Below are 67,394 nucleotides of genomic sequence, written 5' to 3'. Positions count from 1 at the left end.
TGCAGTGACACTGAAAGGCAAACTGTCCATTTGAAGTTAGAGCAAACACTACAGTGCTTAGGGTTACCATGGTCTGGGAAAAGCAGTTTTGAAGAGAAGCAAAAAATATGGCATTCCCCATTGGGTCAAATTTAAAGCTGAATCCACACTGAGTAGCAAGGCCAGGCGTCAGGTTTATGATTTGTGTGTCATCTGGAAGGGATGGAGATGGTGTGAACACAACAGTTGACAAACAATATCAATCCATGAATTATGAAAAGGAGAGAAAGAGAATCATACGAGACAAACTCACTGAAGACAGCGTCGACCTCTTCAAAAAGAGGAGCTACACTCAGACGAATAACGTTACCAAGGCATTCAGCATTGAGGTCATCTGGAATGGGAAAGCTTAGTTAAAAATCTAAAAGATATTGTCAAACGCTTAGTGCTTGAATTTGCAGGGTGCAAAATGCATACTTATAGAAGGCGTCTGTTGTGCTTGTATGCCCACAGCTGCCATCAATAGGCAAAACAACCTGTAAGGCATTTGACAAATTATTATGATTGATTGATTAAAAAAGGAGGAAGAAGACAACTCAAATGTTTGCGTCGCATAAGACTCTTCTAGGCCTGCTACTACTTACCCTGAGCCAAGGAAATTAACCATTGTAGAACAGAACTGTTTTGATGAAATACACAGCTACAGAATCTAATATTTGACCCAAGGTGTGCAGCCTACAGCCCAGGGGTATTCTACTTTTACCCTATGACAAAGGCTTCCCACACTCAGTCACCTGAACCCCAAAGGGCTGCACATTTTCTTTTTATTCCCCTAGCCCTACAAAGCTGATTCAAATAATCAACTAATCATCAAGCTTTGTTAATCTGAATCAGCTGTGTAGTGTTAGGACAAAAACCTAAATGCACACCAAGTTTGGGAAACGCTGCCCTACGAGCCTGCTGGTTTTCTGTTCTAACTGATAATTGAGGAAAATAAGAACAATCCGAAATTTCTTTTTGATACTGTCGCAAAGCTAACTAAAAAGCAGCATTCCCCTAGAGAGGATGGCTTTCACTTCAGCGGTAATAAATTCATGAACTTCTTTGAGGAAAAGATCATGATCATTAGAAAGCAAATTACGCACTCCTCTTTAAATCTGCGTATTCCTCCCAAAGCTCCGTTGTCCTGAGTCTGCACAACTCTGCCAGGACCTAGGATCAAGGGAGACACTAAAGTGTTTTAGTACTATATCTCTTGACACAATGATGAAAATAATCATGGCCTCTAAACCTTCAAGCTGCATACTGGACCCTATTCCAACTAAACTACTGAAAGAGCTGCTTCCTGTGCTTGGCCCTCCTATGTTGAACATAATAAACGGCTCTCTAACCACCGGATGTGTACCAAACTCACTAAAAGTGGCAGTAATAAAGCCTCTCTTGAAAAAGCCAAATCTTGACCCAGAAAATATAAAAAACGAATCGGCCTATATCGAATCTTCCATTCCTCTCAGAAAAAGCTGTTGCGCAGCAACTCACTGCCTTCCTAAAGACAAACAACGTATACGAAACGCTTCAGTCTGGTTTTGGACCCCATCATAGCACTGAGACTGCACTTGTGAAGGTGGTAAATGACGTTTTAATGGCATCAGACCGAGGCTCTGCATCTGTCCTCGTGCTCCTAGATCTTAGTGCTGCTTTTGATACCATCGATCACCACATTCTTTTGGAGCGATTGGAAACCCAAATTGCTCTACACGGACAAGTTCTGGCCTGGTTTAGATCTCATCTGTCGGAAAGATAGCAGTTTGCCTCTGAATGGTTTGTCCTCTGACAAATCAACTGTACATTTCGGTGTTCCTCAAGGTTCCGTTTTAGGACCACTATTGTTTTCACTATATATTTTACCTCTTGGGGATGTCATTCGAAAACATAATGTTAAATTTCACTGCTATGCGGATGACACACAGCTGTACATTTCAAAGAAACATGGTGAAGCCCCAAAATTGCCCTCGCTAGAAGCCTGTGTTTCAGACAGAAGGAAGTGGATGGCTGCAAACTTTCTACTTTTAAACTCGGACAAAACAGAGATGCTTGTTCTAGGTCCCAAGAAACAAAGAGATCTTCTGTTGAATCTGACAATTAATCTTGATGGTTGTACAGTCGTCTCAAATAAAACTGTGAAGGACCTCGGCGTTACTCTGGACCCTGATCTCTCTTTTGAAGAACATATCAAGACTGTTTCAAGGACAGCTTTTTTCCCATCTACGTAACATTGCAAAAATCTGAAACTTTCTGTCCAGAAATGATGCAGAAAAATGTATCCATGCTTTTGTTACTTCTAGGTTGGACTACTGCAATGCTCTACTTTCCGGCTACCCGGATAAAGCACTAAATAAACTTCAGTTAGTGCTAAATACGGCTGCTAGAATCCTGACTAGAACCAAAACATTTGATCATATTACTCCAGTGCTAGCCTCCCTACACTGGCTTCCTGTTAAGGCAAGGGCTGATTTCAAGGTTTTTCTGCTAACCTACAAAGCATTACATGGGCTTGCTCCTACCTATCTTTCCGATTTGGTCCTGCCGTACATACCTACACGTACGCTACGGTCACAAGACGCAGGCCTCCTAATTGTCCCTAGAATTTCTAAGCAAACAGCTGGAGGCAGGGCTTTCTTCTATAGAGCTCCATTTTTATGGAATGGTCTGCCTACCCATGTGAGAGACGCAGACTCGGTCTCAACCTTTAAGTCTTTACTGAAGACTCATCTCTTCAGGGGGTCCTATGATTGAGTGTAGTCTGGCCCAGGAGTGTGAAGGTGAACGGAAAGGCTCTGGAGCAACGAACCGCCCTTGCTGTCTCTGCCTGGCCGGTTCCCCTCTCTCCACTGGGATTCTCTGCCTCTAACCCTATTACAGGGGCTGAGTCACTGGCTTACTGGTGTTCTTCCATGCCGTCCCCTAGGAGGGGTGCGTCACTTGAGTGGGTTGAGTCACTGACGTGGTCTTCCTGTCTGGGTTGGCGCCCCCCCCTTGGGTTGTGCCGTGGCGGAGATCTTCGTGGGCTATACTCGCCCTTGTCTCAGGATGGTAAGTTGGTGGTTGAAGATATCCCTCTAGTGGTGTGGGGGCTGTGCTTTGACAAAGTGGGTGGGGTTATATCCTGCCTATTTGGCCCTGTCCGGGGTATCATCGGATGGGGCCACAGTGTCTCCTGACCCCTCCTGTCTCAGCCTCCAGTATTTATGCTGCAGTAGTTTATGTGTCGGGGGCTAGGGTCAGTCTGTTATATCTGGAGTATTTCTCCTGTCTTATCCGGTGTCCTGTGTGAATTTAACTATGCTCTCTCTAATTCTTTCTTTCTTTCTCTCTCTCTCTCGGAGGACCTGAGCCCTAGGACCATGCCTCAGGACTACCTGGCATGATGACTCCTTGCTGTCCCAGACCTGCTGTTTTCAACTCTCTAGAGACAGCAGGAGCGGAAGAGATACTCTCAATAATCGGCTATGAAAAGCCAACTGACATTTACTCTTGAGGTGCTAACTTGTTGCACCCTCGACAACTACTGTGATTATTATTATTTGACCATGCTGGTCATTTATGAACATTTGAACATCTTGGCCATGTCCTGTTATAATCTCCACCCCGCACAGCCAGAAGAGGACTGGCCACCCCTCATAGCCTGGTTCCTCTCTAGGTTTCTTCCTAGGTTTTGGTCTTTCTAGGGAGTTTTTCCTAGCCACCGTGCTTCTACACCTGCATTACTTGCTGTTTGGGGTTTTAGGCTGGGTTTCTGTACAGCACTTTGAGATATCAGTTGATGTAAGAAGGGCTATATAAAGAAATTTGATTTGATAATGAATTACACCCACCTGGTGTCCCAGGTCTAGATCAGTGCCTGATTAGAGGAGAACAATGAAGAAATGCAGTGGATCTGGCTTTGAGGCCCAGAGGTGAGTTTGAGGGTTATAGCTGTTCCTGCTCCTCACACTTCACCGTTTGAGTAATTGAATGAGGGGTTGTGTGTGTAGTTGGGTTTAGCTCGGCTATTAGACTACTCTTTAGTAAAGGTCGAATAGTCTATTGTTCAGCTATTAGCCCAACTATTAGCACAACCGAATGGCTCGCTTGTGGGCGTGCTGGCAGGATAGGGCAGCGTCTTCAGTTGCGCGTCAAGAATTCTGCATACAGTAGCACGTTTGTATGAAGGTGTGGTTAATCACAGGCAAATTGTTATATGCTATGGAGGTACATTTGTGTCGAGAGCAAAACCTTTATTTTCAAATAATTCTTCTGAAAGCACATTCCCGCCCCGACACAAAAGGATGTCAAAGCGGACACCTACGAAGATGGCATCTCAGGTAAGCGGCACTGGGCTGTATTGACGCATCCTAAAAAATGACATGTGCTGCTTTAGATTGAACGGTCATATCTCAGTTATTGTTTTCTTTACTTTCAGAGAGCGAGCTGACCTGAGGACCAGGCAGTGGAAGCTTTATTGCTGGCATAAAAAGTGTCCATAACCAGAGGTAATTAAACTGTTCTGTTTTTTTTCTCCATGTCTGCCTGTCTTGTTGTACATGGAACCTGTCTCACATGCATGAATTACAAAACCCTTAAGATGTCAGCTGCTAATTTACTCCACATAAACACAGCCATTTTCACTGGACTATCTGTTGCTGCCAAGTCATGATTTCCCTGGGGGTTAGCCTCACAATAACCAAGTGGTGAGAAACACAGCCCTCTATATTTAAATATTTCAGGTACACTCTGAAAGAAGATACTGTGTGACGCAGACACCTGTTGGCATTATCCTCGTGGGTCTGTTTTTCAGCTTAAAGTACTCTGTAGCCACTAAATCCTCTAGGTTATATCAGCTGTTTTGGTGAACCCCTCCCGCATCTGAACTGGCTGACAGAGGGCACAGAATGATCATAGGTGAGATGTCACTTGATTGAGTCAACACAAAGTATTATTAAAGACATGCTTTACATTGAAATCCCAGAGTTAATGATCCAAGGTCAGTTTTGCATTTCACCTCCTGATTTAAGATGACTGACCATGTTAATCATGCTCTCTCGTCTGCAGGTATGTTTTGATGTGAGAGGAAGCCAGTCCCGTCACTGGCCCCCCCAAGGTTAGGAGACAGGTCATCACAATTGCGCTGAGAGAATATTAGGGTAGCACTGTCATCCATGAATCATATGCCGTCTGCCGCTGTTCTTACCTCGTCTTCTAATGCACACCATACGTGCATTGAAGTACAGATTTGCCTACCTTTATTTAACTAGGCAAGTCAGTTAATGACGGCCTTGTTCAGGGGCAGATTTTTACCTTGTCGGCTCGGGGATTCGATCTTGCAACCTTCCGGTTACTAGTCCAACGCTCTGGCCGCCCAAGATTGAACTTGCATTTTAATTGTATTATTATAAATACACTTCAATAAAGCATTTCATATTCTCCACTGGTTGAAATACTAGCCGGTGTCCTCAGATATGCATAGGGTTTTTTTCCCCCCTTTATATGAATTACAAATCAATCATGTTTAGTCTATTGCATAGTTACACAATGTGTAATCATTGATATCCCAGGAGCAGTAAACAGTTGAAGTGTAATACATGCATGCAGACACCGCATCATTTAAACAATGGCGTTTGATATGACTGAAAAAGAATCTGTCATACCTGAACCGCACATGATCAGTGAATATAGTCAATGTACAGGCTACAATATGGGGACTTGCATCCTTGGCACAATATATTCTACTCTAGGCTTCATAGATTGGTATGAACTTTACGTTTTAGGGTCCATACCCAGATCGGCTACATAGTCATTTTTAATCCGACACAATAAGCAAGTAAATAGTTAGCCAGCTAGATTCTTTACATCCACTGTTTCACAAGACAACAGCCTGGTTTGCTGGTTCTCAGGAGTCCCTAAAAAGACAAATTCATTCTCCTAACACTAGCTAATTTACCTTTGACAAAATATAGACGCACATTAACATATTCCTCTCAAATTGTACATTTGCTTGACTCGTTAAGACACCTTCCATCTGTTTTGTCAGCCAGCTTCGTTGAACGCCACAAGGCAAGGGTGGCTCGCGTCAAAATTCGTCTTTGGAACGATTGGTCATAACAAAACCTTGGGACCCAAATGCATAATGAGTGCGCCAACTCCCCCTTGTGGTGGTCTGGAGCAATGAAGCTGGGTACCTCTAAGTCCCGCAACTTTTAAAGGAGGAACCACTGTCTCTTCACAGTCCCCGCTGTTCCGTAAGGTGTTTCTTTGAATCTGATCCTGAGATTGTGAAGAGACCTGTGGTGGCATATGCATGGGTAGTTTTAAAAAACAGACAGCTCGGTACATTCAGCTTGTCAACACTTCTTACAAAAACAAGTAGTGATGAAGTCAAGCTCTTCCCATTTGAGATTGACATGCATATCATTAATAAAGAAATGTCCATATTTGGATGGAAACCAAGCTAGTGAGAGGTATCAAGGAAAGTTGTAATTTCAGTTGAAAATTAACACCGCTGCGCTCCCTGGGGCCTGCATCCAACCACAGCCCTGCTGGCAAACCACCATCTGCTATAACATTGAGTCAGTTCTTCCTACTGGACATTGGAAAGCTTTTGTTTTCACACCTATTGTTTGTCCTAGACGGGAAATTAGTGTGCAACACTTATCTCCGGTGGATGGTTCAGAGTTCCATGCTTACAAAAGGGTTGATTGATACACGTCAGATGACAAGCCTACTACGTCCACTAAAGTACATGCGCCGTGGTGTTAAATGCAAATCAGATACAATTAAGGTAGCTCCAACGGTTAGGATTGTTGCCGCGCAAGTAAAGCAAACTTAATTGTTATATAGAACACTTTATTTGACATGTTAGAACAAGACATTACACCCAAAGAATGTATCCAGAAGAAACATATAAATGATGTTCCTCAAAGAGGTCTTTGACATGTCGTTGACCTGTTGAGAGAGAGAGAGAGAACCCATTAGTTCAGTTATGGTCTGACAGGGTCTGAAAAGCATAAAACAAGACCGACCTCTTTTCGGGTTGTCCTGATTCACACATTGTCCACTACAGGGGCCACCAGTGGGACTACTGGCATCACAGATGACCACGTCACAATGGACAAAGACCTAGGAATCAAAGATTTTAAAAAAGGGATGATTGCCAGTCAAACAAAATTAACCAATAAAGATTGGGTGAACTTTGTTACCTGGCCCCTCGGCTCAACCGCATCCTCAGCGAAGGAAAACATATGGACCTCAAAGCGTTTGACGTGAGGGGGGAAGTGGACCCTGGCATCAGCTACCACCGGGTGGAAGACCACACGGTATGGATCCTCCGGGTTCTCACAGCTGCCAGTGTAGAGAGAGGGACTAAGTTAGGCACAAGAAAACGCTGTAAACCCCAACCGCCTTGTGTACGAAGTCTTATGGTGGTGTCACGACTGTCCTGTGAGGATCAGATCAATTTACAGGAGAAGTGGGTTCTTTCTCCCCCTCCAGTATGAACTAAAGGAATGTCTTTGTTAACAGGCTTTTCCCTTTGTCTTGAAAAAAGACAATTCTACATCCAACATGTATATTCAATTACATTGACATGAATGCATTCTCATGTGGTGAGATCTAAATGATCCAGAATGGTCAGACTACCTGAATATTGATCGTGGTTTAACCAAAAGTTGCCGAATATACAGTCGGTATCATCAACAACGCAATCATTTGAATTAAGAATTTCATGCAATTCTTCCGCTGTCGGAAAAATTGGTCACACAAAATAAATTCTACACCCACGGCATCGGATTCACACGTGGAGGACTTCTGTGAAGGGAGCAGCTCTACTATACAAAGTAACCGACGCATTGACAGTTTAGGCACACTTTTTAATTTGCATCTTTGGGAGGTTTCTTGTTTAACTGCCAGATATTAGCAAAAAGGGATTTGTGAAGAGAGACAAACGCCCACACCAGTACAAATCCACTTGATCTGACAGACGATGGCCAGAGCTTTCTCAGGATTTTGCACAACGATTTAAGCCAAGTATGATATAGTTGCACTTGAAGTGACAAATCTGAACTGCCCATTTCATGCACATGTGGTGTCTTTTCCTATGATATACAAAACATTTTCACACTGCTACCATTTAGTAAACAGCTGCAAAGTTACTCCCGTGACAGATGAGCCTTGTGTCCACATGGCCGCCGGAGCAAATTAAAATAGGGGTGCCAAATTTAAGTTTTTGCGACCATTTCCTAAAAACGGCAAAATTGCATGATTTGATAGCGTTTTGCAAACCCGATCCCCCAAAATGAATGGTTTTGACCAATAAAGTTGCTTCACTACACTGCATCCAGTTACTGAAAAGGCACCCGCAAAATAAAGTGTCATTTGCCCATCTACCAAAGGTTGCAGTGTCCATTAAAATGTAGAAAAGTCATCTTTCAATATAGTTACCCAATTTCAATTCTTGAGATAAGATGGCAAAGTTAAAAATAGGCCAGCGGTTTCCATCTGTGGCGAAGTGCTCACCCAAATCAATGCTTATGACAAACCCAGCCAGCTACTCTTTTGAGTACTGTGCTGTAACATTTTTTTAGCTAGCAAGATGCTGCCACACTTGACCGTGGTATTTGTTCATGTTTAGCAACTCCCAATTAGCTCATTCCCCAGGTACAGGGAATTACATTGAAAGTGGCATCAACTTCTGGGGATCCTTTCAACTGATCCTATTCAGTTTCAAACATTAACTTCCATGCTGCACAGGCGTGTGAACCATCCTTTATGTTTAGTGCAATAACTGTTTTAAACGCAAGAGGTCACAATTCAACCCAAAACCAATCGGAAAGGCAAGCTAAGCTTGCCAGCCGCTCTTGATTTCCATTCGACTGACCATCAGTTCGGCACAACACTGAACTGTAGCAAACCAAAAGGATAACATTGAGTAAAAAGGTGTAGGTACAGGTAACGCCAACATAGTGTCTTAACCTTTTCACACGCGAGTTCCAAATATCTTCAACAGTCGCCCCAGTGGGAGTTTAGTTTATGCACGTGATGTCAGAATGCACTCACTGTTCCAAAATGTGGACAGATGACCTCAAACCAAGGCACACTACCTGGCAATTTTCTATAGGCCCTTTCAACGTCTAACTTTGCCTCATTAATTCACAAAAGTAGCCCATTTCACGAGCCGGCCAAACTTTCCTTCAAGAGAAAGCCCAAGCATACAGACATTTGCACATCTAGTCAGAACAGGCCTGGCACATTTATTGCATTCCTATCAAAGTGCCTTATTTTCTGTGTAACGCATTGTCCTTTCTACTGTAGCATACCGTAAGTATAATGTACTTAACGTTTTATTCAGACAATGCGGTTTAGAGTCGTTTGTTGCATCATACGTTCTGTTCCAATGGTACGCTGCAGGGACCCCTCAGTGATAACAAACATGTGATCGTACGCGTAAAAAAATGGTTAATAGGGCCACCACGAACCACAATAGCTTCAATGCACCTTGGCATAGATTCTACAAGTGTCTTGAACGCAACACCATTCTTCCACGAGAAATTCCATCTTTTGTTGATGGTGATGTGAAACGCCGTCTCAGGCCCCACGCCAGAATCTCCCATACGTGTTAATTAAATTGGGTGGAGATCTGGTGACAGACCGCATACATTGTTTTAATGCTCAAACCATTGTGACCACTCATGACCTACGGATGGGGGCATAGCCACGGTAGCCAAAGTAAATGGCCTGCCAAGCATGATCGGTTGCTAATTACTCAGGAACCACACCTGTGGAATAACACTTGTTTAGGCCCAAAAAACAACAAGTTACCCATTAATGATGAGATTCCACCGGGGTCGGGAGTCGCGGTCCTCGTTGAGGGTGGCCCAGCAGTGGTCAAGCATCAGCGCAACCTTGGGGTCAGAGGACCTGGTCAGCTCCACCTCAAAGTGCAGAGGCTGTTTCAGGTATTTCACCACTGGATAGTCCTCCTCCTGGTAGAACGTGTTATACGAGGCGTCTGGAACACAGGACGAGACAACCGGGGTCGTGTTCAGTGGGCACAAAACAGCGAGGTACCATCTGAACTTGTCCATTGAGAAAGGCTCGTTTATCATATCCTGTTGTGCCGCGATGAACACTAATCACTTATAGCAAACGCTACTAGTAATATATCATATTTGTGCACGCTTACCCTGAGCGAGTCTCATTCTGACCATTAGTCGACCCGTCCCAGTCTCGGCAAAAGGCTCGTTGTCACGCGGCCTGGTGAGGAAGGCCAATGTGCGAGTGATGTTGACCACATAGTAGCAGGAAACCTTTAACCTAAAAAGAGGGATGTAGGCAACTTCAAGCAGTGGAGTGGACACACTGGTAGTAGAGGCACAAGTATTGAGCAATTGGTGAAGGAAGAAAAAACAACTATAAAAATCTAATAGCTACAATTGTGATGCGTAATGCACTCACTGATATTCGTCCTCTGAAGACGTCGTGGCATTCAGCTTCACCTCAAGTTCATCTGGCAAGGAGATTTCGTTCTCATACAGCATCACATTGTTGATAAACTATGTAGTAGAGGGGAATTGACTTATTACAGCCTGCAGAAGCAAACAGTCCGTAAATACACAGTACCCATCACCTCAGGGTAATAGTCATTTTACCTTCCTGGTGGTGCCACAGGAGTTGACAGTGAAGTGGAAGTAGGCGAAGCGATCGTCGCTGTAGGTGGGACCACAGGCGGGGTCGCTCAGGGTCAGTTGACCGGGGTTCAGATTGGGAGCAGACTCCACCTTCACCGCCAGCGCAGTCATCGTCCCATTAGAGAAACACTCTTGGAGGGGGGGGCAAAAGACATGTAGCTATCAGACCTGGATTCTGTGTTAATTGAGCTTGCCAAGCACAGTAGAACCAATGGAATAGCACCAAAAGTGCAAACCATGCCCATCTGGCACTACTATTAGACTCAGTATTTCCAAGGAACCCAGGTTTGGTAACCATGTCATACGACTATTTATCGGAAGTAATTGTTTGAGAACCAACCAGTCAGCGTTTTGAGGAAGCTGCAAGCCAGGGAAAAGTATTTGATGGTCATGTTGTTGTAAGGATTCAACAGAGCCACATCCAGTCTGCTCCTGACAGAGGACGAGTGAACCGACTGGGAACCAGTGGGAGAGTTCATTAGTCCAATATTGTATACAGGGTAAGGAAAGCGAGGCTAGCTGCAGCAATTTAGGTTAACATGTTTTGGGAGAGCATCGTACCTCAAACACTGCGTCCGGCGAAGAGAAGGGCAACGTGATGGTGAAGTCTGCGTCGCCCTCTGTTAAATACTGTTGAGCAAGCTCATGGTTAAGCAGCCGCTTGCCAACCAAGACCACGAAAAAGGGCTCTTGGTTGCTGTAGTCCACAGTGATGTGGAAGTTCTCCTGATCACAGTTGCCAGTGACTGAGGGTGGCACTACAAGGACAAACAGGGTTGTGTTCATTAAGCACAAAAAACAGGACTTGAACTTGTCCAAGAAGAAACCCTTGTTTTCGGTTGCAAAATCTTTTGCTACGGTGGGACTGAATAAACACGATCCTGGAAAATCAGGAACAGGACACTGGGTCCAAATACTCTAAAGCTTAACATTTTCTTTGTAGAGAGACCGCGTAGGAAAAGCCTACAGTATGGCTAGTTGGGCTCTCAAGTCCACCATGTGGCTTTCACTGCCAATTTCCTTTCAGGGCAATCATTAACGAGAGGAAACCATTCAACAGTAGTTTGGCGTAGTCCAGTTACATACCAATGTCCAGCAGTACAGCGTCCACAACGGCAGAGTGAGAGAAAGGAGCGTACTCTGGAAAGACGACCAGGCCGTAGATCAGCTGAAGAGTGAAGGTTGTGACACCTTGTTCCACCCTTTTCTGTAGTGAAGTTAAAAGCATCATTGTTGTAACAGAACTCTAGTCAACATCAAGTGACAACCAAGCACATATGGGGACTATTAAAACAATGTTGCCCTCATTCCTCTAAATCAAGCACTATTGGCAAGTGAATGCATACAACTGCCAAAATAATGGAAACACTTGAGTAAATGAGGGATACAAAGTACATTTGCACCATCATTTCTATTTTGTTGGTGGCCCACTTATTAGGGCATGTAGCGTGTGGCTTTGCATTTAACAGAAACACACCTCCTTAAAGACCACCGGGTCTGAGAAGGGCACCTCCATCCTGAAGGTCTTCAAGGTGTTGTCCAGGGATCTCTGCTCCTGAACATTGAAGCCTCTGGCGTTGCACTCTGCAACAGTTAGCACCATGGTGGGAAAGGTGATGTTCAGCAGCTCCACATCAAGGTTGAAGGTCCCCAACTCAAGCACAAACACTGCCTGCTCAGGAACCGTGTCTAAGGGCGTGTCTGTTCATTGGCAAACATTTTGAAATGCGGTACAATGGAAGTCGAAAATGGACATTTGTTATTGGAGAAGTCCGGGTATTGCCTCCCCGTTTCAGTCTTGTGCCTAATGAACAACCCAGGCATCCCAAATTACCATAGGCACCATTTAACTAAACCAGACTCACAGTTGCGAACTTGTGGAGGCCTGGCCATCGGAGGTGTTGTGATAGGGAAGAGGACTTTGTATCTGGTGTCCTCGTGTGCGACCTCCTCGATCCACAGCAACTCAAGCATGGGCTCAATGGTGTAAGTGACAAAGTACTTGTCATCCTGAATATGGCTCTGTAAGGGAGACGAGTGATGCATTCAGGCTGTAATACACAATTGGAGTGCCAAAACAGGTTTTTAAAAAAAGCCTACCGGTTATCTGTGTGGTTTGTCCTCCAGCCGCTCGTAATTTAAAGACAAAATATCCAAAGGAAAGTATTGTTTACCAGACTTTAGAGAGCTGGTAGGTATATGGTTGTCAACTTGCATTTTCAAAGCAACCGACACGCAAATGTAAACAGTAGCCGAGTGTAACCGAGCGTTGCTTGCATTCAGTTGCCAGTGGCAAAGCTACCGGCTCCCTAAAAAGCCTGGTAAACAATACTTTAGTGTGGATATTGGTCTCAAATTTCAAGCGGTAGAGTATGTTTAAATGTAATTTTATGCAACATTCACACGATTTTGCAATCCAATGTGTCAGGCTGTATACACACCCACCGATCCATTGTATATTAGCCTGATTAAGCAGACAATTGCTCAATAAGAAACATTTTACACAAGACAACGTTTCTAGGAGTTTACCCATGAGAGATGGCAAAGGGTTACTGCAAAGCACTGACAACTGCTGCTGTAAAAAGGGCTCTACAAATAGATTTGACTTAGAAATTAAACAGGAACATTTTAGTCATCCAACACTGACCTTGAAATAGCCGCCAACCGCCCCCACCGGAATTTCAACAATAATATGAGCCTCTGTGACTAAAACCGAGTAGTTTCTGGCAGCCATTTCCTCAGTGTCCAGCCTCTTAGCGTCAATTCCCATGTACACCTCCAACATGGTGAAGGCATCAGAGGAGAAAAGTGGGTCGATGTGCTTGGGCATGTACCAGGTGATCACTTCTGGAGTAAAGGCCACTGCCCCTGCAGTGAAACAAGAAGCCAAGTGCACATCATAACAGAACATTTTGCAACTGAAAACAAATGTGCCATTATTGAAAAAAAGTTCATCCCATTCAAAGACATTGTCCCAACTGAACACTACATAACACAAACGAAAGTCTTGTCTGGAGCCAATTAAGAAATGGGTTTATAGGTTCTTAAATTTGCCAAGTTAGTCCATTATTTCACACTCAACCTGGTGTTGGACAAACAGCCGTGGCATCTACGCGAGTCACCAGCCACTTCTGCTCAAAGAAGGTTGAGGTTGAGAGCACCCGCATCGGAACCCCAGCTACCTGTTCAGGGGGCAACCACACCAGGGCCGTGTTCAGTAGGGCACACCGTATTAACAATATGTTGCAGAGTTCAGGTAGGGCCACCGTTTGCTCTACTGAACATGACCCAGTTCATGGAGGAAGTGAGCTTACATTCTGGAGGTATGTCTCCTCTGCATTATGAGGGCTTCTTAACACCAGCCGTGTGGGAGTGTTGGCTATTGCATAGCCCTTTCTTTGGACCTCATCCACATTCATGACCTTCTTGCTAGGACTAAAAACGACTGCTGTCATTTTGTATCCTGAAGCAACAGCCTGTCTCAGGAAATGGAAACGTGAATTAAACAAACGCACATTTTGTTTAGCGCCATCCTGTCATTTTGTAGTGAAATTACAGAAACATGGCTACCTCAGCTCCTCTCCTTGCTTTCGGGCCTCCAGTGGGCTGTTCAGGGACGGTTTGGATGTCTGGAAGAGTCCTTCTGACAGACACCTAGAGAAGAAAGGCCATTATTCCCTATGCATTTTCTCCCTCCCATACAATAGGAACGCAATCTGTCCACTCGCCTCCTTAAATGCACTGAGAATAGGCCAAGATTCCTCGCCGCTAAAGTTGTCCTATGTGCATTTTGAAGAGGCGAGAGGAATTGAGAGACGGTCAAGACACAGAAGAAATGAAACACTGGACAATTGTAGCTCTAGACAGATCATTTAAGCTCCACTGTAAACATCTCCGTTGGGGCATGCTCTGCTCACTTGCCTCCATGTAGTTGCGGTCGCACAGAATCTCTCGGGAGGTCCAGGGGTGTAGCTACAGGTTTTGCCCACTCTATACACAGGGTCTTCAGTCATGTGGTTTCCTGGCAGCCTGAACTGCATGACCAAGCTGAACATCTTATCATCCTAAAATTAAGGGGGGAAAAAAAAAAGCCTCATTATATAGCAGAAAACAAATAATTCAGTTGACATTCATGCAAGTTAGAGACTGTGGCTATATGAATGCAGCTGCCACTGTATTGAAGCCACACTACAGGAGAAGAGCTCAGTAGTACACATCACTGCAGTCTGTATCAGAAAGTTGGCTGGCCCTCCATAAACTTCTGCTGTACCTTACTTCATCGTTAACTTAGAAGTAAGAGATACCAGACCCAGTCTCAGGGGTGGCTAACTATGGAGATCCACAGAGTTAAGTAAAACTGCTTAAATGTTTCTGGCACCGTACTTCTAATAACCTCCATGCTCTACGGCAACTCAGGCTGATTGAGGACCTTTTACTGAAGAAAGTGTTTGTTTTCAATTATTTCATCTAGTGATGCAAATATTGACTTGTATCTTTGTGTATACAGGGCTCATCTGTAAAAGAGCCTGGCCTCAGCATGACTCCGTGTCAAAGGTTAAATAAAATGACGTTGTTACATTACGGGGTTGCAATTGCAGTGACACTGAAAGGCAAACTGTCCATTTGAAGTTAGAGCAAACACTACAGTGCTTAGGGTTACCATGGTCTGGGAAAAGCAGTTTTGAAGAGAAGCAAAAAATATGGCATTCCCCATTGGGTCAAATTTAAAGCTGAATCCACACTGAGTAGCAAGGCCAGGCGTCAGGTTTATGATTTGTGTGTCATCTGGAAGGGATGGAGATGGTGTGAACACAACAGTTGACAAACAATATCAATCCATGAATTATGAAAAGGAGAGAAAGAGAATCATACGAGACAAACTCACTGAAGACAGCGTCGACCTCTTCAAAAAGAGGAGCTACACTCAGACGAATAACGTTACCAAGGCATTCAGCATTGAGGTCATCTGGAATGGGAAAGCTTAGTTAAAAATCTAAAAGATATTGTCAAACGCTTAGTGCTTGAATTTGCAGGGTGCAAAATGCATACTTATAGAAGGCGTCTGTTGTGCTTGTATGCCCACAGCTGCCATCAATAGGCAAAACAACCTGTAAGGCATTTGACAAATTATTATGATTGATTGATTAAAAAAGGAGGAAGAAGACAACTCAAATGTTTGCGTCGCATAAGACTCTTCTAGGCCTGCTACTACTTACCCTGAGCCAAGGAAATTAACCATTGTAGAACAGAACTGTTTTGATGAAATACACAGCTACAGAATCTAATATTTGACCCAAGGTGTGCAGCCTACAGCCCAGGGGTATTCTACTTTTACCCTATGACAAAGGCTTCCCACACTCAGTCACCTGAACCCCAAAGGGCTGCACATTTTCTTTTTATTCCCCTAGCCCTACAAAGCTGATTCAAATAATCAACTAATCATCAAGCTTTGTTAATCTGAATCAGCTGTGTAGTGTTAGGACAAAAACCTAAATGCACACCAAGTTTGGGAAACGCTGCCCTACGAGCCTGCTGGTTTTCTGTTCTAACTGATAATTGAGGAAAATAAGAACAATCCGAAATTTCTTTTTGATACTGTCGCAAAGCTAACTAAAAAGCAGCATTCCCCTAGAGAGGATGGCTTTCACTTCAGCGGTAATAAATTCATGAACTTCTTTGAGGAAAAGATCATGATCATTAGAAAGCAAATTACGCACTCCTCTTTAAATCTGCGTATTCCTCCCAAAGCTCCGTTGTCCTGAGTCTGCACAACTCTGCCAGGACCTAGGATCAAGGGAGACACTAAAGTGTTTTAGTACTATATCTCTTGACACAATGATGAAAATAATCATGGCCTCTAAACCTTCAAGCTGCATACTGGACCCTATTCCAACTAAACTACTGAAAGAGCTGCTTCCTGTGCTTGGCCCTCCTATGTTGAACATAATAAACGGCTCTCTAACCACCGGATGTGTACCAAACTCACTAAAAGTGGCAGTAATAAAGCCTCTCTTGAAAAAGCCAAATCTTGACCCAGAAAATATAAAAAACGAATCGGCCTATATCGAATCTTCCATTCCTCTCAGAAAAAGCTGTTGCGCAGCAACTCACTGCCTTCCTAAAGACAAACAACGTATACGAAACGCTTCAGTCTGGTTTTGGACCCCATCATAGCACTGAGACTGCACTTGTGAAGGTGGTAAATGACGTTTTAATGGCATCAGACCGAGGCTCTGCATCTGTCCTCGTGCTCCTAGATCTTAGTGCTGCTTTTGATACCATCGATCACCACATTCTTTTGGAGCGATTGGAAACCCAAATTGCTCTACACGGACAAGTTCTGGCCTGGTTTAGATCTCATCTGTCGGAAAGATAGCAGTTTGCCTCTGAATGGTTTGTCCTCTGACAAATCAACTGTACATTTCGGTGTTCCTCAAGGTTCCGTTTTAGGACCACTATTGTTTTCACTATATATTTTACCTCTTGGGGATGTCATTCGAAAACATAATGTTAAATTTCACTGCTATGCGGATGACACACAGCTGTACATTTCAAAGAAACATGGTGAAGCCCCAAAATTGCCCTCGCTAGAAGCCTGTGTTTCAGACAGAAGGAAGTGGATGGCTGCAAACTTTCTACTTTTAAACTCGGACAAAACAGAGATGCTTGTTCTAGGTCCCAAGAAACAAAGAGATCTTCTGTTGAATCTGACAATTAATCTTGATGGTTGTACAGTCGTCTCAAATAAAACTGTGAAGGACCTCGGCGTTACTCTGGACCCTGATCTCTCTTTTGAAGAACATATCAAGACTGTTTCAAGGACAGCTTTTTTCCCATCTACGTAACATTGCAAAAATCTGAAACTTTCTGTCCAGAAATGATGCAGAAAAATGTATCCATGCTTTTGTTACTTCTAGGTTGGACTACTGCAATGCTCTACTTTCCGGCTACCCGGATAAAGCACTAAATAAACTTCAGTTAGTGCTAAATACGGCTGCTAGAATCCTGACTAGAACCAAAACATTTGATCATATTACTCCAGTGCTAGCCTCCCTACACTGGCTTCCTGTTAAGGCAAGGGCTGATTTCAAGGTTTTTCTGCTAACCTACAAAGCATTACATGGGCTTGCTCCTACCTATCTTTCCGATTTGGTCCTGCCGTACATACCTACACGTACGCTACGGTCACAAGACGCAGGCCTCCTAATTGTCCCTAGAATTTCTAAGCAAACAGCTGGAGGCAGGGCTTTCTTCTATAGAGCTCCATTTTTATGGAATGGTCTGCCTACCCATGTGAGAGACGCAGACTCGGTCTCAACCTTTAAGTCTTTACTGAAGACTCATCTCTTCAGGGGGTCCTATGATTGAGTGTAGTCTGGCCCAGGAGTGTGAAGGTGAACGGAAAGGCTCTGGAGCAACGAACCGCCCTTGCTGTCTCTGCCTGGCCGGTTCCCCTCTCTCCACTGGGATTCTCTGCCTCTAACCCTATTACAGGGGCTGAGTCACTGGCTTACTGGTGTTCTTCCATGCCGTCCCCTAGGAGGGGTGCGTCACTTGAGTGGGTTGAGTCACTGACGTGGTCTTCCTGTCTGGGTTGGCGCCATTCCCCCCCAACCCCCCCTTGGGTTGTGCCGTGGCGGAGATCTTCGTGGGCTATACTCGCCCTTGTCTCAGGATGGTAAGTTGGTGGTTGAAGATATCCCTCTAGTGGTGTGGGGGCTGTGCTTTGACAAAGTGGGTGGGGTTATATCCTGCCTATTTGGCCCTGTCCGGGGGTATCATCGGATGGGGCCACAGTGTCTCCTGACCCCTCCTGTCTCAGCCTCCAGTATTTATGCTGCAGTAGTTTATGTGTCGGGGGGGCTAGGGTCAGTCTGTTATATCTGGAGTATTTCTCCTGTCTTATCCGGTGTCCTGTGTGAATTTAACTATGCTCTCTCTAATTCTTTCTTTCTTTCTCTCTCTCTCTCGGAGGACCTGAGCCCTAGGACCATGCCTCAGGACTACCTGGCATGATGACTCCTTGCTGTCCCAGACCTGCTGTTTTCAACTCTCTAGAGACAGCAGGAGCGGAAGAGATACTCTCAATAATCGGCTATGAAAAGCCAACTGACATTTACTCTTGAGGTGCTAACTTGTTGCACCCTCGACAACTACTGTGATTATTATTATTTGACCATGCTGGTCATTTATGAACATTTGAACATCTTGGCCATGTCCTGTTATAATCTCCACCCCGCACAGCCAGAAGAGGACTGGCCACCCCTCATAGCCTGGTTCCTCTCTAGGTTTCTTCCTAGGTTTTGGTCTTTCTAGGGAGTTTTTCCTAGCCACCGTGCTTCTACACCTGCATTACTTGCTGTTTGGGGTTTTAGGCTGGGTTTCTGTACAGCACTTTGAGATATCAGTTGATGTAAGAAGGGCTATATAAAGAAATTTGATTTGATAATGAATTACACCCACCTGGTGTCCCAGGTCTAGATCAGTGCCTGATTAGAGGAGAACAATGAAGAAATGCAGTGGATCTGGCTTTGAGGCCCAGAGGTGAGTTTGAGGGTTATAGCTGTTCCTGCTCCTCACACTTCACCGTTTGAGTAATTGAATGAGGGGTTGTGTGTGTAGTTGGGTTTAGCTCGGCTATTAGACTACTCTTTAGTAAAGGTCGAATAGTCTATTGTTCAGCTATTAGCCCAACTATTAGCACAACCGAATGGCTCGCTTGTGGGCGTGCTGGCAGGATAGGGCAGCGTCTTCAGTTGCGCGTCAAGAATTCTGCATACAGTAGCACGTTTGTATGAAGGTGTGGTTAATCACAGGCAAATTGTTATATGCTATGGAGGTACATTTGTGTCGAGAGCAAAACCTTTATTTTCAAATAATTCTTCTGAAAGCACATTCCCGCCCCCGACACAAAAAGGATGTCAAAGCGGACACCTACGAAGATGGCATCTCAGGTAAGCGGCACTGGGCTGTATTGACGCATCCTAAAAAATGACATGTGCTGCTTTAGATTGAACGGTCATATCTCAGTTATTGTTTTCTTTACTTTCAGAGAGCGAGCTGACCTGAGGACCAGGCAGTGGAAGCTTTATTGCTGGCATAAAAAGTGTCCATAACCAGAGGTAATTAAACTGTTCTGTTTTTTTTCTCCATGTCTGCCTGTCTTGTTGTACATGGAACCTGTCTCACATGCATGAATTACAAAACCCTTAAGATGTCAGCTGCTAATTTACTCCACATAAACACAGCCATTTTCACTGGACTATCTGTTGCTGCCAAGTCATGATTTCCCTGGGGGTTAGCCTCACAATAACCAAGTGGTGAGAAACACAGCCCTCTATATTTAAATATTTCAGGTACACTCTGAAAGAAGATACTGTGTGACGCAGACACCTGTTGGCATTATCCTCGTGGGTCTGTTTTTCAGCTTAAAGTACTCTGTAGCCACTAAATCCTCTAGGTTATATCAGCTGTTTTGGTGAACCCCTCCCGCATCTGAACTGGCTGACAGAGGGCACAGAATGATCATAGGTGAGATGTCACTTGATTGAGTCAACACAAAGTATTATTAAAGACATGCTTTACATTGAAATCCCAGAGTTAATGATCCAAGGTCAGTTTTGCATTTCACCTCCTGATTTAAGATGACTGACCATGTTAATCATGCTCTCTCGTCTGCAGGTATGTTTTGATGTGAGAGGAAGCCAGTCCCGTCACTGGCCCCCCCAAGGTTAGGAGACAGGTCATCACAATTGCGCTGAGAGAATATTAGGGTAGCACTGTCATCCATGAATCATATGCCGTCTGCCGCTGTTCTTACCTCGTCTTCTAATGCACACCATACGTGCATTGAAGTACAGATTTGCCTACCTTTATTTAACTAGGCAAGTCAGTTAATGACGGCCTTGTTCAGGGGCAGATTTTTACCTTGTCGGCTCGGGGATTCGATCTTGCAACCTTCCGGTTACTAGTCCAACGCTCTGGCCGCCCAAGATTGAACTTGCATTTTAATTGTATTATTATAAATACACTTCAATAAAGCATTTCATATTCTCCACTGGTTGAAATACTAGCCGGTGTCCTCAGATATGCATAGGGTTTTTTTCCCCCCTTTATATGAATTACAAATCAATCATGTTTAGTCTATTGCATAGTTACACAATGTGTAATCATTGATATCCCAGGAGCAGTAAACAGTTGAAGTGTAATACATGCATGCAGACACCGCATCATTTAAACAATGGCGTTTGATATGACTGAAAAAGAATCTGTCATACCTGAACCGCACATGATCAGTGAATATAGTCAATGTACAGGCTACAATATGGGGACTTGCATCCTTGGCACAATATATTCTACTCTAGGCTTCATAGATTGGTATGAACTTTACGTTTTAGGGTCCATACCCAGATCGGCTACATAGTCATTTTTAATCCGACACAATAAGCAAGTAAATAGTTAGCCAGCTAGATTCTTTACATCCACTGTTTCACAAGACAACAGCCTGGTTTGCTGGTTCTCAGGAGTCCCTAAAAAGACAAATTCATTCTCCTAACACTAGCTAATTTACCTTTGACAAAATATAGACGCACATTAACATATTCCTCTCAAATTGTACATTTGCTTGACTCGTTAAGACACCTTCCATCTGTTTTGTCAGCCAGCTTCGTTGAACGCCACAAGGCAAGGGTGGCTCGCGTCAAAATTCGTCTTTGGAACGATTGGTCATAACAAAACCTTGGGACCCAAATGCATAATGAGTGCGCCAACTCCCCCTTGTGGTGGTCTGGAGCAATGAAGCTGGGTACCTCTAAGTCCCGCAACTTTTAAAGGAGGAACCACTGTCTCTTCACAGTCCCCGCTGTTCCGTAAGGTGTTTCTTTGAATCTGATCCTGAGATTGTGAAGAGACCTGTGGTGGCATATGCATGGGTAGTTTTAAAAAACAGACAGCTCGGTACATTCAGCTTGTCAACACTTCTTACAAAAACAAGTAGTGATGAAGTCAAGCTCTTCCCATTTGAGATTGACATGCATATCATTAATAAAGAAATGTCCATATTTGGATGGAAACCAAGCTAGTGAGAGGTATCAAGGAAAGTTGTAATTTCAGTTGAAAATTAACACCGCTGCGCTCCCTGGGGCCTGCATCCAACCACAGCCCTGCTGGCAAACCACCATCTGCTATAACATTGAGTCAGTTCTTCCTACTGGACATTGGAAAGCTTTTGTTTTCACACCTATTGTTTGTCCTAGACGGGAAATTAGTGTGCAACACTTATCTCCGGTGGATGGTTCAGAGTTCCATGCTTACAAAAGGGTTGATTGATACACGTCAGATGACAAGCCTACTACGTCCACTAAAGTACATGCGCCGTGGTGTTAAATGCAAATCAGATACAATTAAGGTAGCTCCAACGGTTAGGATTGTTGCCGCGCAAGTAAAGCAAACTTAATTGTTATATAGAACACTTTATTTGACATGTTAGAACAAGACATTACACCCAAAGAATGTATCCAGAAGAAACATATAAATGATGTTCCTCAAAGAGGTCTTTGACATGTCGTTGACCTGTTGAGAGAGAGAGAGAGAACCCATTAGTTCAGTTATGGTCTGACAGGGTCTGAAAAGCATAAAACAAGACCGACCTCTTTTCGGGTTGTCCTGATTCACACATTGTCCACTACAGGGGCCACCAGTGGGACTACTGGCATCACAGATGACCACGTCACAATGGACAAAGACCTAGGAATCAAAGATTTTAAAAAAGGGATGATTGCCAGTCAAACAAAATTAACCAATAAAGATTGGGTGAACTTTGTTACCTGGCCCCTCGGCTCAACCGCATCCTCAGCGAAGGAAAACATATGGACCTCAAAGCGTTTGACGTGAGGGGGGAAGTGGACCCTGGCATCAGCTACCACCGGGTGGAAGACCACACGGTATGGATCCTCCGGGTTCTCACAGCTGCCAGTGTAGAGAGAGGGACTAAGTTAGGCACAAGAAAACGCTGTAAACCCCAACCGCCTTGTGTACGAAGTCTTATGGTGGTGTCACGACTGTCCTGTGAGGATCAGATCAATTTACAGGAGAAGTGGGTTCTTTCTCCCCCTCCAGTATGAACTAAAGGAATGTCTTTGTTAACAGGCTTTTCCCTTTGTCTTGAAAAAAGACAATTCTACATCCAACATGTATATTCAATTACATTGACATGAATGCATTCTCATGTGGTGAGATCTAAATGATCCAGAATGGTCAGACTACCTGAATATTGATCGTGGTTTAACCAAAAGTTGCCGAATATACAGTCGGTATCATCAACAACGCAATCATTTGAATTAAGAATTTCATGCAATTCTTCCGCTGTCGGAAAAATTGGTCACACAAAATAAATTCTACACCCACGGCATCGGATTCACACGTGGAGGACTTCTGTGAAGGGAGCAGCTCTACTATACAAAGTAACCGACGCATTGACAGTTTAGGCACACTTTTTAATTTGCATCTTTGGGAGGTTTCTTGTTTAACTGCCAGATATTAGCAAAAAGGGATTTGTGAAGAGAGACAAACGCCCACACCAGTACAAATCCACTTGATCTGACAGACGATGGCCAGAGCTTTCTCAGGATTTTGCACAACGATTTAAGCCAAGTATGATATAGTTGCACTTGAAGTGACAAATCTGAACTGCCCATTTCATGCACATGTGGTGTCTTTTCCTATGATATACAAAACATTTTCACACTGCTACCATTTAGTAAACAGCTGCAAAGTTACTCCCGTGACAGATGAGCCTTGTGTCCACATGGCCGCGGAGCAAATTAAAATAGGGGTGCCAAATTTAAGTTTTTGCGACCATTTCCTAAAAACGGCAAAATTGCATGATTTGATAGCGTTTTGCAAACCCGATCCCCCAAATGAATGGTTTTGACCAATAAAGTTGCTTCACTACACTGCATCCAGTTACTGAAAAGGCACCCGCAAAATAAAGTGTCATTTGCCCATCTACCAAAGGTTGCAGTGTCCATTAAAATGTAGAAAAGTCATCTTTCAATATAGTTACCCAATTTCAATTCTTGAGATAAGATGGCAAAGTTAAAAATAGGCCAGCGGTTTCCATCTGTGGCGAAGTGCTCACCCAAATCAATGCTTATGACAAACCCAGCCAGCTACTCTTTTGAGTACTGTGCTGTAACATTTTTTTAGCTAGCAAGATGCTGCCACACTTGACCGTGGTATTTGTTCATGTTTAGCAACTCCCAATTAGCTCATTCCCCAGGTACAGGGAATTACATTGAAAGTGGCATCAACTTCTGGGGATCCTTTCAACTGATCCTATTCAGTTTCAAACATTAACTTCCATGCTGCACAGGCGTGTGAACCATCCTTTATGTTTAGTGCAATAACTGTTTTAAACGCAAGAGGTCACAATTCAACCCAAAACCAATCGGAAAGGCAAGCTAAGCTTGCCAGCCGCTCTTGATTTCCATTCGACTGACCATCAGTTCGGCACAACACTGAACTGTAGCAAACCAAAAGGATAACATTGAGTAAAAGGTGTAGGTACAGGTAACGCCAACATAGTGTCTTAACCTTTTCACACGCGAGTTCCAAATATCTTCAACAGTCGCCCCAGTGGGAGTTTAGTTTATGCACGTGATGTCAGAATGCACTCACTGTTCCAAAATGTGGACAGATGACCTCAAACCAAGGCACACTACCTGGCAATTTTCTATAGGCCCTTTCAACGTCTAACTTTGCCTCATTAATTCACAAAAGTAGCCCATTTCACGAGCCGGCCAAACTTTCCTTCAAGAGAAAGCCCAAGCATACAGACATTTGCACATCTAGTCAGAACAGGCCTGGCACATTTATTGCATTCCTATCAAAGTGCCTTATTTTCTGTGTAACGCATTGTCCTTTCTACTGTAGCATACCGTAAGTATAATGTACTTAACGTTTTATTCAGACAATGCGGTTTAGAGTCGTTTGTTGCATCATACGTTCTGTTCCAATGGTACGCTGCAGGGACCCCTCAGTGATAACAAACATGTGATCGCATGCGCGTAAAAAAATGGTTAATAGGGCCACCACGAACCACAATAGCTTCAATGCACCTTGGCATAGATTCTACAAGTGTCTTGAACGCAACACCATTCTTCCACGAGAAATTCCATCTTTTGTTGATGGTGATGTGAAACGCCGTCTCAGGCCCCACGCCAGAATCTCCCATACGTGTTAATTAAATTGGGTGGAGATCTGGTGACAGACCGCATACATTGTTTTAATGCTCAAACCATTGTGACCACTCATGACCTACGGATGGGGGCATAGCCACGGTAGCCAAAGTAAATGGCCTGCCAAGCATGATCGGTTGCTAATTACTCAGGAACCACACCTGTGGAATAACACTTGTTTAGGCCCAAAAAACAACAAGTTACCCATTAATGATGAGATTCCACCGGGGTCGGGAGTCGCGGTCCTCGTTGAGGGTGGCCCAGCAGTGGTCAAGCATCAGCGCAACCTTGGGGTCAGAGGACCTGGTCAGCTCCACCTCAAAGTGCAGAGGCTGTTTCAGGTATTTCACCACTGGATAGTCCTCCTCCTGGTAGAACGTGTTATACGAGGCGTCTGGAACACAGGACGAGACAACCGGGGTCGTGTTCAGTGGGCACAAAACAGCGAGGTACCATCTGAACTTGTCCATTGAGAAAGGCTCGTTTATCATATCCTGTTGTGCCGCGATGAACACTAATCACTTATAGCAAACGCTACTAGTAATATATCATATTTGTGCACGCTTACCCTGAGCGAGTCTCATTCTGACCATTAGTCGACCCGTCCCAGTCTCGGCAAAAGGCTCGTTGTCACGCGGCCTGGTGAGGAAGGCCAATGTGCGAGTGATGTTGACCACATAGTAGCAGGAAACCTTTAACCTAAAAAGAGGGATGTAGGCAACTTCAAGCAGTGGAGTGGACACACTGGTAGTAGAGGCACAAGTATTGAGCAATTGGTGAAGGAAGAAAAAACAACTATAAAAATCTAATAGCTACAATTGTGATGCGTAATGCACTCACTGATATTCGTCCTCTGAAGACGTCGTGGCATTCAGCTTCACCTCAAGTTCATCTGGCAAGGAGATTTCGTTCTCATACAGCATCACATTGTTGATAAACTATGTAGTAGAGGGGAATTGACTTATTACAGCCTGCAGAAGCAAACAGTCCGTAAATACACAGTACCCATCACCTCAGGGTAATAGTCATTTTACCTTCCTGGTGGTGCCACAGGAGTTGACAGTGAAGTGGAAGTAGGCGAAGCGATCGTCGCTGTAGGTGGGACCACAGGCGGGGTCGCTCAGGGTCAGTTGACCGGGGTTCAGATTGGGAGCAGACTCCACCTTCACCGCCAGCGCAGTCATCGTCCCATTAGAGAAACACTCTTGGAGGGGGGGGCAAAAGACATGTAGCTATCAGACCTGGATTCTGTGTTAATTGAGCTTGCCAAGCACAGTAGAACCAATGGAATAGCACCAAAAGTGCAAACCATGCCCATCTGGCACTACTATTAGACTCAGTATTTCCAAGGAACCCAGGTTTGGTAACCATGTCATACGACTATTTATCGGAAGTAATTGTTTGAGAACCAACCAGTCAGCGTTTTGAGGAAGCTGCAAGCCAGGGAAAAGTATTTGATGGTCATGTTGTTGTAAGGATTCAACAGAGCCACATCCAGTCTGCTCCTGACAGAGGACGAGTGAACCGACTGGGAACCAGTGGGAGAGTTCATTAGTCCAATATTGTATACAGGGTAAGGAAAGCGAGGCTAGCTGCAGCAATTTAGGTTAACATGTTTTGGGAGAGCATCGTACCTCAAACACTGCGTCCGGCGAAGAGAAGGGCAACGTGATGGTGAAGTCTGCGTCGCCCTCTGTTAAATACTGTTGAGCAAGCTCATGGTTAAGCAGCCGCTTGCCAACCAAGACCACGAAAAAGGGCTCTTGGTTGCTGTAGTCCACAGTGATGTGGAAGTTCTCCTGATCACAGTTGCCAGTGACTGAGGGTGGCACTACAAGGACAAACAGGGTTGTGTTCATTAAGCACAAAAAACAGGACTTGAACTTGTCCAAGAAGAAACCCTTGTTTTCGGTTGCAAAATCTTTTGCTACGGTGGGACTGAATAAACACGATCCTGGAAAATCAGGAACAGGACACTGGGTCCAAATACTCTAAAGCTTAACATTTTCTTTGTAGAGAGACCGCGTAGGAAAAGCCTACAGTATGGCTAGTTGGGCTCTCAAGTCCACCATGTGGCTTTCACTGCCAATTTCCTTTCAGGGCAATCATTAACGAGAGGAAACCATTCAACAGTAGTTTGGCGTAGTCCAGTTACATACCAATGTCCAGCAGTACAGCGTCCACAACGGCAGAGTGAGAGAAAGGAGCGTACTCTGGAAAGACGACCAGGCCGTAGATCAGCTGAAGAGTGAAGGTTGTGACACCTTGTTCCACCCTTTTCTGTAGTGAAGTTAAAAGCATCATTGTTGTAACAGAACTCTAGTCAACATCAAGTGACAACCAAGCACATATGGGGACTATTAAAACAATGTTGCCCTCATTCCTCTAAATCAAGCACTATTGGCAAGTGAATGCATACAACTGCCAAAATAATGGAAACACTTGAGTAAATGAGGGATACAAAGTACATTTGCACCATCATTTCTATTTTGTTGGTGGCCCACTTATTAGGGCATGTAGCGTGTGGCTTTGCATTTAACAGAAACACACCTCCTTAAAGACCACCGGGTCTGAGAAGGGCACCTCCATCCTGAAGGTCTTCAAGGTGTTGTCCAGGGATCTCTGCTCCTGAACATTGAAGCCTCTGGCGTTGCACTCTGCAACAGTTAGCACCATGGTGGGAAAGGTGATGTTCAGCAGCTCCACATCAAGGTTGAAGGTCCCCAACTCAAGCACAAACACTGCCTGCTCAGGAACCGTGTCTAAGGGCGTGTCTGTTCATTGGCAAACATTTTGAAATGCGGTACAATGGAAGTCGAAAATGGACATTTGTTATTGGAGAAGTCCGGGTATTGCCTCCCCGTTTCAGTCTTGTGCCTAATGAACAACCCAGGCATCCCAAATTACCATAGGCACCATTTAACTAAACCAGACTCACAGTTGCGAACTTGTGGAGGCCTGGCCATCGGAGGTGTTGTGATAGGGAAGAGGACTTTGTATCTGGTGTCCTCGTGTGCGACCTCCTCGATCCACAGCAACTCAAGCATGGGCTCAATGGTGTAAGTGACAAAGTACTTGTCATCCTGAATATGGCTCTGTAAGGGAGACGAGTGATGCATTCAGGCTGTAATACACAATTGGAGTGCCAAAACAGGTTTTTAAAAAAAGCCTACCGGTTATCTGTGTGGTTTGTCCTCCAGCCGCTCGTAATTTAAAGACAAAATATCCAAAGGAAAGTATTGTTTACCAGACTTTAGAGAGCTGGTAGGTATATGGTTGTCAACTTGCATTTTCAAAGCAACCGACACGCAAATGTAAACAGTAGCCGAGTGTAACCGAGCGTTGCTTGCATTCAGTTGCCAGTGGCAAAGCTACCGGCTCCCTAAAAAGCCTGGTAAACAATACTTTAGTGTGGATATTGGTCTCAAATTTCAAGCGGTAGAGTATGTTTAAATGTAATTTTATGCAACATTCACACGATTTTGCAATCCAATGTGTCAGGCTGTATACACACCCACCGATCCATTGTATATTAGCCTGATTAAGCAGACAATTGCTCAATAAGAAACATTTTACACAAGACAACGTTTCTAGGAGTTTACCCATGAGAGATGGCAAAGGGTTACTGCAAAGCACTGACAACTGCTGCTGTAAAAAGGGCTCTACAAATAGATTTGACTTAGAAATTAAACAGGAACATTTTAGTCATCCAACACTGACCTTGAAATAGCCGCCAACCGCCCCCACCGGAATTTCAACAATAATATGAGCCTCTGTGACTAAAACCGAGTAGTTTCTGGCAGCCATTTCCTCAGTGTCCAGCCTCTTAGCGTCAATTCCCATGTACACCTCCAACATGGTGAAGGCATCAGAGGAGAAAAGTGGGTCGATGTGCTTGGGCATGTACCAGGTGATCACTTCTGGAGTAAAGGCCACTGCCCCTGCAGTGAAACAAGAAGCCAAGTGCACATCATAACAGAACATTTTGCAACTGAAAACAAATGTGCCATTATTGAAAAAAAGTTCATCCCATTCAAAGACATTGTCCCAACTGAACACTACATAACACAAACGAAAGTCTTGTCTGGAGCCAATTAAGAAATGGGTTTATAGGTTCTTAAATTTGCCAAGTTAGTCCATTATTTCACACTCAACCTGGTGTTGGACAAACAGCCGTGGCATCTACGCGAGTCACCAGCCACTTCTGCTCAAAGAAGGTTGAGGTTGAGAGCACCCGCATCGGAACCCCAGCTACCTGTTCAGGGGGCAACCACACCAGGGCCGTGTTCAGTAGGGCACACCGTATTAACAATATGTTGCAGAGTTCAGGTAGGGCCACCGTTTGCTCTACTGAACATGACCCAGTTCATGGAGGAAGTGAGCTTACATTCTGGAGGTATGTCTCCTCTGCATTATGAGGGCTTCTTAACACCAGCCGTGTGGGAGTGTTGGCTATTGCATAGCCCTTTCTTTGGACCTCATCCACATTCATGACCTTCTTGCTAGGACTAAAAACGACTGCTGTCATTTTGTATCCTGAAGCAACAGCCTGTCTCAGGAAATGGAAACGTGAATTAAACAAACGCACATTTTGTTTAGCGCCATCCTGTCATTTTGTAGTGAAATTACAGAAACATGGCTACCTCAGCTCCTCTCCTTGCTTTCGGGCCTCCAGTGGGCTGTTCAGGGACGGTTTGGATGTCTGGAAGAGTCCTTCTGACAGACACCTAGAGAAGAAAGGCCATTATTCCCTATGCATTTTCTCCCTCCCATACAATAGGAACGCAATCTGTCCACTCGCCTCCTTAAATGCACTGAGAATAGGCCAAGATTCCTCGCCGCTAAAGTTGTCCTATGTGCATTTTGAAGAGGCGAGAGGAATTGAGAGACGGTCAAGACACAGAAGAAATGAAACACTGGACAATTGTAGCTCTAGACAGATCATTTAAGCTCCACTGTAAACATCTCCGTTGGGGCATGCTCTGCTCACTTGCCTCCATGTAGTTGCGGTCGCACAGAATCTCTCGGGAGGTCCAGGGGTGTAGCTACAGGTTTTGCCCACTCTATACACAGGGTCTTCAGTCATGTGGTTTCCTGGCAGCCTGAACTGCATGACCAAGCTGAACATCTTATCATCCTAAAATTAAGGGGGAAAAAAAAAAAAGCCTCATTATATAGCAGAAAACAAATAATTCAGTTGACATTCATGCAAGTTAGAGACTGTGGCTATATGAATGCAGCTGCCACTGTATTGAAGCCACACTACAGGAGAAGAGCTCAGTAGTACACATCACTGCAGTCTGTATCAGAAAGTTGGCTGGCCCTCCATAAACTTCTGCTGTACCTTACTTCATCGTTAACTTAGAAGTAAGAGATACCAGACCCAGTCTCAGGGGTGGCTAACTATGGAGATCCACAGAGTTAAGTAAAACTGCTTAAATGTTTCTGGCACCGTACTTCCTAATAACCTCCATGCTCTCACGGCAACTCAGGCTGATTGAGGACCTTTTTACTGAAGAAAGTGTTTGTTTTCAATTATTTCATCTAGTGATGCAAATATTGACTTGTATCTTTGTGTATACAGGGCTCATCTGTAAAAGAGCCTGGCCTCAGCATGACTCCGTGTCAAAGGTTAAATAAAATGACGTTGTTACATTACGGGGTTGCAATTGCAGTGACACTGAAAGGCAAACTGTCCATTTGAAGTTAGAGCAAACACTACAGTGCTTAGGGTTACCATGGTCTGGGAAAAGCAGTTTTGAAGAGAAGCAAAAATATGGCATTCCCCATTGGGTCAAATTTAAAGCTGAATCCACACTGAGTAGCAAGGCCAGGCGTCAGGTTTATGATTTGTGTGTCATCTGGAAGGGATGGAGATGGTGTGAACACAACAGTTGACAAACAATATCAATCCATGAATTATGAAAAGGAGAGAAAGAGAATCATACGAGACAAACTCACTGAAGACAGCGTCGACCTCTTCAAAAAGAGGAGCTACACTCAGACGAATAACGTTACCAAGGCATTCAGCATTGAGGTCATCTGGAATGGGAAAGCTTAGTTAAAAATCTAAAAGATATTGTCAAACGCTTAGTGCTTGAATTTGCAGGGTGCAAAATGCATACTTATAGAAGGCGTCTGTTGTGCTTGTATGCCCACAGCTGCCATCAATAGGCAAAACAACCTGTAAGGCATTTGACAAATTATTATGATTGATTGATTAAAAAAGGAGGAAGAAGACAACTCAAATGTTTGCGTCGCATAAGACTCTTCTAGGCCTGCTACTACTTACCCTGAGCCAAGGAAATTAACCATTGTAGAACAGAACTGTTTTGATGAAAGAACTGAAATAGTATAATATACAATACCAGAATAAGGGCTGGGGAAGCTGGTCCTGCAGTTGAGGCCTTCATCCCTGGATATGTATACGAAAACATACAAGATTAGCAGCGAGTCGAGCATGACAGAACAGTACACAACATATTTACTAACTCACTCTTTAAAGTTATTAGAGGGGAAAAGTCTAAAGTTTTCCTCCACTGTAATCTCTCAAAGACTTGTCTCTCTAGACAAGCAAAAGTTCCTACAATATGTATGGGGCTGTTTTGATGTTACCAGTGTTAGGCAGCTGATGAGAACCGTCTGAAAAACAGCCCAATTCAAGTGTCTTCCCGACGTCAGTATGGCAAAATGGCACAACCCTAGTCTGAATCCATTAGATGGGACCAGCCCTGTTCCAACATTTGGGAAACTACTTTAGAGGAACAGTAATCATGTCCTATGTATCCAGATGGCATGGAAGATGTCTGCAGTGCACACTCATACAGCTGGGAGGTTTTTATTTAACCTGGGACCATGAAGAGGAAATCAATGAAGGTCTTCACTGCTCCCTCACTTGTCAGTCACTTCCTGTTGTTGTCCACAGTCAGAGATGATGTCACAGCCAGACGTCTGTGTGATCTGATATTTGAGTTTCTCTCAGCCAGGGCCGGCCCACTCATTAGGCAGGATTAGGTGGCCAAGAAGCACCTCCAACAACACATAAAACCTCTCATAATTCTGCCCTCAAAACAACAACAATCTCTCTCAACCAGTGACATATGGGATTTTTAGGTGAGCGCTGATGCCGCACAGGATAAGCAGTGCCCACGTTGTCAAAGGCAAAATATAAAATATTTCACTCTTGTCCCTTCCCAGCGTGCCTTTCCAGTGTGCTGCGGCGCTCCACCAACTTTCCATCCCAAAAATGATCCATCACCTCCCGAGTGGCACAGCGGTCTAAGGCACTGCAGTGCTAGAGTCTTACTGGGAGTCCCATAGGACAGGGGAGGGTTTGGGCGGGGGGCTGTACTTGGCTCATCACGTCCTTGCAACTCCCTTGTGGCTGACCTGGTCGCCAGTTGAACTGTGTTTCCTCCGACACATTGGTGCGGCTGGCTTCAGGTTAAGCTGACGGGTGTTAAGGAGCGCGGTTAGGCGGGTCAGGACGCATGACCCCACCTTCGGGGAGTTGCAGCGATGAGACAAGATCGAAATTGTGGATCATTTTATCTGATAACATAAATCGTGTAGCAGATATACGCATATGGGAGAACGATGTGGCCTTTTTCTGTAACCTCAGGCTGGATAAATGTATGACAATGTAATGAGATGGACACTTTTTACATCATGGAGGTTTCTCCGAACAAATAGCCTCACCTAAATGGCACCCAATCAAATAAAAAATGTGCTGACTTGTTAACCAATAACATATCCTCAAAACAGGACAGGTCAAAGTAAAATGACAATATGGAATGAACAATCAGGTTACTCACAACTGCTGAACAGAAGTTTCACCCTCGAGGGCTAAAATGTCATGATCAGTGATTTCATATCTGTATACATCAATGTTTGACGAGCTGATCATAGTGAGAAAAAAATATTTCTGCATTTCCCGCTGTGTAAACACATTTCAACTAGGCTCAGGATAATTCCTGAAAAATGGGTACCTGACATCCAGAGCATAAATAGAGAAATTGATTATATTCTTGGAGAATATTCTCAAGAATACAACTGTTTGATCTGGGAAAGATATGCCCGAGGCTACAGGGGACAGGAAGAGGATGGGGTCATACAGAGGTCAAACCAAGAGGGTGGATGGATGTTACCCCACAGAACTGTAATGATCATTGAATCATTCTATTGCTATGGGTTAACTGTGTCCAACAAGTAGGGACAAGGGACTAATGAGGATCCCACTTCCCTTTAACTAGTTACATGGCACCACCTAGTGGTGAAACTCACTGGTACGTCTGTCAGAGTATAATGTGATTGGTTTGGTTCCTTATGATCTTGAAGACACAACACTGGAGGCTACAACTCTCAAAGACACACCTGTACTACAGTGGAAGAGATTCTACTACCCCATTAATACATAATGAATCATTACCTGATGATCTTGTAGAAGACACGCTCCAGACGTCCATCTTGTGAGAGTTGTGTCCGTCAGTTATGAGGCACTCTGGGGTTCTGTAGCAACGTGTGAGATGTACTCTGTGTAGGGCGGGAGTAAACACTCTAACACGAGCCAAAGTCCCCCAGCTTCAGAGTGTCCTTCTGTTTAGGGGAGAAGAGACAGGATACTACTACTGTGTGTGTTATACTGTCTGTTATGTTCCTCAGTTTCTGTGTTGTGGTTTGTGTATTTTCATGTATGCATTTCAGGAAATGGATTCCTGAAATTCTCTACAAGCAGCTGATTGGTTAGCCCCATTGATGATTGGAGAGCTGACCCCGCCCCTCGTCAGGACGCAGCTGTCTCCAATTACTAACTCCTTCTGAAGCTTTATAAGCCAGTGTTCTGTTGCTCAGAAGAAGATGTTTGCGGAGAGGAGGCTAATGGCTGAGGGTTATAGCATGTTGGTTGTTTCTAAGAGATTTGGTATGTACTCCGTTCGTTGTTGCGAGGGGTGCTGATTGGTTGTGTCAATAGGACGCCGTGTTTTGATTATTGAAATTGTTTATTCTGTTTCATTTGTTCCCCGGGGGGAAGGCACCTAGGAGTGCTTAGGCAAGAGGCCTGCAGGAATACATTACCCGTAGTAGTTTACTGTCTGTGCATACTAATAAAGACCTGGGCGGACCATCCCCTGTATTTTGGTTAGTGCACCAGATGGTGCTAGATAGGTAAGTAGTGGGTAGGCAGGTAAGGTAGGAGAGAGGGCTTTGATATTTACTTACTTTGCTTTGGTTCCTTCCAGCCCCTTTTCCCCAAAATTACCGCGACGGAATAAATTCCCCTGTAAATGGTAAATCTCTGCCTTTTGTCATCCTTATTCACACCTACGCTTCATACCTCTTTCACACCACGGAGAGTTGCGTTGTAGCAGGGTGTTGCGTTCCCTCTTCCGAGAGGCGTGTGTAACACTGTCCTACCACCAAGTGCTGTATGAATGCTGGAATGTGTTGCTTTTAAATGATAAAGAAATATTTAACTGTTCAATCATTTTCATTAAACAGTGACTGAATACAAAGTATAGTAACAATGTGATGTGAGCGGACCAAGTCATTTGGCGTCACTCTATAGCGGAAAGGTGGAATAAACTAGTCAGGAGTTGGTTTCTTGATTGAACACAGTTCTCTATTGAAGGATTTTGGTCAATACAAACACTCCAACACAATCACTGAAAATCTCCCAAGAAAAAACATCTTCTAATCCAGATGAATCGGGAACACTGATTATCTTTAACCTCTAGGGAAGGTGGGACGAAATCGTCCCACCTACGTAACAGCCAGTGGAATCCTGTGGCGCGTTATTCAAATATGACTATTTTACACCATTTTAAAGACAAGACTCTCGTTAATCTAACCACACTGTCCGATTTCAAAAAGGCTTTACAACGAAAGCAAAACATTAGATTATGTCAGCAGAGTACCCAGCCAGAAATAATCAGACACCCATTTTTCAAGCTAGCATATAATTTCACATAAACCCAAACCACAGCTAAATGCAGCACTAACCTTTGATCTTCATCAGATGACAATCTTAGGACATTATGTTATACAATAATGCATGTTTTGTTCAATCAAGTTCATATTTGTATCAAAAACCAGCTTTTTACATTAGCATGTGACGTTCAGAACTGACATACCCCCCGCAAACTTTTGGTGAATTTACTAAATTACTCACGATAAACGTTCACAAAAAACAATTATTTAAAGAATTATAGATACAGAACTCCTCTATGCACTCGCTATGTCCGATTTTTAAAATAGCTTTTCGGTTAAAGCACATTTTGCAATATTCTAAATAGATAGCCCGGCATCACAGGGCTAGCTATTTAGACACCCAGCAAGTTTAGCCCTCACCAAATTCAGATTTACTGTAAGAAAAATGTTATTACCTTTGCTGTTCTTCGTCAGAATGCACTCCCAGGACTTCTACTTTTACATTTTACATTACATTACATTTACGTCATTTAGCAGACGCTCTTATCCAGAGCGACTTACAGTAGTGAATGCATACATTTCATAAAAAAAAAATTCTGTGCTTTTCTACTAAAATAAATGTTGGTTTGGTTCAAAATAATCCAGAGTTATATCCAAATAGCGGCGTTTTGTTCATGCGTTCAAGACACTATCCGAAAGGGTAAAGGGTGACGCGCCCGACGCGTTTCGTGACAAAAAAATTCTAAATATTCCATTACCGTACTTCGGAAGCATGTCAACCGCTGTTTAAAATCCATTTTTTATGCCATTTTTCTCGTAAAAAAGCGATAATATTCCGACCGGGAAACCCTGTTTTAGTACAAAGAGAGAGAAAATAAAAACATGGGGTCGTCCTCTGATAGACCACTTACCAAAGGCGCTAATGTTTTTCAGCCAGGGGCTGCAAAGATGTCATTCAGCTTTTTCCCGGGTTCTGAGAGCCTATGGGAGCCGTAGGAAGTGTCACGTTACAGCAGAGATCCTAAGTTTTCAATAAAGAGTCAAGAAGCCCAAGGAATGGTCAGAGAGGACACTTCCTGTACAGAATCTTCTCAGGTTTTTGCCTGCCATATGAGTTCTGTTATACTCACAGACACCATTCAAACAGTTTTAGAAACTTTAGGGTGTTTTCTATCCAAAGCCAATAATTATATGCATATTCTAGTTTCTGGGCAGTAGTAATAACCAGATTAAATCGGGTACGTTTTTTTATCCGGCCGTGCAAATACTGCCCCCTACCCTCAACAGGTTAAACTACAACAAAAGTCACGGGTTTGTCACCGTCTTAATGGTTCTTCGTGGTTAGCTTCTCTCTTGGTAGCCATCTTCCAGAGGTTTTTCCTCCCTCTTACTGGTTCCCTCCCTCTTGTAGGGAAAAGATGATAGGTCATTAGTACCATCAGCTGTGCTTAATTGCCTCAGGTCCCCTTGACTCACATGCCTAGTTGGGCTACTATCCGTGAGTCCAGCCTGCCCTCTGGTGGTCCTTCCACAGTAACTGAGTGTTTGTCATGGCATTCTTAGTGCCACCATGGGTTGGTTCAGTAGAGTTCTCCTCCAAACTCAATACATTGCTCTCTTAATGCTCATCTGTGATTACCTATGTATGTGGTCCAGAGACTTGCAGAGCTGATACATGTAGTTGTGGATCCTGCTCTCTGGCAGGATTTACATTTTAGTCATTTAGCAGACGCTCTTATACAGAGCGACTTACAGTAGTGAATGCATACATTTCATACATTTAATTTCATGCATTTCGATTCCCACCCACAACCCTGGTGTTGCACACACCATGCTGGTGTTGCACACACCATGCTCTACCAACTGAGCCACAGGGAAGACCACAACATCTATGAGATCTATGAAGGGGAGTGAATAAGGGAAGAAGGAAAGGAAGAAAACAATGTGAATGAAATGTAGCCATATACTAAGAGTAGACTGATACTAGGAGAATAATATTCTCTTAAGTTCATTTTTAAATAACTCTTCATCAGACACATACAGCAGAGAGCAGTACGCTTGTTCACTCATCACTGATATCAGGAGAAAGGATCAGGTTTGACATTCACTTTAATTTCATTACAGATCTTGTTAACTTTATTTACAAATTATAACAAGAATACATACCTTCCTGAGAACAAAGTCAATGAAGGTCAAATTTCCACCTTGAGTCAGCTGACATGTCCACTTCCTGTTGTTGTCCTCCCTCCTGGATGTTCACAGAGTGAAGTCACAGGGAGAATGTTGTGTGACCTGGTATCTGGAGTCTCCCTGCAGATCAGTACTTGTCTCATCCACCAGCTCAGTGTAACGCCACTAATGATGTATGAGTTACACTTTCCATCAAAAGTGAGTAGAGCACCTTACTGTCACTGTTGTGGACAGGGAGACTGAAAGACAAGGATATATTTCAGTTTTAATGTTTCAAATACATGATATACTGAGTTGCAAAATGCAAATGCATCTCAATATTTATTTGTTTTATTTTGAAGCATGAAATTACTAGCTATGATATTTTTAAGAACGAGGTGTGAGGACCTCTTTTTCTCTTTCTCTGCTCAGTCTCAGAAAAACAGAAGTGGTCTGAGCTGAAATAACCACTGAAAGAAGCGTTTCAGACATAGACATTAATATTCATTCTTCTGTTTATAAAGCTACATCATTGGTTGTAGTTACATTCACCTCTCTAACAAATGAAATTCCCCCATTACCAAGGTGGGATATCAGCCTTTAGTAGAAATGGTTTGATATAAGATGGAACCTTCAGTTTGTAAACACATAACAATTCTCAAATCTATCATTTAAGACCTTTTAGCGACATTCACAGTGATGTGCTGCTTCTATAAGCAGGAACGTGATTGGATGTCCACTTCAGCCCTTGACAGGTTTAGAACATATTGGTACATATGCAGAAACATACGTAAAATGTGATGTCATACACAAACAGGTATAATCTGCCTTAATATATGGACAGTGGGTCATCAAAAGATGTACGAAACAAATAGGAACACCAAATCACTGGTACTACCCAGTGGGGGCATGGTACAGCTGTCCAAGGTCTGGACATGGGACTCCTCTCTGGGCTGGAGGGACAAGAAGACAGAACCTATAATTATCTTTATCAGAGTAGGGTAGAATATAACTGCTGTCCATACAGAGACGGAAATATGCCTTTACATCAACTCATGTAAAATGTACATTACCGGTCAAAAGTTTTAGAAGTGTCACGTTGATATAAAGGGTCGGGAGACAGGCACAGGAATGCATAATAGTTTTTTTAATTAAGCCCAAATTACGGCGTGCTGTGTAAAGGCACGGGGACGAAGACCAAACAATCGCATAACAAAACACAGGGTAGAAACTCAAAACAAAAGAGTGAGGAGTACCTTGAATAAATAACACATGCGCCCAATGATTAACACACGGGACGAGACCCGTAATCATCTGCACAATCCACAAGGGAACGAAAGCCCAAAACACACAGCCCTCCAAAACACACAGCCCTCCAAAACACACAGCCCTCCAAAACACACAGCCCTCCAAACACACAGCACTCCAAACACACAGCAGACATTGTAACAATGATCTACAGCCCAAAGGAAACTAAAGGGTACACTTATACAAGTACTAATCAGTGGGAATTGGGGACAGGTGTGCGTAATGAAAGTTCCGGAGGGATCCGTGACAAGAACACCAACTCATTCAAGGGTTTTTCTTTATTTGACTATTTTTTACATTGTCGCATAATAATGAAGACATAACTATGCAATAACACATGGAATCATGTAGTAACCAAAAAACTGTTAAACAAATATATTTTATTTGAGAGTCTTCAAATAGCCACCCTTTGCCTTGACAGCTTTGTACACTCTCGGCATTCTCAACCAGCTTCATGAGGTAGACACCTGGAATGCATTTCAATTAACAGGTGTGCCTTGTTAAAAGTTAATTTGTGGAATTTTACAGCTGCAATTAGTCTGGGTATTGCTCTACAGTGCTAGATTAGCATCTATGAGTACAACACACAGGTGTGTGTGTGTGTGTGTGTGTGTGTGTGTGTGTGTGTGTGTGTGTGTGTGTGTGTGTGTGTGTGTGTGTGTGTGTGTGTGTGAGAGACACCTGTCATCTGCCATGCCTAAGGTGGTCCCCAGCACTGGTTGTGTTGGAGGCACTCTCTCCTCTCTTACACCTCTCTCCTCTCTCTCTATCCTCTATCTATTCTCTCTCTATTCTCTATCCTCTCTTATCCCTCCCCTCTCTATCCTATCTCTACTCTCTATCCTCTCTTACCCCTCTCTATCCTGTATCTATTCTCTCTCTTCTCTCTCCTCTCTTACCCCTCTATCTCCTCTCTTAACCCTCTCTATCCTCTATCTATCCTCTCTCCCTCCCCTCTCTCTCCTCTCTCCCTCCCCTCTCTATCCTCCCTCTCTATCCTCTCTTCCCCCTCTCTATCCTCTATCTATCCTCTCTCCTCTCTCTCTATCCTCTCTTCCCCCTCTCTATCCTCTCTTTCCCCTCTCTATCCTCCATCTATCCTCTCTCCCCTCTCTCTCCTGTCTCTTCTGTCTCCTCTATTTCTCCACATGCTCAGAGCCGAACCACAACACACCAAAACACCGTCACTAACAATCATCTACCCTGTCCTGCTAAATACACTCCAGAAATGTAGAGTTTTATGCATCACCATGTCAAATAAAGTTGTGTGCATTAATGACTATTAAAAGGTGCACATCTCTGCTGGTCTTTGAGTTGAATTACCTTTCTAGAGGCTGTTTTACTGTCTTACAGACATAGTACTTTCCATCCTTTAGACATTTGGTCCTTAAAACAACTGCAAATGTCCCCTCCCCAATTCTCTTGATGATTCTGTATTCTATAAGGGAATGCAGAAGACAAGAAAAAATGCATGAGAATAAAGGACGCAAATTTTGTCGACCAATAAATAACTGTTTGAAAAATGAAAAAAATCCCTTACATGTGGAATAACGGTTTGATATTTCAGAAATAATAGTCTGGATGGAATATACAGTAAACCACTAAATCTTACTACCTATCCATCCATCAGACTTCTGATGAACTCTGAATGACATTTCATCATGATATGGTCCTATATAGTTTATCACATCTAAGGCAGTGGGAACAACCAATATATACATTCCCTGTCAAAAGTTTGGACACACCTACTCAGTCAAGGGTTTTTCTTTATTTTTGCTGTTTTCTACAGTGTAGAATAATAGAGAAGACATAAAAACTATGAAATAACACATTGGAATCATGTAGTAACCCAAAAAGTGTTAAACAAATACAAATATATTTTAAAGTCTTCAAAGTAGCCACCCTTTGTTCCCACATATGCTGAGCATTTGTTGGCTGCTTTTCCTTCAGTCTGCGGTCCAATTCATCTCAAGTGGGCTGTCATGTGCCTTTTACTGAGGAGTGGCTTCCGTCTGGCCACTCTACCACAAAGGCCTGATTGGTGGAGTGCTGCAGAGATGGTTGTCCTTCTAGAAGGTTATCCCATCTCCACAGAGGAACTCTAAAGCTCTGTCAGAGTAACCATCGGGTTCTTGGTCACCTCCCTGACCAAGACCCTTCTCCCCAGATTGCTTAGTTTGGCCGGGAAGCCGGGAGATCCAGCTCTAGGAAGAGTCTTGGTGGATCCAAACTTCTTCCATTTAAGAATGATGGAGGCCACTGTGTTCATGGGGTCCTTCAATGCTGCAGAAATGTTTTGGTACCCTTCCCCAGATCTATGCCTCGACACAATCCTGTCTCGGCGCTCTACGGACAATTCCTTCGACCTCATGGCTTGGTTTTTGCTCTGACATGCACTGTCAGCTGAGGGACCTTATATAGACAGATGTGTGCCTTTCCAAATCATGTCCAATCAATTGAATTTACCACAGCGGGTCTCCAATCAAGTACAATCAAGAAACATCTCAAGGATGGTCAATGGAAACAGGATGCACATGAGCTCAATTTCGAGTCTCATGGCATGGAAATGCATAGTAAATAAGGTATGTATCTGCAGCTGAGTTTCTCTCCGGGTGCGATGGCTAGTGCCTGTAATCCAAGTCACTGGGAGGCTGAGGTTGGTGGATCGAGTGAGCTGAGGACCTCAGGGATGTAGCGCGCTATGTCAAACGGGTGTCTGCACTAAATTCGGTATCGATATGGTGCTCCTGGGGGAGCCCGGGGCCACCAGGTCGTCTAAGGAGGGGTGCACCGGTCCAGGTCGAAACGAAGCAGGTCAAGCCCCCATGCCGCCCAGCAGACCACATCTGTAGGCCACACCCATAGACTCCTCTACAGACCTGGGCCCGGCTTACCATAAGATGCTTTTGGGGCTAAGTTCTCCCAACTCCCAACAGATCATCAAAAAGGCAGTGGTATCGAAACTCTAAGCACATTTTCAATTGACTAAGTACAACACACAAAATCATACAGTAACTTTTTCACCCAATCTAATCAGTGCTTCATTTAGAAATATGTTTCACATTGCAATACATGTTCATATAAAGTACCTGCTTTCATAATGCAATGTTCACATTACTTTTCATACGATTGTTTTCTCATTTGTAAACACATTTTACTATTATTTAATCTGACTGCTCTAGTTAATCACTTAACCGTTTGGTAAACCTATAGATTTTAAACTGGATTGTCTACTATATACAGATTTTGTATATAGCAAATGTATGTTTGTAAAGTATAAACATATGAAGTAGATTATCCTGTTTGGGATAGGGGCAGTATTTTCACGTCCGGATAAAAAACGTACCCGATTTAAACTGGTTACCACTCCTACCCAGTAACTAGAATATGCATATACTTATTACATATGGATAGAAAACACCCTAAAGTTTCTAAAACTGTTTGAATGGTGTCTGTGAGTATAACAGAACTCATTTGGCAGGCAAAAATCTGAGAAGGTTTCATGCAGGAAGTGGCCGTCTGACAAGGTGTTGTTGTTCTTGCTTCTGTTTATTGAAGAGTCAGGATCTTAGCTGTAACGTGACATTTCCCACGGCTCCAATAGGCTCTCAGAGCCCGGGAAAAACCTGAACGATGACGAGGCAGCCTCAGGCTGAAACACATTATCGCCTTTTCCAAGTGGCCCATCAGAGGACAATGGAATTAGGCGCATGCCCGATTCGACCCAGTGATATATTTTCCTTCGGCTGTTTATCTAATTGCAGCTTCCCGGTCGGAATATTATCGCTTTTTTACGAGAAAAATTGCATAAAAATTGATTTTAAACAGCGGTTGACATGCTTCGAAGTACGGTAATGAAATATTTAGAAATCTTTTGTCACGAAATGCGTCGTGCGTCGCGACCGTTATTTACCATTGGGATAGTGTCTGGGACGCACGAACAAAACGTCGCTGTTGGAACATAACTATGGATTATTTTGGACCAAACCTACATTTGTTATTGAAGTAGAAGTCCTGGGAGTGCATTCTGACGAAGAACAGGAAAGGTAAGACCATTTTTCTTATAGTAAATCTGATATTGGTGAGTGCTAAACCTGCTGGGTGTCTAAATAGCTAGCCCTGTGATGCCGGGCTATGTACTTAGAATATTGCAAAATGTGCGGACATATCGAGTGCATAGAGTAATGTATCTATAATTCTTAAAATAATTGTTATGCTTTTTGTGAACGTTTATCGTGAGTAATTTAGTAAAATGTTAGTAAATTCACCGGAAGTTTGCGGGGGTATGCTAGTTCTGAACGTCACATGCTAATGTAAAAAGCTGTTTTTTGATATAAATATGATTGATTGAACAAAACATGCATGTATTGTATAACATAATGTCCTAGGTGTGTCATCTGATGAAGATCATCAAAGGTTAGTGCTGCATTTAGCTGTCTTCTGGGTTTTTGTGACATTATATGCTAGCTTGAAAAAATGGGTGTCTGATTATTTCTGGCTTGGTACTCTGCTGACATAATCTAATGTTTTGCTTTCGTTGTAAAGCCTTTTTGAAATCGGACAGTGTGGTTAGATTAACGAGAGTCTTGTCTTTAAATAGCTGTAAAATAGTCATATGTTTGAGAAATTGAAGTAATAGGATTTTTAAGGTATTTGAAAATCGCGCCACAGGCTTCAACTGGCTGTTACGTAGGTGGGACGAATTCGTCCCGCCTAGCCCATAGAGGTTAAATACTGTAATGTAATATTATGTTGAAGACTGTAATGATTTTACTTTACAGTACATAAAACAAATCTGACGTTGACAAGATCAGAGATGTCCTGTATGTAACAAATGCTTCCCCTATACAGTAAACATGTATCCAAATGAAGTTGCTTGGGTTTTCACACTGCTTTACTCAATTTTAATTGGCCAATACAGTAGGCCTACTGTATTATATGCCATTTACACAGCAGACACTTTTATCCAAAATGACTCCATACATTTTCTTATGTGACCCCAGCGGGAATCAAACCCACAGCCCCAGTGTTGTTAATGCCATGCTCTTAATTACTGAGCCACACAGGACCACCACAATGCATAGGTATAATACAATACTGTAAAATATACTGAACAAAAATATTAATGCAACATGTAAAGTGTTGGTCCTGTATTTAATGAGCTGAAAAAAGATACCAGGAATGTTGTGCACAAATGTGTTTACATCCCTGTTAGTGAGCATTGCTCCTTTGATAAGATAATCCATCCACCTGACAGGTGAGGCATATCAAGAAGCTGATTAAACAGCATGATCATTACACAGGTGCTGGGAACAGTAAAAGGCCACTCTAAAATGTGCAGTTTTGTCACACAACACAATGCCAAAGATGTATCAAGTTTTGAGGGAGTGTGAAATTAGCATGTTGACTGCAGGAATGTCCACCAGAGCAACGTGGAAGGTGTACAGTCGTGGCCAAAAGTTTTGAGATTGACACAAATATTAATTTTCGCAAAGTCTGCTGCCTCAATGTCTTTAGATATTTTTGTCAGATGTTACTATGGAATACTGAAGTATAATTACAAGCATTTCATAAGTGTCAAAGGCTTGTATTGACAATTACATGAAGTTGATGCAAAGAGTCAAAATTTGCAGTGTTGACCCTTCTTTTTCAAGACCTCTGCAATCTGCCCTGGCATGCTGTCAATTAACTTCTGGGCCACATCCTGACTGATGGCAGCTCATTCTTGCATAATCAATGGCTGGATTTTGTCAGAATTTGTGCGTTTTTGTTTGTCCACCCGCCTCTTGAGGTTTGACCACAAGTTCTCAATGGGATTAAAGTCTGGGGAGTTTCCTGGCCGTGGACCCAAAATATCGATGTTTTGTTCCCCGAGCCACTTAGTTATCACTTTTGCCTTATTGCAAGGTGCTCCATCATGCTGGAAAAGGCTTTATTCGTCACCAAACTGTTCCTGGATGGTTTGGAGAAGTTGCTCTCGGAGGATGTTTTGGTACCATTCTTTATTCATGGCTGTGTTCTTAGGCAAAATTGTGAGTGAGCCCACTCCCTTGGCTGAGAAGCAACCCCACACATGAATGGTCTCAGGATGCTTTACTTTTGGCATGACACAGGACTGATGGTAGCGCTCACCTTGTCTTCTTCGGACAAGCTTTTTTCCGGATGCCCCAAACAATCGGAAAGGGGATTCAAAAGAGAAAATGTCTTTACCCCAGTCCTCAGCAGTCCAATCCCTGTACCTTTTGCAGAATATCAGCCTGTCCCTGATGTTTTCCTAGAGAAAAGTGGCTTCTTTGCTGCCCTTCTTGACACCAGGCTATTCTCCAAAAGTCTTCGCCTCACTGTGCGTTCAGATGCACTCACACCTGCCTGCTGCCATTCCTGAGCAAGATCTGTACTGGTGGTGCCCTGATCCCGCAGCTGAATCAACTTTAGGAGACGGTCCTGGCGCTTGCTGGACTTTCTTGGGTGCCCTGAAGCCTTCTTCACAACAATTGAACTGCTCTCCTTGAAGTTCTTGATGATGCGATAAATGGTTGATTTAGGTGCAATCTTACTGGTAGCAATATCCTTGCCTCTGAAGCCCTTTTTGTGCAAAGCAATGATGCCGGCATGTGTTTCCTTGCAGGTAACCATATTTGACAGAGGAAGAACAATGATTCCAAGCACCACCCTCCTTTTGAAGCTTCCAGTCTGTTATTCGAACTCAATCAGCATGACAGAGTGATCTCCAGCCTTGTCCTCGTCAACACTCACACCTGTGTTAACGAGAGAATCACTGACATGATATCAGCTGGTCTTTTTGTGGCAGGGGCTGAAATGCAGTGGAAACTTTGCAATTAATTGCAATTCATCTGAACATTCTTCGTAACATTCTGGAGTATATACAAATTGCCATCATACAAACTGAGGCAGCAGACTTTGTGAAAATTCATATTTGTGTCATTCTCAAAAGGTTTGGCCACGACTGTACAATCGCCATCCCTATGAGCGTACCACCCTCCTTCTGGCCATGGACCGAGGCATGCGATGACATCAATCCAGATTAATTTCAGACTTGGAATCGCCATGCCAAATGTTTTTCACCAGGTGCATAAACAATGAGGACATTCACTGCAATGTTGATTAGAACCAAATGAAGACCAAATGCTCCAGACAGGCTTGATGCTGAACTTAATGTTTTATTTTTATTTGTTTTGTTTCATTTCATTACTGTACACATATATTGTAATTATATCTGAAAAAAATACATTTGTTTTTGGCATCAACGATTGTGAAAGATATCTTCAGAAATCGCACCTTGGGATAGAAGTGATGGAAATTTTCTGCCAATTTTAATGGGTAGTGAAAGTGAATTGCCTAATGTGTAAACATTTATTTAGCTTTTTTTTTTTGCTGTTGGATTTATTTTGGTCATTCAATCAACGTTCTCATGTTATTTCACAGTTAACTTATAGTATAAACATATATTTTCAATCAATGGTTGCGAGGTGAAAGATGTCTCCAAACAAAATAAATTATTGTAATTTCTTTAAAATGTAGTTACAGTCTTGTCCATTCTCCTCTCCTCTCCTCTCCTCTCCTCTCCTCTCCTCTCCTCTCCTCTCCTCTCCTCTCCTCTCCTCTCCTCTCCTCTCCTCTCCTCTCCTCTCCTCTCCTCTCCTCTCCTCAACTCTGTTCTACTCTCCTTTCCTCTCTACTCTCTTCTCTAATGTCCTCTCTCCTCAATTCTCCTCTCTCCTTTCCTTTCCTTTCCTTTGCTCTGCTCTGCTCTGCTCTATTCTCTTCTCTTCTCTTCTCTTCTCTTCTCTTCTCTTCTCTTCTCTTCTCTTCTCTTCTCTTCTCTTCTCTTCTCTTCTCTTCTCTTCTCTTCTCTTCTCTTCTCCTCTCCTCTCCCCTCTCCTCTCCTCTCCTCTCCTCTACACTCCTCTACTCTTCTCTACACTCCTCTACTCTTCTCTACTTTCTAATCTACACTGTACCCAGCAGCCCTGCTCTAACCTCTACTCTCCTCTACCCTCCTCTACCTTACTCTACCCTCCTCTCTCATCTGCTTTTCTCTCCTCTCTTCTCTCCTCTATTCTCCCCCTCTACTCTCCTCTCTCATCTACTCCCTCCTCTACACTCCTCTCTCCTCTCTCCTCTCTCCTCTCCTCTACTCTGCTATACTCTCATCTCCTCTCAATTCTTCACTCTTCACTATTCTCCTCTCCTCTCCTCTCCTCTCTCCTCTTCTCCCTCATCTACTCTCCTCTACTCTGCTCAAATCTACTCTACTATCTCTTCTACTCTACTCTACTCTCCTCTCTCCTCCACTCTCCTCTACTCTGCTCTAATCTCCCCTCTCCTCTACATTCTCCTCTCTCCTCTCCTCTCTCCTCTACTCTCCTCCACTCTCTCCTCTCCTATCTCCTCTCCTCTCCTCTACTCCTCTACTCAACTCTCATCCACTCTGATCTACTCTCCTCTACTCTCCTCTCTCCTCTCCTCTCCTCTCCTCTCTCCTCTCCTCTCCTCTCCTCTCCTGTCCTTTCCTCTTCTCTCCTCTACTTTCCTCTCTCCTCTCCTCTCCTGTCTCCTCTACTCTCTCCCCTCTACTCTGCTCTACTCTCATCTCTACTCTAATTTCTTCTCTACTTTCTCCTCTCCTCTCTGCTCTCCTCTCTCTTCTCCTCTCTCCTCTCCTCTCTCATCTGCCCTCTCCTCTCGTCTCATCTCCTCTACTCTCAACACTCTACTCTCCACTACTCTTCTCTCCTCTCTCTTTCACTCCTCTCTCCTCTCCTCTATCCTCTTCTCTCTCCTCTCCCCTCTTCTCCCATCTCTACTCTCCTCTATTCTCCTCTTTCTTCTACTCTCCCTTCTCTTCAACGCTACTCTCCTCTCTCTTCTACTCTGCTCTCCTCTCAACTCTGCTCTATTCTCCTCTCCTCTCCTCTCCGCTCTGCTCTCCTACCCTCTCTACTCTCCTATATTCTCCTCTTTCCTCTACTAATACAGATTCTCATACATGTGATGCTATAGTGGTGAATAGAGATGCTGCTGTATGGTGAGAAACTCATAGTGCTGAGAGAGAGAGAGAGAGAGAGAGAGAGAGAGAGAGAGAGAGAGAGAGAGAGAGAGAGAGAGAGAGAGAGAGAGAGAGAGAGAGAGAGAGAGAGAGAGAGAGAGAGAGAGAGAGAGAGAGAGAGAGAGAGGAGAGAGAGATCATAGAACACATTTATTTCACACGGCCAAACTAGTTCAGTTTACATTTTACTAATATTATGATGACATTTCTGTTGTGTAGCTGTTTACTCTTCACTATTGTATAATAGACAGTATATTACACTATTATTCACCCTGAAGATGTCACGTTCTGACCTGTAAAGGTGTTATTTGTTAGTGTTTAGTTTGGTCAGGACGTGGCAGGGGGTATTTGTTTTGTGGTTCATGGTGGTTGTGTGTATGTGTCCATGTAGAGAGGGGTATTTGATTTATTACTCCAGGGTTTTGGTTATTGTTCTATGTTAGTGTATTTCTATGTTCTGTCTAGTCATTTGTATGTTTCTATGTTTAGTTAATTGGAGTTGGGGCCTTCAGTTGGAGGCAGCTGTCTATCGTTGCCTCTGATTGAAGGTACTATAATTAGGGGTGTGTTTGTATTGTGGATTGTGGGTAGTTGTATTCTGTTTTGTGTTGTTCACTTGACAGAACTGTTAGTGTCGTTTTCGTAATTCCATCATGGTTCATTTTGTTTCACCTTCTTCAATATTAAAAAGATGAGTATACACTTACCTGTTGCGTCTTGGTCTAAACCCTACGACAATCATTACAGAAGAATACCTATGAAATACGTCATCTGTATTACCAGTTAATAATGATCTGATGTCATACTCCTTCCAGGTGTCAGTGGAGAAACTCTCTCTGTTCTCCAGAGTGGGAGATGATGTCAGTCTGCCGTGTAACAATGTGGTTTATCTAAACTGCTCCTCAACTTCATGGATCTATAACAGAGCTGGATCTACTGTTACTATTGACGAGGTCGTATTGGGGAAGATCAAAGTTGACCAGCCAGAGAGAGCAGACAGACTGAGTTTAGGGTCTGACTGTTCTCTACATGTTAGTGATGTCAGAGCTGAGGATGCTGGAGTCTACATCTGTCGACAGTTCCTTACAGAGACTGGACCACAACATGGAGATGATGCCCCTGTTCATCTATCTGTTCTAACCAGTGAGTATTACTGTTTAAATCAGTTTAAATGTCACTGTGTACAAGTGTAGTGTTAATAATCATATGTAATGTGAAAACAGCCAACAAGTACTGTATACCTTTCTCTTTCTCAGTCTCCTCTACCATACCAGTGACAGATCTGAAGTCTAATGTAAATATGACATTACGGTGTTCTCTGCTCACCTATATGGGACATGGAACATGCATCTCAGGAGTTAGTCTCAGCTGAGTGCCTAAAACAGGTACTAATGCCCAGGTCACACTGGATTCTTCCTGTGAAATCTCACTGACTGTGACACTCCAGAAGGAGGACAACAACAGGAAGTGGACGTGCACGCTGACTGAAAAGGGAAATGTGAAGATCTCGATTGACTTCCCCTCCACATTCTCAGGTATGTGTTCTTGTTATGCTCCTAGAATATGAATAAGTTAACAAGATCTGTGATATTAAAGTTGAATATCCAACCTGATTCATTCTCCTGATAATAGTGATATTAGTGATTGATGATTAATTTGATTTGAAACCTACTGCTGTGTCTGATGGGTTATTTAAATAAACTAACAAAGGATGTTCTCCTACTGAATTAGATATTGAAGAAAAGACCACTGATAATGATGACGTCATCTCCACTGTCCCAGGTAAAATACTCCCATCTGTATGATGTGTGCAGATATAGTAAATGTTTTATCTGTCCTCTGGACACATAGAACTGGGTACTGTGTTTTCCCATGCCTAGTCCCTTGTCTAGTGCTCTAGAGATTGGAGAAAGATTTAGCAGATTGCAGTAGAGAGAACTCTACAGGCAACAGAGTGACTGGATGTGGATCCATTCTGATCTGTGATGTCACCATTATTCACCAATGAAAAGTGGTCAGTCACTCTGGTTGTTTTCAACTACTACCCAGGAAGTACAGCCTCTATTACAAGACCAGCCTTGTCAACGACCTCCCCATCTTCTGCTGGTCTTGTATTGAATACTATTTTCCTTCTCAGCTGTATGGTAGATATTATGAGTGGTACTGCATTGGGCTAAAGTCAGATGTACTACCTTGATCAATACACAGAGCATGTATTTGTACATGAAACTAAACTTTCATGTTACATTTTAACTTGGCTGTGGTGACGTACACACTTCTCTCTTACTGTATGAATTTCTGCTTCTCTGTGATGCCAAATACCAATCCTCCAGGTTTAAGGTGTTATATAACCTTTCAATTATTTAGTGGATGGTGTGAACAATCATAATCCATTACACACAAATTAAAATGCTGAGATAGATCTTTGGTGTTCAGACAGAGGTGGAGTTGTAGAGGTGTTTGGCTGATGGATATTGGTCTTCAGCATCCTCTTTTGACTGTTGTGTGATACAAACTTTACTTTCATTTCAAATCAAATCAAAGTTTATTTGTCACGTGCGCCGAATACAACAGGTGTAGACCCTACAGTGAAATGCTTACTTACAGGCTCTAACCAATAGTGCAATAAAGGTATTAGGTGAACAATAGGTAAGTAAAGAAGTAAAAAGACAGGCCATATACAGTAGCGAGGCTATAAAAGTAGAGGCTACATACAGACACCGGTTAGTCAGGCTGATTGAGGTAGTATGTACACGTAGATATGGTTAAAGTGACTATGCATATATGATGACCAGAGAGTAGCAGTAGCGTAAAAGAGGGGTTGGCGGGTGGTGGGACACAATGCAGATAGCCCGGTTAGCCAATGTGCGGGAGCACTGGTTGGTCGGCCCAATTGAGCTAGTATGTACATGAATGTATAGTTAAAGTGACTATGCATATATGATAAACAGAGTAGCAGCAGCGTAAAAGAGGGGTGGGGGGCACGCACACAATGCAAATAGTCCGGGTAGCCATTTGATTACCTGTTCAGGAGTCTTATGGGTTGGGGGTAAAAACTGTTGAGAAGCCTTTTTGTCAATCTAAATGATTGACTGTTTAATCACTGTCTGTCTCATTGTCCAGGTACCAGTAATGCTGTTAAGTTGCCCATCAGTCACATCATGCTCTTTGTGACACTGACCATCATGGCTGCCATAGTCACTATTCACACAACAAGGAGGAACCGCCCACCCAAGGCTCTGCCCCCACAAGCAGGTGAGAGTCACAGGCATTGGTCCAGTTCCATTTAGGTTCCTAACTCCTCCCACAACATCAGAGTTCACAGATCTGAAAGGACTGTATAGACCTAAACATTATGGATGGTTCCATCAATCCATAGAACATATGGAGCAAACACCACATTACATTCACATATTCTGATCTTCAGATGTGTGAACTGAAATGGAATCAGGTCATAAATTGTAATTTAATATACTCATCCTGTCCATCTAATCCCCTATTAACTAGTTAGTCTTTATGGTCTGCTATAGAATGAATGGTGAGACATGTCTGATGTTTTGTTCTCTGTATAGAAGAAACCTCTGGTATGGAGTTTCATGTCCTGGAGGAATGACCCCTTGTTCCTCACTCTTCTCCCTGTGCTGGACTAAGACTTTCAAACTGTCTGTAGCTTTATTGATTCAGTAACAGAGGACATTATACATGCTTTTTATAGCTGATGTTTATCTATTTTAGTGCATAGTGTGGAAGATGTATTCATTCATAGTTGTATTCCTATATTTTACTATCTTTTGGGAGGAATGTAGTAGGGATTCAAATATCCACCCTTGCTTGATGTTTCATTTCTGTCCATTGTGAATGACGTCAGCATGGAGAAATTCCTTGGCTTTATTTAATTAATAATTTGTCCTAAGCAGACTTAAAATGAGCACAATGCTCCTTCTAAAATGTATATTAATTGATTTTAAATAAACACAGTATTTCAAACTCGTCAGTTACAGGTGTTTTCAGGCTAAACTTCCACAATGTAAGGTAAAGCATGAATGTATTGACCACATTTCACTTACAACCTTCTAGTCAGCAGCAGAGATGGATTTGTTTATCCCCTTAGAAAGAGGACCGTCAGAGATTCTGTAGGCCTACTCAGAATTTCTATGACAAAATAAATCATTTGAAGCACTAGAAGGCCTATCCATCAGTTCTTAGTTCTTCTCGTTGACAATGCAAATGACTTCAGCCTACGGCCTTCCTTCTAAATAATGTCAGACTCCTCCATTTATCACCTTTACCTGCAGCAGAGTTTCTTGCCAGGTGTAGTGGTGCTGCCTGTAATCCAAGCATCTGTGGTCTGTATCATGCTAAGTTAAACAGGTGTCCTTGCCAGGTGTAGTGGTGCTGTCTGTAATCCAAGCATCTGGAGGCTGTAGCATGCTACGTTAAACAGGTGTCCTCACCAAGTTCAGTATCAGTATGACCACCAGGTCATCTAAGGAGGGCTGCACTGGCCCAGGTCAGAAATTAAGCAGGTCAAAGCCCCTGTGCTGTCCAGTAGTGGTTTAGCGCCTGTGAGAAGACGCTGCAGTGCAGCCTTGGCAAGACATTGAAACCCAATCTTTGCTATTCATTTAGTTTCAGAATAAATATTTTGCTTCATTGTGGCAGCTGCCTCTTAGTTGAAAAATATGAAAAGATAATCAATACGGAAAGAGAGAACTAGGCTATAGCTTAGCTAGCAGGGTTTAACACAGACGCTGGGAGACGAGAAGCAAGTACGGGGTGTGGATTTAATGATAAATAAACATGAAAACAAACCACGAACAGCGTCTGGACAAAAGAACAGGAACATTAACAAAGCTGACTGGGGAATGAACCTGAGGGAGTGTCAGAGAGGGATGTAAATCATAGAAGTGATGCAGTCCAGGTGAGTCATGAGGCGCAGGTGTGCGTAACGATGGTGACAGGTGTGTGCAATAATCCCCACACTGGCAACAACGAGTGCCGGAGAGGGAGAGCTGGAGTAAACCTGACAGGGAGTATGTCTCACAGTTGAGAATTATACTGCCCCCCTACTGACGAAGACAGTAAATTACTGAATTAAATCCCAACATCCAATACAATGTTGGAACTCTTTGAAAGGAGTTAATCAGTTCTGATTTACTTTAGTCAATATCTCAACATGAGTAATGAAGGAAAAACACTGTTATCAGCAAAGCTAAAATATGTTTTTCTAAGAAGCTGCTATTGTGCTACATACTAAAAGAAAATAACAGAGGCATCGGTCACCACATCTTCACCTTGGACCAACAGAGACAACACACACACGGTCACAACAAAGGAAAGGCTTTAAACAATGTATAGAAGGGAGAGTGATAGCATTACAATATGTTCAGTATAGCTTCACTTACGTCAACTCTCTGAGAGGGATTTTGATTGAAGTGGTCAATGGAGGAATAGGTGATTCTGTCAGCAGGTTGACTCTACAAGGATCAACATTGTTATTGATACATGAATCATTTAAACTGGGCATTAGTCTGATTGCATGATAACAACTGGGTCAAATTATGTTTCATATTAATCATGTTTCAAATTCCATTAGGATGTTGATGCACTAACCTCATTGGTTGGTTGGGTGGAGTGGTTTACTGCATTCAGACCCTTTAATTAGTATCAAAGGCAATGGATTCAAAACAATAGAATTATAGTGGAACCTCTTAGTTATTTTACTACAATAGTATAATACACTAGCTGTTTATTAAGCCACAGTGCATCAATGACATGTTTATGTTACTCACAATGCTGTTATCAGTTGATTCCCTGAAAAAAACAAATAAGTGAATAATTGATACAATGGATCAACTGTCTCAATGTGTATTACTGTGTTATTATTGAACTCCATTAAACTCAAAGAAAAATGATGAACGTCAGTATGTACATGTTCTCTTTTTGCGTACTATAAAGACACCACACAACTGCTCCCACAGCCACTCCTACAGTCACAGGGAGGATCTGGTTAAACTGAGAACCTGAAAGGACCAGGAAGAGGATGGGGTCTGGTTTAGTGGAGGAGAATCAGCCAGGACCAGAGAGAAGATGGGGTCTGGTTTAGTGGAGGAGAACCAGCCAGGACCAGAGAGAGGATGGGGTCTGGTTTAGTGGAGGAGAACCAGCCGGGACCAGAGAGGTGATGGGGGTCTGGTTAGTGGAGGAGAACCAGCCAGTACCAGAGAGAGGATGGGGGTCTGGTTTAGTGGAGGAGAACCAGCCAGGACCAGAGAGGTGATGGGGGTCTGGTTAGTGGAGGAGAACCAGCCAGTACCAGAGAGAGGATGGGGGTCTGGTTAGTGGAGGAGAAGCCAATTTGACATTTGCTCAGTACATTGTTTTCACTGAGGAAATGTACGAGTCTGCTGTTAATGATAATGCAGAGGATTTTCCCAAGGTTGCTGTTGACGCATATCCCATAGTAGTTATTGGGGTCAAATTTGTCTCCATTTTTGTGGATTGAGGTGATCAGTCCTTGGTTCCAAATGTTGGGGAAGATGCCAGAGCTAAGGATGATGTTAAAGAGTTTTCGTATAGCCAATTGGAATTTGTCCGTATATTTGACCATTTCATTGAGGATACCAACACCACATGCCTTTTTGAGTTGGAGGGTTTTATATTTTGTCCTGTAGCTCATTCAAGGTAATTGGAGAATCCAGTGGGTTCTGGTAGTCTTCAATAGTTGATTCTAAGATTTGGTTTTGATCATGTATATGTTTTTGCTCTTTGTTCTTTGTTATAGAGACAAAAAGATTGGAGAAGTGGTTTACCCATACATCTCCATTTTGGATAGATAATTATTCGTATTGTTTGTTTAGTGTTTTCCAATTTTCCCAGAAGTGGTTAGAGTCTATGGATTCTTCAACTACATTGAGCTGATTTCTGATGTGCTGTTCCTTCTTTTTCCGTTGTGTGTTTCTGTATTGTTTTAATGATTCACCATAGTGAATGCGTAGACTCAGGTTTTCCGGGTATCTATGTTTTTGGTTGGATACATTTCTCAATTTCTTTCTTAGATTTTTGCATTCTTCATCAAACCATTTGACATTGTTGTTCATTTTCTTCGGTCTTCTATTTGAGATTTTTAGATTTGATAGGGAAGCTGAGAGGGCAAATATACTGTTAAGATTTTCCACTGCCAAGTTTACACCTTCACTATTACAGTGGAACTATCACGGTTGTCGTAAGAATGAGCGGACCAAAGCGCAGCGTGGGTATCGTTCCACATTTTATTTTCACTGTGAAACTATGCAAGATATACAAATAAACTAATGAACAAAAAAACAACAAACCGTTACGAAGAGGTGCAACATACACTAACTCAAAAACAATCTCCCACAAACACAGGTATGAAAAACAATTACTTAAGTATGATCTCCAGTTAGAGACAACGATGACCAGCTGCCTCTAATTGGAGATCATCCCAAAAAACAACAGCATAGAAATACAAAAACTAGAACATAACAACATAGAAAATCTAAACTAGAAAAACCCCTGTCACGCCCTGATCTACTCTACCATAGAAAATAACAGCTTTCTATGGTGAGGATGTGACAGGAACGTTTTATCCTTGAAATTGTCTAAAGGGGATTGAATTTGTTGTTGCCTAATTGTTTTTTGGTAGGTTTCCAAACTGCATTCCTTCCATCTATAGCATTTCTTAATATTACTCAGTTCCTTTGGCTTTGTTGCCTCATGATTGAGTATTGCGCTGTTCAAGTAGACTGTGATTTTGCTGTGATCTGATAGGGGTATCAGTGGGCTGACTGTGAACACTCTGAGACTCTGGGTTGAGGTCAGTGATAAAGTAGTCTACAATACTCCTGCCAAGAGATGAGCTATAGGTGTATCTAGCGTAGGAGTCCCCTCGAAGCCTACAATTGACTATGTACATACCCAGCGTGCGACAGAGCTGCAGGAGTTGTGACCCGTTTTTGTTGGTTATGTTGTCATATTTGTGCCTAGGGGGCATATGGGGGAGGGAATGCTGTCACCATCAGGCAGGTGTTTGTCCCCTGTGTGCTGAGGGTGTCAGGTTCTTGTCCGGTTCTGGCATTTAGGTCGCCACAGACTAGTACATGTCCCTGGGCCTGGAAATGATTGATTTCCCCCTCCAGGATGGAGAAGTTGTCTTCATTAACTGGTATGGGCTATGTGGGACGCTAGCGTCCCACCTGCGGGACACAGCCAGTGAAATAGCAGGGCGGCAAATTCAAAACAGTAAGTATCTCATAATTCAAATTTCTCAAACATACAACTATTTTACACCATTTTAAAGATACACGTCTCCTTAACACAACCAAAAGGCTTTACGGCGAAAGCAAAACATTAGATTATGTTAGGACAGTGCCTAAAAAATAAAAGCCACACAGCCATTTTCCAAGCAATGACAGGCGTCACAAAAAACTGAAATACAGCTCAAATTAAGCACTAACCTTTGATGATCTTCATCAGATGGCACTCATAGGACTTCATGTTATACAATACATGTATGTTTTACTCGATAAAGTTCATATTTATATCCCCAAAAAACATTTTACATTGGCCCGTATTGTTCAGAAATGCTTTTCCTCCAAAAACTTCCGGTGAATGAGCACATCAATTTACAGAAATACTCATCATAAACATTGATAAAATATTAAACTGTCATTCAAAGAATTATAGATAAACATCTCCTTAATAATGCTTCCACTGTGACAGATTTCAAAAAAGCTTCATGGGGAAAGCACACTTTGCAATTATCTGAGTACAGCGTTCAGAAAACAACAGCAGGCAATACAGATACCCGCCATTTTGGAGTCATCTAAAATCATAAATAGCATTATAAATATTCACTTACCTTTGATGATCTTCATCAGAATGCACTTCTATGAATCCCAGGTCCACAATAAATGTTGTTTTGTTCGATAAAGTCCATCATTTATGTCCCTTTTGTTCGCACGTTCAGTAAGCTACTCCAAATGTAGGAAGCGCACAGAAAATGTCATGACGAAAAGTCAAAAAAAGTTATATTTACGTTCGTAGAAACATGTCAAACGATGTATAGCATCAATCTTTAGGGCCTTTTTAACCTCTCTTGGGGAGGTGGGATGCTAGTGTCCCACCCACGGTTCACACTATTCAACAGCCAGTGAAAAATCAGAGCGCCAAATTCAAAACCACAAAATGTCATAATTCAAAGTTCTCAAACATACGACTATTTAACACCATTTTAAAGATACACGTCTCCTTAATGTAACCACATTGTCCGATTTCAAAAAGGCTTTACGGCGAAAGCATAAAGTTAGATTATGTTAGGATAGTTCCAACACAAGAAAAACCACACAGCCATTTTCCAAGCAAGGACAGGCGTCACAAAAACCATAAAACCAGCTAAGATTATGCACTAACCTTTGACGATCTTCATCAGATGACACTCCTAGGACATCATGTTACACAATACATGCATTTTTTGTTCGATCAAGTTGATATTTATATCCAAAAACAGCATTTTACATTGGCGCGTGATGTTCAGAAAATATTTTGCCTCCAATACTTGCGGTGAATCAGCACTACAATTTACAAAAATACTCATCATAAACGTTGATAAAATATTAAACTGTTATTCAAAGAATTATAGATGAACATCTCCTTTATGCAACCGCTGTGACCGATTTCAAAAAAGCTTCACGGGGAAAGCACACTTTGCAATAATCTGAGTACTGCGCTCAGAAAAAGACATCAAGCAATACAGATACCCATCATTTTGGAGTCATCTAAAATCATAAATAGCATTAGAAATATTCACTTACCTTTGATGATCTTCATCAGAAGGCACTTACAGGAATCCCAGGTCCACAATAAATGTTGTTATGTTCGATAAAGTCCATAATTTATATCCAAATACCTCCTTGTTGTTTGCACGTTCAGTAAGCTACTCCAAGTGTAGGAAGCGCGGTCAAAATGTCACGACGAAAAGTCAAAAAGTTATATTTACGTTCGTTCAAACATGTCAAACGTTGTATAGCATCAATCTTTAGGGCCTTTTTAACTTAGAACTTCAATAATATTCCAACCGGACGATTCCAATGTGTTGAAAACGTTTTGGAACACAGCTAACTCTCACGTGAATGCGCACCAATGGACTCATGCTCAGTCAAACACTGGAGCTGAATGTCAACATTAAAGATGAAGAAGAGGAGGAGGAGATTGGAGACCAGTTTGAGACATTCTCTACATCCAGAGAGCAACAGCAGGAAGATCACAGAGCTAAGAGGTCTCACCACTGCCCACATTGTGAGGAGATTTTCCCAATTCTATCAAAGCTAAAAATACACCTTAAAACACACACTGGAGAGAATCTGTATCCCTGTAATGACTGTGGGAAGAGATTCACGACAGCAAGGTCTCTGACAGTTCATCAGAGAATACACACAGGAGAGAAGCCTTACTCCTGCTCTGACTGTTGGAAGAGTTTCTCTTGACTGGGAAACTTAAAAACACATAAACGTATACATACAGGAGTGAAACCTTACTCTTGCTCTGACTGTGGAAAAAGTTTCTCTCGACTGGGTGACTTAAAAACACATAAACTTACACATACTGGAGTGAAGCATTACTCCTGCTCTGACTGTGGAAAGAGTTTCTCTCGACTGGGCGACTTAACAACACATGAACGTATACATACAGGAGTGAATTCTTACTCCTGCTCTGACTGTGGGAAGAGTTTCACCGACTGGGCCACTTAAAAACACATGCACGTATACATACAGGAGTGAAGCTTTAAAAACACACCAACGGATACACACTTGAGAGAAGCCTTACAGATTTGTGTCTTTTTAAATGGCCCAATGTATACATAAAGGAGAGAAGTCTCATCAGTTTTCTCAGACCAGCTAAGATTAGTCACTCCACTTAATTCTCATCCTATAAAATAATTGGCAACTTTGAATTGGATCAAATGAAGAAAGCGTAGAACACTCTTGTAATCCTATTGTTTCTCACTGTGAGAACTGTGCAGAAAAAAGGGAGCATTCTAGAATGTTAGTCTCTCTTCTCTTTACTGATCAGTGTGCACCTTGTTGATATTGAGATCTTGGATTTGCAATTATGGTTGAATATCCTCTGTGAGGCGTCTCACAATGGAGTCTGATGGTTGACTGGGTGGTACTGCTTCTCTCTGCAGTTTTCTGTGGGAATGAGCTTGTATACACAACATATACTGAGTGTACAAAACATTAAGGACACCTGCTCTTTCCATAACATAGACTGTTTCTGTACAGCACTTTGTGACATCGGCTGATGCTTTATAAATACATTTGATGATGATGATGTGCTTTCCTGAGTCAACAACTTCCAACTTCCTTTGTTGGCTCTCTGTTCACCATAGACGCCTAAAACAACTTTCTAAAGACTGTTGACATCTAGTGGAAGCCTTAGGAAGTGCAAAATGAGCCCTAAGTCACTGTGTGTTAGATAGGCAATCACTTGAAAAAACTACAGCCTCAGATCCTCCACTTCCTGGTTGGATTTTTTTCTCAGGTTTTTGCCTCCCATATGAGTTCTGTTATACTCACAGACATCATTCAAACAGTTTTAGAAACTTCAGTGTTTTCTATACAAATCTACTAACAATATGCATATTCTACGTTCTGAGCCCGAGAAGTAGGCAGTTTAATTGGGCACGTCATTCATCCGAATTTCCGAATACTGCCCCCGTCACTAAAAAGTTAAAGTATGGGGATTCCGGTGGGGGGATATAGGTAGCACACAGGTGGACATTTTTCTCTGTTAAGATAATTTCCTTTTGAATTTCTAGCCAAATGTAAAATGTTCCTGTTTTGATGAATTTAATGGAGTGAGTTAGGTCTGCTCTATATCAAATTAGCATACCCCCTGAGTCCCTTCCCTGGTTCACACCTGGTAGTTTGGTGGATGGGACTACCAGCTCTCTGTAACCTAGAGGGCAACCAGTGGGTCTGTCTCCTCTATACCAGGTTTCTTTCAGGATGACAATGTCTGTATTACCGATTTCTTTGGTGAAGTCCAGGTTCCTGCTCTTTAGGCCAAAGGCAGATGACCTCAGGCCTTGGATATTCCAGGATGAGATAGTGAAGGCTTTGTGTTCCATAAAGTGTCCAATGTTGTTGGTTGTGTGGTTTGGCCTCAGGCCAGTAAGTGTGAACAGAGCCTGCTGAGCATCTGGTACATGCCATTGGCTTGGGCTAGTGTAAGAGTGGGGTTGGGCCTGTTTGCCCGCTCACTGCCTGGGCGTATGTGTGACTTCCATGTTGAGGCCCTCTTTGCGGGGTGGGGTGAATGGGGTAGGCAGGAGGGGCATATGTCTGATCTGAGGGGCTTAAATGGGGTGTGGGCATGGTTGACTTGGGGGGGTGTTGATTGGTTGGGGTGGGGGTGTGGATGTGGCTGGTGGTGTTGTGGTCTGGATGTAAGTCCTCTTGGCGTGGGTCCTCTATGTGTATGTCCGGGGGGGTCCCGCAGGTCTGGGAGAGTGTCTCGCTGGTCTGGGTGGGGTGTCTATTGGTCTGTTGCTCCTGTGTGAAGTGTTGGGGATACGTTTGAGAGCGATGTCCTTTAGAGTCCGGGCAAAGGTGAGCACTGCTGCCTTGTAGAGGTGGACCTGCTCATAGAGGTTGTTCAAGTCCAGGGTGGAGTGGTGGGCCAGGAAAACATTTAGTTTTGAGGCACAGTGATGGGAAATACTTGCGTTTACCCGCTGTATTATAGCAGGGTGGAAGTCTTTTCGTGGTAGCAGGGTGGAGATAACCACTTGTGCGTTGGGGAAAGTAGAAGAAGCTTTTTCAATCACTCCCTTCAGTGCTGTGGCCACCCTTTCCTGCTGTGTTCTCAGGTCGTTTATGCCTGAGTGTATCATTATGTGGCTGGGTGAACCTAGTTGGTCCTCAGACAGAAGGTCCAGGGTGTGCTGGGTGTTTGGACACCAGAGTTTAGACACATTGTGTTTGGGAAAAAGTTTATTTTCTTGTATATATTTCCCGTTTGAGTCCATAAGGAGTACAATCTGTGTCTTGTGTATGTCCTCAGTGGGTGTGGGGGGGTTGTCAGGAGGGCTATCAGGGTGGCTCAGAGGGAGTGAGAGCCCCTGGGCTTGGGGTTCTTCATTTGTTTGTTCTGCTGTGATGTCGACGCTACGGTCAGGGTCTGGTGTGGACTGTTCTGCTGTGGTGTCGAGGCTATGGTCAGGGTCTGGTGTGGACTGTTCTGCTGTGGTGTCGAGACTTTTGTCGGGAGCTGAGGTGGGTTGTTCTGCTGGCTCCTCTGCGGGAGTGGCCACCTCTCTAGTGGGTTGTTCTCTGTCACACGCCATCCCCTCACCCTCTCCTCCAGCAGGCTGATCCTCTCCTCCATCCCCCTCACCCTCTCATCCAGCAGTCTGATCCTCTCCTCCATCCCCCTCACCCTCTCCTCCAGCAGTCTGATCCTCTCCTCCATCCCCCTCACCCTCTCCTCCAGCAGTCTGATCCTCTCCTCCATCCCCCTCACCCTCTCCTCCAGCAGTCTGATCCTCTCCCTCCATCCCCCTCACCCTCTCCTCCAGCAGTCTGATCCTCTCCCTCCATCCCCCTCACCCTCTCCTCCAGCAGTCTGATCCTCTCCCTCCATCCCCCTCACCCTCTCCTCCAGCAGTCTGATCCTCTCCTCCATCCCCCTCACCCTCTCCTCCAGCAGTCTGATCCTCTCTCTCCATCCCCCTCACCCTCTCCTCCAGCAGTCTGATCCTCTCCTCCATCCCCCTCACCCACTCTTCCAGCAGTCTGATTCTCTCCTCTAGTGCTCTGTTCTTGTCCTGCTCTTGCTTTTTCTCCTGTTGAAGTTGTCTCACCACAGTCCAGAGTGCAGATATGTCTCTCTCCACCTCCAGCACTCCGGGTCTGGTTAATTGGGTGTTGTTGTGCTGGACTGTTGTCTGGGTCTGGTTAATGGGGTGTTGTTGTGCTGGACTGTTGTCTGGGTCTGGTTAAGAGGGTGTTGTTGTGATGGACTGTTGACTGGATCTGGTTAAGAGGGTGTTGTTGTGATGGACTGTTGTCTGGGTCTGTTCTGGCTGGAGTGTAATCACCTGCTGTTCCAGCTCCACCTGCCTTATCTCCAGCTGGGTGAATGTACCCCCCCCCCCCCCTTAACAGAGTGTGTTAATATAGCACCGTACCATGCCAGGGGATGGTCTGGTTAATATAGCACTGTGCCATGCCAGGGGATGGTCTGGATAATATAGCACTGTGCCATGCCAGGGGATGGTCTGGTTAATATAGCACTGTGCCATGCCAGGGGATGGTCTGGTTAATATAGCACTGTGCCATGCCAGGGGATGGTCTGGTTAATATAGCACTGTGCCATGCCAGGGGATGGTCTGGTTAATATAGCACTGTGCCATGCCAGGGGATGGTCTGGTTAATATAGCACTGTGCCATGCCAGGGGATGGTCTGGTTAATATAGCACTGTGCCATGCCAGGGGATGGTCTGGTTAATATAGCACTGTGCCATGCCAGGGGATGGTCTGGTTAATATAGCACTGTGCCATGCCAGGGGATGGTCTGGTTAATATAGCACTGTGCCATGCCAGGGGATGGTCTGGTTAATATAGCACTGTGCCATGCCAGGGGATGGTCTGGTTAATATAGCAGTGTGCCATGCCAGGGGATGGTCTGGATAATATAGCACTGTGCCATGTCAGGGGATGGTCTGGTTAATATAGCAGTGTGCCATGCCAGGGGATGGTCTGGTTAATATAGCACTGTGTCATGCCAGGGGATGCTCTGGATAATATAGCACTGTGCCATGCCAGGGGATGGTCTGGTTAATATAGCACTGTGCCATACCAGGGGATGGTCTGGTTAATATAGCACTGTGCCATGCCAGGGGATGGTCTGGATAATATAGCACTGTGCCATGCCAGGGGATGGTCTGGTTAATATAGCACTGTGCCATGCCAGGGGATGGTCTGGTTAATATAGCACTGTGCCATGCCAGGGGATGGTTTGTGTGGAAGATGAGGTTGCTGATGTTCCCATTATTGTAATAGTCAGCAAAAAGTGTCTCTTGATTATCCATAAGGAGCTTAATATTGTGATCTTTTCTTGTCTTATCATTCTTTACATACACAGGGTTCTGTATTTAATTACCTCTGAACAGCGGCAGGCAGCTTCTAAGGCCTCTCCATTTGGTTGGAGTAGACTCTTCCACTCTCCTGCCATTGTTGGGCTAAAGGGCTTTGACCCCTCTCACTTTACACGTCAGCGCTAATTTAAGTTGTATCAAGCTTGGCAGCCTTAATTTAGCATTCAGTCCTTATAAAGTAATGTCATGTATTTTTCTTGGCTTTTGGAAATAAAATATAGCTTCAGACTAAACATGACTCTCTCAGTTCCAGGTTGGATGGTGTTTTCAGGTTTCTGTTGTTTCCAGAGAGTTTGCTGTATAGTTTTAGAATAATAATCCTTGGTAGTTGTAAACCTTCCAGGTGATTCCGTAATTCCATCCAAAATCAGGTTGTAGGTTTTGAGTTTTGATTTGGAGTGAAGGTTATGTTGTAGAGGGTAGCATCCTGTATATGTTCCTGACAAAAAATCCAAGTTTATCTAACTCTAAATCTATCTTTTTTTAAGAACATGCAGAAAAATGCATGACCTCATCTGATCGTGACCCTTCTATCTCTCCCTCTGTCTTCTCCTCTTCTCTCCACTACTCTCCTCTCACCTCTACTCTCCTCTCTCCTCTACTCTCCTCTCTCCTCTACTCTCTACTCTCCTCTCTCCAACTCTCTCTCCTCTTCTTTCTACTACACCCCTCTCTCCTCTCCTCTCCTCTCCTCTCCTCTCCTCTCCTCTCCTCTCCTCTCCTCTCCTCTCTCTCCTCTCCTCTCCTCTCCTCTCCTCTCCTCTCCTCTCCTCTCCTCTCCTCTCTCCTCTACTCCTCTCTCTTCTCCACTCCCCCTTCTCTCCTCTCTACTCTATTCTCCTTTCCTCTCTCCTCTCTACTCTATTCTCCTTTCCTCTCTCCTCTACTCTCTACCCTCCTCTCTCCTACTCTCTCTCCACTTCTCTCTACTACACTCCTCTCTCCACTCCTCTTCTCTATTCTCTACTCTACTCTACTCTACTCTCCCCTCTCTCCTCTACTCTCCTCTCTCATCTACTCCTCTCTCCTCTACTCTCCTCTCTCTTCTCCACTCCCCTCTACTCTACTTTACTCTCTACTCAACTCTCTCCTCTCCTCTCCTCCCCTCTCCTCCGCTCTCCTCCGCTCTCCTCTCCTCTCCTCTCCTCTCCTCTCCTCTCCTCTCCTCTCCTCTCCTCTCCTCTCCTCTCCTCTCCTCTCCTCTCCTCTCCTCTCCTCTCCACTCCACTCCACTCCACTCTACTCTACTCTCTCCTCTCCTCTCTGCTCTACTCTCCTCTCGCCTCCTCTCTCCTCCTCTCCTCTCTCCTCTACTCTCCTCTACTCTCCTCTCTCATCTACTCTCTCCTCTCCTCTCCTCTCCTCTCCTCTCCTCTCCTCTCCTCTCCTCTCCTCTCCTCTCCTCTCCTCTCCTCTCCTCTCCTCTCTCTCTCCTCTACTCTACTCTACTCTACTCTACTCTACTCTCCTCTCTCCTCTACTCTCTTCTCTCACCCTACTCTCCTCTTTCCTCTCTCCTCTACACTCCTCTCTCCTCTACTCTCCTCTCTACTCTACTCTCCTCTCTACTCTACTCTCCTCTCTCCTCTCCTCTACTCTACTCTCTCCTTTCCTCTCTCCTATCTCCTCTACTCTCTTCTCTCACCTTCTCTCCTCTCTCCTCTCTCCTCTCTACTCTACTCTCCTCTCTGCTCTGCTCTCTTCTCTACTTCTCTCTCCTCTACTCTCCTCTACTCTCCTCTATTCTCCTCTATTCTCCTCTATTCTCCTCTATTCTACTCTACTCTACTCTCCTCTCCCTCTCTCCTCTCCTCTCCTCTCTCATCTACTCCTCTCTCCTCTACTCTCCTCTCTCTTCTCCACTCCCCCCCTACTCTACTCTCTACTCTCTCCTCTCCTCTCCTCTCTCTCCTCTCTCTCCTCTCCTCTCCTCTCCTCTCCTCTCCTCTCCTCTCCTCTCCTCTCCTCTCCTCTCCTCTCCTCTCCTCTCCTCTACTCTCCTCTACTCTCCTCTCTCCTCCTCTCTCCTCCTCTCCCCTCTACTCTACTCTCTCCTCTACTCTCCTCTACTCTCCTCTCTCATCTACTCTACTCTACTCTACTCTCCTCTCCTCTCTCCTCTACTCTCTTCTCTCACCTACTCTCCTCTTTCCTCTCTTCTCTACACTCCTCTCTCCTCTACTTTCCTCTCTCCTCTCTACTCTCCTCTCCTCTCTCCTCTCTACTCTCCTCTCTACTCTCCTCTCCTCTCCTACTCTCCTCTCCTCTCCTCTACTCTCCTCTCCTCTCCTCTACTCTATTCTCTCCTCTCCTCTTTCCTATCTCCTCTACTCTCTTCTCTCACCTACTCTCCTCTCTCCTCTCTACTCTACTCTCCTCTCTACTCTGCTCTCTTCTCTACTTCTCTCTCCTCTACTCTCCTCTATTCTCCTCTCCTCTCCTCTCCTCTCCTCTCCTCTCCTCTCCTCTCCTCTCCTCTCCTCTCCTCTCCTCTCCTCTCCTCTCCTCTCCTCTCCTCTCCTCTCCTCTCCTCTCCTCTCCTCTCCTCTCCTCTCCTCTCCTCTCCTCTCCTCTACTCTCTCTACTCCTCTACCCTCTCCTCTCCTCTCCTCTACTCTCCTCTCTCTCCTCTACTCTCCTCTCCTCTCCTTTCTCCTCCTCTCCTCTACTCTCCTCTCTCCTTTCTCCTCCTCTCTTTCCTCTACTCTCCTCTCTCCTTTCTCCTCTTTTCTGAACTCTCCTCTCTCCTCCTCTCTTTCCTACTCTTTTCTGAAGTCTCCTCTGCTATCCTCTCCCCTCTACTCCTCCGCCCTTGCTGTCTCTGCCTGGCCGGTTTCCCCTCTCTCCACTGGGATTCTCTGCCTCTACCCCTATTACAAGGGCTGAGTCACTGGCTTACTGGTGTTTTTCCATGCCGTCCCTGGGAGGGGTGCGTCACTTGAGTGGGTTGAGTCACTGACGTGGTCTTCCTGTCTGGGTTGGCGCCCCCCCTTGGGTTGTGCCGTGGTGGAGATCTTTGTGGGCTATACTCGGCCTTGTCTCGGGATGGTAGGTTGGTGGTTGGAGATATCCCTCCAGTTGTGTGGGGGCTGTGCTTTGGCAAAGTGGGAGGGGTTATATCCTACCTGTTTGCCCTGTCCAGGGGTTTCATCGGATGGGGCCACAGTGTCTCCTGACCCCTCCTGTCTCAGCCTCCAGTATTTATGCTGCAGTAGTTTATGTGTCGGGGGGCTAGGGTCAGTCTGTCACATCTGGAGTATTTATCTTCTCTTTTCCGGTGTCCTGTGTGAATTTAAATATGCTCTCTCTAATTCTCTCTTTCTCTCTTTTTTTTTCTCTCTCTCGGAGGACCTGAGCCCTAGGACCATGCCTCAGGACTACCTGGCCTGATGACTCCTTGCTGTCCCCAGTTCACCTGGCCGTGCTGCTGCTCCAGTTCCAACTGTTCTGCCTGCGGCTATGGAACCCTGACCTGTTCACCGGACGTTCTACCTGTCCCAGACCTGCTGTCCCAGACCTGCTCGAACTCTGACCTGTTACCTGTCCCAGACCTGCTGTTTTCAACTCTAGAGACAGCAGGAGCGGTAGAGATACTCTCAAAGATCTGCTATGAAAAAGCCAACTGACACTTACTCTTGTGTTACTGACTTGTTACACCCTCGACAACTACTACTATTATTATTATTTGACCATGCTGGTCATTTATGAACATTTGAACATCTTGGCCATGTGCTGTTATAATCTCCACCCGGCACAGCCAGAAGAGGACTGGCCACCCCTCATAGCCTGGTTCCTCTCTAGGTTTCTTCCAAGGTTTTGGCCTTTCTAGGGAGTTTTTCCTAGCCACCATGCTTCTACACCTGCATTGCTTGCTGTTTGGGGTTTTAGGCTGGGTTTCTGTACAGCACTTTGAGATATCAGCTGATGTAAGAAGGGCTATATAAATACATTTGATTTGATTTGATACTCTCCTCGACTCTCCTCTCTCCTCTCTCCTCCTCTCTATCCTCCTCTTTTCTGAACTCTCCTCTCCTCTCCCCTCTACTCTCCTCTACTCTCCTCTCCGCTCTCTCCTCCTCCTCTATTCTGAACTGTCCTCTCTCCTCTCCTCTCTTCTCTCGCCTCTCTTTCCTCCTCTTTTAAAACTCTCCTCAACTCTCCTCTCTCCTCATCTCAATCCTCCTCTCTACTCTCCTCTATTCTCCTCTCCTCTCCTCTCCTCTCCTCTCCTCTACTCTCCTCTCCTCTCCTCTCCTCTCCTCTCCTCTCCTCTCCTCTACTCTCCTCTCCTCTCCTCTCCTCTCCTCTCCTCTCCTCTCCTCTCCTCTCCTCTACTCTACTCTACTCTACTCTCCTCTCCCCTCTTTCCTCTCTCCTCTCCTCTCCTCTCCTCTCTCATCTACTCCTCTCTCCTCTACTCTCCTCTCTCTTCTCCACTCCCCTCTACTCTACACTCTACTCTACTCTACCCTCTCCTGTCCTCTACTCTCCTCTACTCTCCTCTCCTCTCCTCTCCTTTCTCCTCCTCTCCTCTACTCTCCTCTCTCCTTTCTCCTCCTCTCTTTCCTCTACTCTCCTCTCTCCTTTCTCCTCTTTTCTGAACTCTCCTCTCTCCTCCTCTCTTTCCTACTCTTTTCTGAAGTCTCCTCTGCTATCCTCTCCCCTCTACTCCTCCGCCCTTGCTTTCTCTGCCTGGCCGGTTTCCCCTCTCTCCACTGGGATTCTCTGCCTCTACCCCTATTACAAGGGCTGAGTCACTGGCTTACTGGTGTTTTTCCATGCCGTCCCTGGGAGGGGTGCGT

General features: G+C 43.9%; 2 protein-coding genes and 1 pseudogene across 5 annotated transcripts in view; all 3 read right to left on the bottom strand.

The window, feature by feature from the left end:
- Window positions 1-780, bottom strand: part of LOC106599932 (uncharacterized) — a 9,232-nt gene extending 8,452 nt beyond the window's left edge. For both annotated transcript variants that reach the window (XM_045720693.1, XM_045720694.1), the window contains exons 1-4: window positions 624-780; window positions 457-515; window positions 293-373; window positions 68-192 (exon numbers count right to left, since the gene is read on the bottom strand). The gene's annotated coding sequence lies outside the window, so the exon portion shown is untranslated. The remainder of the gene's footprint in view (window positions 1-67; window positions 193-292; window positions 374-456; window positions 516-623) is intronic.
- A 6,064-nt stretch (window positions 781-6,844) lies between these two features.
- On the bottom strand, window positions 6,845-16,073 carry LOC106598441 (uncharacterized). Of its 2 annotated transcripts, none has more exons than XM_045720691.1 (21): window positions 15,917-16,073; window positions 15,750-15,808; window positions 15,586-15,666; window positions 15,361-15,485; window positions 14,622-14,764; window positions 14,271-14,354; window positions 14,015-14,176; window positions 13,783-13,882; window positions 13,348-13,568; window positions 12,566-12,722; window positions 12,178-12,401; window positions 11,787-11,907; window positions 11,262-11,458; window positions 11,041-11,155; window positions 10,662-10,831; window positions 10,468-10,565; window positions 10,196-10,326; window positions 9,832-10,021; window positions 7,215-7,356; window positions 7,038-7,134; window positions 6,845-6,960 (listed from the first exon to the last, which is right to left on the bottom strand). In XM_045720691.1, the coding sequence occupies exons 5-21, from the start codon at window positions 14,625-14,627 to the stop codon at window positions 6,887-6,889; spliced, it is 2,289 nt and encodes a 762-aa protein (XP_045576647.1). In that variant the 5' UTR covers window positions 14,628-14,764; window positions 15,361-15,485; window positions 15,586-15,666; window positions 15,750-15,808; window positions 15,917-16,073; the 3' UTR covers window positions 6,845-6,886. The 2 variants fall into 2 exon arrangements, with proteins under 2 accessions (XP_045576647.1, XP_045576648.1); XM_045720692.1 differs by having other exon boundaries at window positions 12,178-12,389.
- A 6,082-nt stretch (window positions 16,074-22,155) lies between these two features.
- On the bottom strand, window positions 22,156-30,979 carry LOC106598752 (uncharacterized; annotated as a pseudogene). Its single transcript, XR_006770267.1, has 19 exons — window positions 30,899-30,979; window positions 30,675-30,798; window positions 29,932-30,074; window positions 29,581-29,664; window positions 29,325-29,486; window positions 29,093-29,192; window positions 28,658-28,878; window positions 27,876-28,032; window positions 27,488-27,699; window positions 27,097-27,217; window positions 26,572-26,768; window positions 26,351-26,465; window positions 25,972-26,141; window positions 25,778-25,875; window positions 25,506-25,636; window positions 25,142-25,331; window positions 22,526-22,667; window positions 22,349-22,445; window positions 22,156-22,271 (listed from the first exon to the last, which is right to left on the bottom strand). The product of XR_006770267.1 is annotated as an uncharacterized protein (transcript).
- Window positions 30,980-67,394: the final 36,415 nt, after the last annotated feature.

The sequence above is a fragment of the Salmo salar genome, chromosome ssa06, assembly GCF_905237065.1.
Source record: "Salmo salar chromosome ssa06, Ssal_v3.1, whole genome shotgun sequence".
Taxonomy (NCBI): Eukaryota; Metazoa; Chordata; class Actinopteri; order Salmoniformes; family Salmonidae; genus Salmo; species Salmo salar.
Note: the sequence above shows the minus strand (reverse complement) of the source record. Positions and strands in the feature narration are given on the sequence as shown.

What these genes read in the sequence shown, in the direction of transcription:
- LOC106598441 (XM_045720691.1), bottom strand. An exon ending in CGCTGTACTGCTGGACATTG is followed by an intron (nt 11,459 to 11,786) that starts GTATGTAACTGG and finishes TTGTCCTTGTAG; the next exon opens with TGCCACCCTCAGTCACTGGC. An exon ending in CTTCCTCAAAACGCTGACTG is followed by an intron (nt 10,832 to 11,040) that starts GTTGGTTCTCAA and finishes CCCCCCTCCAAG; the next exon opens with AGTGTTTCTCTAATGGGACG.